The sequence below is a fragment of the Dermacentor silvarum genome, chromosome 8 (assembly GCF_013339745.2).
Source record: "Dermacentor silvarum isolate Dsil-2018 chromosome 8, BIME_Dsil_1.4, whole genome shotgun sequence".
Taxonomy (NCBI): domain Eukaryota; kingdom Metazoa; phylum Arthropoda; class Arachnida; order Ixodida; family Ixodidae; genus Dermacentor; species Dermacentor silvarum.
Genome location: NC_051161.1, coordinates 11,861,478 through 11,933,566, shown reverse-complemented (window position 1 = coordinate 11,933,566; position 72,089 = coordinate 11,861,478). Strand labels below are relative to the sequence as shown.

The 72,089-nt window shown below is 45.9% G+C and overlaps 1 protein-coding gene across 1 annotated transcript; it reads left to right on the top strand.

Annotated features, from left to right (window-relative positions):
* Positions 1-18,830: 18,830 nt before the first annotated feature.
* Positions 18,831-69,554, top strand: LOC119461946 (Down syndrome cell adhesion molecule-like protein 1). Its single transcript, XM_037723309.2, has 17 exons — positions 18,831-19,386; positions 26,996-27,322; positions 43,178-43,297; positions 45,377-45,544; positions 48,179-48,326; positions 49,618-49,766; positions 52,553-52,675; positions 57,376-57,540; positions 58,934-59,004; positions 60,795-61,023; positions 61,840-61,938; positions 62,730-62,882; positions 62,977-63,000; positions 65,941-65,952; positions 66,211-66,363; positions 67,039-67,208; positions 68,360-69,554. Exons 1-17 carry the CDS (start codon positions 19,182-19,184, stop codon positions 68,450-68,452), a joined length of 2,409 nt encoding a protein of 802 aa, XP_037579237.1. The 5' UTR covers positions 18,831-19,181; the 3' UTR covers positions 68,453-69,554.
* Positions 69,555-72,089: the final 2,535 nt, after the last annotated feature.

The following is a 72,089-nucleotide window of genomic DNA, read 5'->3' as shown; positions in this document are numbered from 1 at the left end:
CATGCGGTCTATCGCTTTAAGGTGGGAGGCCACACTCAAAAGTCATTTTTTTGCAAATATTTGATTTTTTTGTTTTTTTATATTTTAAGATCCCCCAAACATTTAACTACCTATTGCAAAAAACAGTATGTTCCTATCACGAATACTTTGGGCGTTATAGGGAGTTTTTGAACCCGTACCCTCGTATTCTTCTTCTTCTTTCTGGGGTTTTACGTGCCAAAACCAGTTCTGATTATGAGGCACGCCGTAGTGGAGGGCTCCGGATTAATTTTGACCACCTGGGGTTCTTTAACGTGCACTACAACGCACCCTCGTATTGCGAAACCGAAACTAAATTGCATTGGTTTCGGAAATCAGTTATATTTCTTTCTGTAATTACTATGCTTAGTATTTTTTATTATCAGCTGTTTGTATTATTAAATGGTATTCTTATGCTTGGTTATGCGTTTACTATTCTTCTAAAATCTCTATAAGAACGGCCACAAGGGGGATCCTGACGCTCGAAGAACGTTTGTTGTTTACATTGGTCAGGCATGGCTGAGCTGCTGTTTAAATTGCAAATTGCGTTTTTGCAACGCTCGCAGTTGTGAAGGCATAAAAAGTAGACCACTTAGACCACTTTTTAAGTAGTATGGCAAAGGTCAGAGTGCACAGAAGACGCAAACGTAAGTTTGCCGGGAACCAACACACGACGAAGCGTCTGTCTCCTGAGCTAGTGGACGCGGGAGTTTCAGCAAGTGCCAAGAAGCTTGGGAACATCGAGAAAAGCTACGAAACTCTGTTGCCAGATCCTGCTCTCCAAGGGAACAGGACAGTTGACTTTGATATCCTTTGTTCATTTTTTTCAGTGCAAGCATGCCCTGAATGCAAGAATTCATCACTGAAGCTGGAAGAACGCTCTCATCAAGGGATTTGCTCTACCTGTGCAGTTGTGTGTGCTGTGTGTGGCTTCGAGCATTCGTTCAATACATCGAAAAGAACGGTGCGTGCTAATGATAACAATGTTCGACTGGTGTATGCAATGCGCCAGTTAGGGAAAGGGCATGCAGGTGCTACAACGTTCTCCAAAGTGATGAACATGCCTCCCCCTGCGCGCCATTCCGCCTACGACCGAACATCATCTCAACTGTCTGCAGCAGCTGAAAAAGTAGCATCGAAGTCGATGACTGATGCTGCTGCAGAAGTTTGTCGTGTCATAAGGAGTGATGAGTGCGGTGTTTCAGGTGAAGGCACGTGGCAGAAGCGTGGTCATTCTTCTTTGAACGGCTGTGTGTCGGTGATTTCTGTTGACACAGGAAAAATTATTGATGTTGAGGCACTTTCCAGCACATGCATGGCTTGCAAAACCAAACGAAAGTTGAACCCAAACAGTGCTTCATACAAGGAGTGGAAGGCAAGTCACACTTCCTGCCAAGCAAACCATAAGGGAAGTGCAGGTAGTATGGAGACGGTTGGTTTGTACAGAATATTTGAGCGATCACAAGCAACACGAGGCTTGAAGTACCTGGAGTACTATGGTGATGGTGACTCAAAGAGCTATGCCACTGTAAAGGACATGTATGGAGAAAACAGCGTGCAGAAACTTGAATGCATTGGGCATGTTCAGAAGCGTGTCGGCTGCCGCCTGAGGAAACTCAAGAAAACAGTGCGGGGACTTGGAGGTAAAGGAAAGTTGACTGATGCCCTTATTGACCGCCTGCAAAACTACTATGGGATAGCTATAAGAGCTAATGTGGGAAAACTTTCGGAGATGAAACAAGCCACCCTGGCCAGCTTCTACCACTGCAGCTCTACAGATGCGCAACCAAGACACGGCCTGTGCCCAGTAGGACCGAACAGCTGGTGCGGCTACAAGAAGGTCGAATCCCTCGGCCAAGGGAAGTACGTCCACAAAGGAGGACTTCCGAATGATGTGCTGAGCAGAGTAAAAGCTGTGAACAGCGATCTCTGCTCGGATGAACTTTTATCAAAGTGTCTGCATGGCAAGACACAAAATCCAAATGAATGCTTCAATGGACTTATATGGCAGCGGGCTCCCAAGGAGGTGTATGTCAGCTTGCCTACAATACGGTTTGCCTTACATGACGCTGTTGCACATTTTAATAATGGTAGCATAAGCACCCTGGACATACTGAGGCAGGCTGGCATTGAACCAGGGTACTACACGACAAGAGCTTGCAATGCCAGAGACCACCAGCGCATGCAGAAGGCTCTACGCAAATCAACTGACGAGACAAAATGGGTTAGGAAGAAAAGGCGAGCAGCAGCACGAACAAAATGAGACTCTACTGCATCTCACGAGGGCCCCACCTACGAGCCCGGTGCATTTTAGGCCTCTATGTGTTGTTTTTCACATGTTTCACATGGTTTGAACTCTTTATTTATGTTTTTCTCAAAACAAGATTTTGCTTCACCTCATGTTACGCAAACGGTGATAACTTTTTTACATGAATATTTTGAAATTGAATTTTGCACACTCATTCCTCACATACAGATGTGTGAAATGAACCACGATGAAAAACACTGATGCAATAGTTATGACTTTAGAGCCCATTTTGCAAATAAATGTGACCAAAACTGGTCATTTTTCGAACTTTGTTTAGTTGTTGGAGGATTTCTTTTTTAGTGTCTATCACATTATGTTTATCCTAGTTCATTTCATAGGGCATACATTTAGCTACACATATGCCAAAGCTTTCCTCAATTCCTCATTTCAGTAGTTACTTATCATTGCTGACGCGACTACCAATTTTAGTACATTTCTTTATTAGAACTGACTCCCTGAAAAAAAATTGAACTCTTTTTTGCACTTTAAATAGTGAAATATGTTACTTAAGACGTGCTTAATCAGACAAAAAATTATTATATTCCTGGCTGCTGAATTAAAAAATATTTTTTGAGTGTGGCCTAGAAACTGAGCGGCGAAAGCACAGCGCATACAAAGGTAGGAGCCGTGTTTCACATCGCTTTGAAGATACGGTGCGCGCGACCGCCCGTCGCCGCTCAAAGTACAAGTACGCAGTTAATTGCTCGCAGAGCAAAAGCCGCCCTCCCTCCCTCCCGTGCTGCCTTCCCGCTTTCCTCCTTTCGCGTGGGTGATTGACTCGCCGGTTCCTCTTGCTCCCGGTCGCAAGATACGGATTTGGTGCCGCAGCTAAACGTCGCCTTACCTCCCTCTTTCCCGTCCCCCCACGGCCTTGCGCTCGACGGAAGAAGTCGCGTTTGTGCGCTCCTCCGTGCGTTCGCTCCCCGTGAAAGCGCGCGTCCCTCGCGCGCTTTCACTCGCACATACAGCATACTGCCAATGAGAGTTTTTTTCTACACGCGGACGCGACCATCGGAGACGGAGCCCTTAACAGCTTCGCCGTAAAACTATGCTTTTAGAGATTACACACTCAACGCCATTCGAAGATAACACACGTCATATGTATTTAAGTAAATCTGCGAACTTTTTCAATGAACTCAATGCGTCATATTACACGCGAATCACTACCACAACCGCAACCACAACACGTAATACTATACCTAACAAAACGAGGGTACGAAGCGTAGAGAAAACAAATAATTCGCTTGCACGTTGTTCATTTCTCTAAACATAAAAAAGTGAAGAAAAAAAGTATTTTGTTGTATGTGTTTTAATTTGTTCATGGTGCATACTGGTTAGTCCCAAATGGTGAGTCCCGCTCCTTCACACCCATCTCATAATATGGAAAAACTGTTTAAGCTGCCCTTTGTTTATTTCTGCATACAAGTCTAGACTGTTTATTTTTTTCTTAACCAGTGCACATTACAAACGTCATTTTTCAATCGACTTAACTTCTAAAGCTGCATCACTGCCAGAATAGCGCTACATATCAACAATCAAATAGTAAAAACATTTAACACTGCATGGTGACGCCTCTTAGTGTAGTGTATGTTATTTTACTTTTTGCATTCTTGATGTTGTTCACTAACTATTGAGAACACGGAAAATGTAATTGTTTCTAAATAGTATAATCCGTTAGGTGAGGAAATGACGATGTTATGTTTTATGACATTCGCGAGCAACAGACTTTAGCCATTATCAAAACAATCGAACTCAGCAGTTTATCCACATGGGTAGTTCTTGTAAAATAATAAAAAAGAGTGACTGGAATCAACAACGAAGTTTAACTTTGTCCCCAATGCAGCGTATTTGCAGAGTGCCGTAGAAACAGACCTTGTACTATAAGTATAGGGTGTCACCATTTGCGCCTTTAGCATCCCCTCCAAACAAAAGAGCATCAACGTAATCAATTCATGACGTGTGATCTACTACAATTTTTTTCCTATGGCGCAAGAAACACATATATAGATGAGTCTAACCTACATATGCACAGCAAACCCTACTAGCCTTCCTAGCAGCAAGGTCATTTGGGCATCTGATTTAAGTTGCCCACACCACCAGCCCTTGTTTGAAGAATGCATTCGACTGCGAAGAACAGTGTCACTGCATGCCTGCACCGGTGGCTAGACGTGTCCGATCTACTTCCATGAATCTAGGCCCCATTCTTCACCTGTCTGATTAAACAGTGACGAGAGATACTTTTTTTTTTCAACTCGCGGCTGCTAGCTAGAACCGCAACTTGTTCAAGATTAGAATTTTTGCACTAAATTCAGCGAACAGTTGGTCTTTGCTAGTTGACGAGGAAAAAGCCTTCTCGAAATGCTTTGGCCGCCGTTCGTTTCGCAATATTTTGTGCCCTTTTCTAGAGTGTCTCACCTGTAAATATCAGTATCACACATTCCTCCATTTTTTAGCTGTTCTCGGGAACCTTGAAATCGCCTTCCCCCGCCCTGTGCTGATTGGCATGCCAGCGGTCATATCCACATCAGCAAAATTGCGGCCTTTTTTCTTCTTTTCTCCTTTAAGCCTTCGTAGTTATCTTCTCCGTGTTTGCCGAAGAGTTTTCGGGCTTCGTTATTTTTTTTTCTTGTTTTATTATACTACAGCAATATTAATCAGAAGCCGAGATCAACCAAGTTCCCAAAGTATTCAACATGTCACTAAACAGGAAGCATATTACAATTATTATTCTGTAACACGAGCAAGAAGAGCCTCTCAACGTAGTAAGCACTCGTCATCCTGTGTTACGGTGAAACGTAACTATATGAAACAAGTCGAAGAAATGCTATTATATAAAGGACAATCATTCTCGTCCGCGCCTTCTTTAAAATCATCCCATGCTTGTTCAACTTCTTGCTTGCCTTCGCTTAGTTTGACAACACTTTCCCCAGACTTGTGACCTTTGTTTTTCATACTAATCTTTCCAGTGCCTTCTAAGTGAAATAAAAATACATATTTCATTTCATTGTAATGCTTTGCCGCGACATATGTTGTCGCATTATAGATTCTTGTGTAGTGACGTTCGTGCTCACACACTTTCGTAGCTTTAATGACTGCTAACTGCTTGTTTGCACGAAATAAGCGCGCATTATCTTATCCCGGTATCGAAGGTATCATGCGTCAGCCAAATATTGCCGCATACTACTACAAACGTGGATGTTTCCGCGTGATAGTCTTCGCAAGGCGTCGTACCATTGCTAAGACAAGGAATTAAGCTGGAAGTCTTGCGTAAGTTTATGTACTCGTCATGGAAGGCCCTTTAATCGCTATGCGATCTCAAAACCCTATATATGGAACCCCCGTAACACTTCGCGTCACATTTTCTATCATGTTGATAAACTCTCATAACTTGCCCGGCATTTTTTGTAGCTGCTACATAGCAAAGGCACTCCGAGCGCTTTGTACGAAACGACTGTTCGTGAGCAGATGTGTATCTATCTGTTTCTCAGGACTCGTTTAATTAAAAACCAGAAAACGTAGCCCCGCTCCGGGCACTCCTCCACCACCACCCATTCGCATTGTGAAGGGTCAGTCAACCCTGACGTTCGCGCCATCGGTGTTCAGTCCGCTTTTTCAAACTTAGGGCCAGAAGCCGAGTGAAATACGGCAGCAGGCAGCGCTCCCTCACCATAGCGCGCGGCCGCATTGAAATCATAACCACAGCCGGCGACCGCTTATCCCACAGGGAGCGAGCGGCGCTACACAAACTGCCGACCAAGCCAGCCAGGGCCCGTGTTTCCGCAAACATTTCAATAACGACAACGCTGTCCCTAGTGTCCTCCGCAGTTTATCTATCTTTTTATTTTTTCCTCTTGGTGTATTCCCTTCCTTCCTGCTTCCTGCACACCATGCTAGGACCTCAGCCTCGTTTGCTTTGCTAATGATGCTATCGGAGGCGCCGAATTAAAGGGCTCCAATTAGAACCGAACCAGGGAGTCGGGGCGGGAAGTGAGGGAGGTGTCCTGTTTGCACGCGATGGCAGCGCAAATCCCGAGAGCAAACGGTGTGGCCTAGAAAGGATGAAGATGACGGCAGACAAAAAAAAGGAAAACTTGCCTTCAGAATAAAAGGACGAAAAAAAAAGAAAGAAGAAAGATGACTGGCGGTGAGTGTAGGTGGCGTATGTACACAAGAGTTTAAGGCGCGCCTCGCGGAATGTAACGCGAGGCGCGTGTCCATTTCTCTGGTTTCACGCAATAGTTTCATTTGTTATACTGACAACTGCGCTGTTTCCAATCCGGCAGGAGCGTGAGCAAGTAAAACAAACACTGTATTGCTGCTTGTGGCGTCATATTATGCTATAACTTTTCACATCACCGAGCGGAACGCTGTTTAATGAGGTGGCGCTATATTCAATAAAACAGTCAATCGTGTGCCTATTTTCATTATGCAACACTTAAATAAGAGCGTCTGCAATCAAATTACTTCGTAATTTACTGCACGGTGCAACGATACCGCTCGTTCGCTTTTTCTCAATTATTTATCGCTTCCTGCTGTTGTTAGCTTTCTACCTAGACGTTATCGAGCCGTATTTTAGTGTGAATATTTTATCAGCAGTTTCTCTTAGATGACATTTGAGTTTATGTTATTATGAGCTAAAGTATGTATGTTTATTAAATTTAACTTCTTGCTCACTAAAAGTCTATATACACCTGTTTACAGGCACTTTTGCCCAGTCCCATGAATACGTACAGCTAGTCATATTAGCAAAGTAAGTCATTTGAGAAATATACCGTGCCTTGAAAGTTGAAATTTCGTTAACCTTATTTAAAACGCAACGCTGTATCGTCAAATAAAGCTTCCCAAGTTCCTATATGCTCCTTGGCGGTGCACTGGGTATGAGAAATTACCGTCAGAAAGTGTATATTAACTAAAAATTATGAAGGTATGTCGCCACCTTTAAAAACATTTTCTGAAGAAAAAAAATGTAGTTTTCTGGTTTTCACATTTCCAAATTCACGTGTGTTCAAGATTATTTAGCACAAAGAATTATGTTTCCACCTTCGCACAATTGCAGCCATTGCAGCCATTTTTCTAACGCTTCAGTATGCATTCAAAACTAAAACCAATAGCATAAGATTAAAGAAAGTGCACAATTTCACCCAAAACAGTGTTACGCATACGTACTGTTTTATGAAATTGAGCTTTAGGAGATATAAGACACGTACATGAGTGCTTTATAGCAATTACTGTTTTTTAATTAAGTCAAATCTATAGCTAAATGACTACGTGGCATCTGCTATTCTGGTTTGTTTTCATCACGCACGCTTCATTTTGCTAGTCGTCTGTGTTTATTTTTTCTCTTTTGTTGCTCAGACTTTTCAATTTAGCCTATTTAAGAAAAGAAGCAAACAAAACAGAAAAGAAAGCAAGTTGCCGCGCAAGTTCTTTGGGAACCGACATCACCAAAAAAAGCTGGCTCATCAGTCTACGGGGGACACAAAACATAGGCGAAAAATAATGTTGAGAAGCAGCTCGTGCTTAGCAACGCCGTGTCGCATGTAAGGTGGATCTTAATTAGGTATTAATTTGATACCTGAACATTAGTTTCAAAACTTCAACATTGTTTTTTCCAGAACGTGATTTTCGACATTCCCTTGTTACGCGAACACTCTTGACATTTCTTTTCTGATACACAATTCTGTACGAAATTTTGTGTACTGTTTCTTTATAAACAACCGTGTGCAACGAACCAGGAAGGCCTGAGCTATACGGTCAAGGTGTTACATTATGGCCATTTGTTTGGAGTACAGTGTGCAATGAACGTGCGATACCCTGTAAATTGTATTTAGTTTTTTTTTTTTTTTTTTTTTTTAAGATCGCGCTTTAGCGTAGAGATATGTCAGTATGTTGGTTCATTGTACAGCCTATAAATATTGTCACATACCTGCCTATTCACATTTTTTTCGCGCCTTGCAGTTTGTAACTATCACTGCTGGAGTGACCCCTATATTTTCGTTCATTTCTATTTATAAAAAATACGCTTTTTGGCGCATGAATCGCTAAACCATCTTATTACGCCTAATTAACTGTTTTGCAAGAGGAGACTAACGTTGTAAATTTCGGACTTAATTGATAAAACTTTCTCTGAAAGGTGGCGGCATACCTTAGGTTTGCCAAGGTTGAAGACTGGGCGTGTTGGTATGCCATACTAGAGGTTGGATAGGGCAACATTTCGACGAGACACACAGTCGAGAAACACACACAGCAGAGCGCTACTTGCAAATATCAATTTATTCCCTTGTCAGCGGAATAAATACAGCAAGATACTCAAAGGGGGAGAGTGACCAAAAAAAAAAAACTTTACAGTTGCAAGTAGCGCCCTGTTGTGTGTATTCTTCTGTGCCCCGTCGAAATGTTACGCAATCCAACCTCTTGTCTACCTTAAGTGTTGGTTGTTGTTGTTGCTGATGCTTGTTGTTGCTTGTTGTTGCTGTTGCTTGTTGTTGCTGTTGCTTGTTATTGCTTGTTGATTGTCCTCGTTGTTGCTTGTCGTTGCTATTGCTTCTTGTTGCTTGTCATTGCTATTGCTTGTTGTTGCTTGCCGTTGCTATTGCTTGTCGTTGCTATTGCTTGTCGTTGTTGTCGTCATCGTCCCCTCTTCTTCTTCTTAAACTTGTGCATTAATATTGGAACCTTGAACACATTCAAATCCTAAGGCATAGTGCATATTTTCTTGTATTTCCGCAAGGCTCGTCTGTAAAACTGATTCACAAATGTGTTGCTATGCCCGCTTTATTTTGCCATCTGAGGCAGCATTGTCGGCACAAAGACGCGTTTCATAATGGAACAGCTATTGGTGCATCATTCATCGCTAGTCTGAAAGAAGGACCTTGCTCATAGCAGTTACAAGATCGAGAATGCATGGCGAAAAAAGGGAACGAGCTGGACCACACTGAAGTAATTCTCACTCCGAGATTCTCACGTAAGAGTGCAAAATTAGGCACACTGGGTAACAGTTTTAGGGATGAATATCTTGGCAGACGGCATCGTAGAAAAATAAGAGAAAATGAGCTTCAGTTACAACGACACTGCCTTCAAGTTTAAAGGAAATGTGAACTTTACGCTGCAAGAACAAGTCAGATAATAATAAATTTTAGTTAACTGTAGGCTCCTGACCATAATTTATCTTGCGGAGTGTAATTTCTTTTGCACATTTCTCTTGCAGATGCTCCAAGGAACATGGATCATCTTTGAATGCTGTATTAAAGTAGCTCTATAGCAATTAAAATAACATCACTGAAAGCTCAAGTTTGAAAGCACTCTATAAACGATTTGACGGAGCAGCACTAGTATATGCTGCCTGCGGTCTATAATATCCCATTGGTTTCATCATATTTATTTCTATCCGTACACGAATACACGGGATGAGAGTTTTGTTAACGAGAGAGAGAGAGAGAATGGCAAAGGAAATACAGGGAGGTTATCCAGAGGATAGCCGCTGTATGCGGCTTTTACCCTTACGTCCGCTCTCATTCTGTATACTGTGGAAAGAGAGAAATAAATATTATTATATTATTATATTATATCTCCAGGTGACTATCCTGTACCGAGGAAGGGGGAAGGTGATGCGAAAGATGAAAGAAAAAGGAGAAGAAAATAAAAAAAAATAACCGCCCAAGCACTCCGTACAAATGGTTAACCAGCGAAGCTGAAACTGGCGGCCCCAGTGTTTAGCAGCGGGTTAGTCCCGACGCTGTATTGAAGCGTTTCTCAATTATTGGTTACATGTTTGTGTTTTTAGTGGAACGCAAGCGCCATTGGCGGGCGGATGCTGCTAACCCCGACGCTGAGCTAACTCGAGATATCGAAAGCATGCGACAACGGCGAACCGAGGTGTTGCGGGCAGAGCAGCGTCAACGTGGCAATGGCGGGAACGCGTGCGCCGGGGCCTACGCCCGCTTTCGGCGGAAGTTTCTCGAGCGGCACTTTGGCTTCGGCTGCGACAAAACGTCCACGTTGAAATCGCGAAGTGGAACGCAAGCGCCAATGGCGGGCGGATGCTGCTAACCACGACGCCGAGCTAACTCGAGATATCGAACGCATGCGACAACGGCGAGCCGAGGAGGCGGCGTTGCGGGCAGAGCAGGCGCGCGTGCTTTGGTACGACGCACAGAACGACGTAACTGACGGCGCAGGCAATGGAGACGTTTAGCGAAACATGGGACGAACGGTTTTTCGCTTCGCTTAGCCTATAAAGTTTTCGCTGTAATAAAATAAAAGACACACAATACAGAACTGCTTCTGTGGGCGCTGTCACGCAGTCTTCGAAGGCGTTACATAGTCATGCACAGCATCAACGTCCCACTAATACCGTAAAAACCGGACTATAGGTCGGACCGGAATATAGGTCGATCCCCCAACTAAGCAATTTTAAAAAATTAAGAAAATCTTTTTCAATGGCAAAAGTACTGAAAGACACCCTTACCTTTAAACAAATGCGACTCAGCCGGTTGCACAATGGTGACAGTATTTATTTAAATGCTGCTCCGTGCCGTGATGATAAGGTGCTGACAAACACGCGGGTCGATGGTCGCACGATACGAAGGTTGCCGTGGGCTTCCGCGTGCTCAATCGCCTTTTTCTTGAAGGCGACGGTGAATTGCCGTCGGCTTCCGCTCATTTTGAAACAAAATGTGAAGAAGCAGCCTCGATTCGATGGCTAAGGCGGCTGTTTACTTCATCTGCCCATTGTTGCAAGACTTCCGTAGTTTTTCCGCCAATATCCGGTATATAAGACGAGGGTCGACTTTTCGCAATGAAAAAAAGTTCGACCTATATTCCGATTTTTACGGTACATTCTACATGGCACAATGAACAGTCAACTCGTCACGCAGTCTGCTTTCGTTTAAATAAAGCAGTAGTGCCCTCATAGTGGCTCGCGCTGATGTTCGTGTAGGGCAGTTTCCACGAATTTTAATTTCCGTGAGTGCGATAAGTACAACGAACAGTGCTTTTACACGTTAGAAAATAGCAATATAAGCAATCAGTAACAACCAAAATGCTTAAGATATATTCCTCAGAGCGATGTTACACGCCGGCTTCCATGAGCGAAGGCGTAAAGGTGTCGCAGTTACACGCTGGTACAAACTGTTATTTTAACGGCTTACTACAGTCGTCCAGTCGAGAAGCCAAGTGCATCTTAACGCCGGAGTCTAACGAGGTCGCACATCTGCGATACGGGGTTTAGTGCGCGTCTGCGCTGCTAAGGCTGCTATGCGGGAGGAGGCGAAGTCTACAAGCCTGCCCGCATGAATCGCGCAAGGACTGAGAGGCACTTTCGAGCCGGAGGGTGACTCCCATTACGAAACACGCACCGTTCGTCTTGCGTACAGCGGTCCCTGCGCTCGTTTTCTCAAAGCTGCTCACCGGTTCCGCTGTAAGTGCTGCAGTTTTCGCGCGTACGACCAACATGAGTTCGAGCTTGTTTCAGGCATGCCCATTTTGGAGTCAGCTCGTGCAATCATTAGAAGCAGTTAAGGAATGATCTGTTTGAAGACTGAGTATGGGCGAGGCTTTAGCCCTCGTGAGATAATAATAAAACATTCGGATTTTATTCATGCTGCAGCCATTCCGATTATAATGCCCCAGTAACCCTCTTTCGAAGTTTATTCGTAAGTTGTTCGCAGGGTTTTTGGCTCAGCAAATTTGTTGTGTCTTCTTACCTGTGTACACTACCTTCATTTTTGTGTCTAAATGTCATTAACACGTCGAATCAACAACGCGCTGATAATCCACGAAAGGCCGCAGCCGAACAACGAATGGTTATGAATAATCTTTGTACTAAAAATTATGATTATTTGATCACTGAATGGAACTAGGTGAGCGCAGAAACAGACAGGTGAGCGCTGCCCGAACGATCGAAAGTAATCAAGAACATGTGTTTAAGTAGCTCGTGGTTGGTGATAGTGCCAGTCGGCGGTACTAGCGCGGGCACAGCGTTTCTTGTTCGTCCCGAAGGCCTCCGCCTGCACTTCTTCTGGTGGTCTTACAACTCGGTCCGTTGAACTTTACGGCTGACGCAGCACCTCGCCCCCTTCTCCTCTTGCGGCTTAGATATCAAAACTCGAAACTGAAACCAAGGTTTTCTGTATCTCTCACGTGATCAGGGCGACTGCCCTGGTAGAGAGAGACCACGAAAGAGTGTTTTAAATGCCTCGGGACGCGAGTTCCCACGAGAAAATGATAGCTGAAAAAGTTAGAATCATTCATGTGTTCATGTGTTCCACGGCTGCGTCTGAGGCGCTGAGCCATGCTCCCTGCAGGGAAGCAGAAATAGTGCCTCTTTCCTCTATGCAACCTCTCTCCCTCTCTCTCTGTTGTAAGCGTTTTGTAATAGTTATGAGGTTCTGAATAGTTAGTAAATACTGCCACGCTCTCTAGGCGGCAGAAGACATGGGCGAAGTTCGTGACCGCTGCTCCTGGCAAGAGCAAACAGCCGTTTGCTCTGAGCCGACTACTTTGCTGTTTCATCTCCCGACATGCTGTTGGAGGTAGCTTGCGGCTCGGGTCCGGCGGGAAGAGGACGTTAGCTTACCCAGCACCTGCGCCAGTATGTCGCGAGAAAAAACGGCAAAGCAGTGGGCTCACAGCGAACGGCTGTTTGCTCTTCTTGCCAGGAGCAGCGACCACGGACCTCGTCCTCTACCGACGGCACGAAATAAACGAGGACGCAAATTCACACAGAATGCACAAGCACCGCAAGAGCATGTAATGCTTGTAGCGTACATTCGCTACATATTGATTGAAGCGGGTACAACAAGGATCAGGTGTCGTTACGCCAAAATTTACTTCGCGCCTGCTTCTTTTAAAATTAACCGTTATGACGAATTCGAGCGTTTGTATTCATCAGCTCATGTTTCAATTGTTTCAAGGCGCGAGTTACCAAGAACGAACAAGAACGTACGCTGTCTGAACCTACGCCAATCCAAGCCAGTGACAGGGTGAGCTAACTGCTGTGTTACCTTAAGCTATGCGCCTACGCCCAGATATTCGAAACCAACATCTAGAGGGCAGCCGAGATAACGCCTGAAGTTTGATGTCGAGGTGACTAAAAGGGTAGCGACAGTCTACAACTCCATTCACTTTCCTGAAGTGGACAAATGGGTCAGAATTAGCTATCCATGTGGCATGACGCGAGCAGGCTTAGCGCCGCCATGTCACGACATGACGTATTTCCGTTCCATTATGACGCGGTAGTCTGCAGGATACCTAGCCATAAACAGCTTCTCCGGTAAAACAATAAAAGTATGTTCACGCTGTTGTAGCTTTGTTTCCGAGTATACATACCATGTATACCATCTTAGATGATCTATAATATTATTCAAGAACGCAGGATCCACGAACACGCTTTTACTTATTCACCAACAGAGCAAATATAACGGAATGATTCTTTTGGATAAATTTTAACTATTTTTACCATCCACCGGTCACGCGTCTGATCCATGTTAAAAACGTGTGTGAAGCGCCGCTCAGAACACTGGCGAAGCGCGAGAAGGAAACAAAATCACATTTTCCACATCCAAAATTCTAAAATGAGATTGTGGTTTCCCAACCGGGCCGCTATAACGCAATGACTTTTCCTCACTGATTACATTTTATATTCTTCCCCCGCCACTGCAGAATGGCCGATTATGGCAATAACGCAGGCTGTGCGCCGCTCTGACTACTGAGGTAACACTGAAAGAAATGGAATTGTTAAAAGGATTGTTACATCACTACAGACCAAAAATACAAACATAATGCCTCATAAGAACAGCCAGATAACGACCCGCTGTAATTAATTGCACTGCTATCACTAAGCTCGCACTCGTGCTGTTCAGCCATCTGTGACATCCAGCTTTGATAAGAGCGAGAGAACTGAATACAAAGAACCTCACTGGCAGAAAAAGTCCAGTGCATGTTAAGAAATACAACACTGCACAACTTTGATCGCAATTAACGCTCTACCAATAAAAATAAATAAATAAAACAAAAAGGGGACGTTTTGTTGTCTATTGCCTCATCCAGATAAGGTTGCTGTTTATTGCGATCGGGTTACAAAACGAAACAGCCTTTAGAATGGCGACCCACAACTAGGGAAGGCGCACACGCTATCTTTAGCAAAAAGAAGAAGAAAGAATAAAAGGAGAAGGCAAAAAAAGAAAAAGCTATTTAATAAAACTTGTTGTTGGGCTAGTTGGTACATGCTATTTGTTGTAGCTATTTGTTTATAGGTACTCTTGGCATTTAAAAGCTATTTGTTGCATTACACGTGTGCCTTTCTCCCCAAGCGAAGACATCTCAATACCAAGAATTCAAGGACAACATGAAGCATTATTGCGCCTCTTATATTTTTCATTTCGTTTCATTATTAAACACCAGAAGACAAAAATAATGCAACAATAAAGAAACTACAGCACGCATGAAACACAAAGCGCCATAGCGACGTGAAGTAAAAACGCCCACCGCATAGAGAGCAGAGACAAATAGAGGAAAATAGCGCTTGTCGCAGTCGGTCCAATCCTCTCAACCTTTTTTGAAGAGACCCTCGCCTATGTGTTCCTCGTAAAAGGCGTTGATAATAATATTTACACTGCAGTGAGGATATTTCGGCAAATAAATATTTCATAATATTCAGGACATTTCAGGAAATGTGCAGTAAATCCTCGTTCTGGTTTTGTCGTTTTGCAAATCGATTCATCTTTGTCCTGGAATACGGCTTCAGTTCCATCGCTTACAACGCGTATTTTAACGACATACCGTCATTTTAGCGGTTCAACTGATGTAGATAGGAGCATTGCCAGCTATCATCAATGGTTCGCATCCGAAAATTTTACCTGGTTTTTTATGTTAAGAGAGCAAAAAAAGAAAACAGAATTGATTCATCTAAAGCATAGCGGTAAATAGCTTTCGATACGTGATGAAAGAAGTGAACGACCGGCAGTTCATTACATTTTCGCCAGGTGGATCATTTTTTTATCATATTCTCTACCATGGTCGAACGAAAAAAAAAAAAAGCTCGCCTCGGGTTACCTGCGAAGAAAGCGAGATTTTGGAACTTCACTGGCGCAAGAAGAATCTTCCTTTGTCGAGAGAAGAGAAAACTTTGTTCACTGTCACCGGCTGATCTGTCGTGCGCCATGCAGCGGGAAAGAAGAGCGAACTGCGCTCTCAGCCGAGCGCAGTTCCCGTCATGATATCGCGCTAGCTGACAGGTGCGACACGAAAAAAGCACGCTATATAGTAATATAGCAGCGTGGCTTTGCCAATCCACACCGGAAGGGCGAAGCGGAAGTTTCTTATCACCGGTATATATATCCCCATTCCCTGAAAGTCATTCTTCCCCAATTCGAAATAGTGTAGGCGATAGCGAAAGCCGCGCCCTGCCAATACCGTGTTTTCGGGCGTAATGCCTCCGTGGGAAACGCAATCAGTTCTGCGAAACCCACACGAAAAACCTTTTGCTGCGGTTCACTTCATTTGAATATACCAAATTCGAGCCTGCATAATAAATCAAAACGCAGAGTTCGCTCACACTGATAGACAGCCCAATAGCAGCATTTGTGCACAAGACAACTTTGGTTTCTCACGTCGCCGACTTTATCGTGCAGTCGAAGGCGGCACGACACGTCTTGCGAGAAGCACAAACTTCTGGCGAACGATGACTGCCGAAATTCGGATTGTGGTGGGGCGGCAACGGCGCCACAAATGGTGTGGCATTACTCTGTCTGCACACAACGCAGGGACAGGCTACTGTTGTGCTTTAGCGCAAGAAAATTCAAATACCAATGTAAATTCAATGCTTCCTACAAATAACCGCGGAAATGCGATAGGTTCCTTGTCCTTTTTCCGTATACAAACGAAACGATAAGTGTTCTAATCACTGCTTGTGTCATTTCTTTCTTTCTTTCTTTCTTTCTTTCTTTCTTTCTTTCTTTCTTTCTTTCTTTCTTTCTTTCTTTCTTTCTTTCTGCCGGCTGAAATCAAGTGGGACAGCCTATGTGAACCTGTTGGGCCAACGCAATGTATTTTTTTTATTTTTGGCTGATGTCGTGGTCTTCAAACTTTTGCTCGTGACTGTACATCTATAAGTTCATGGCGAACTCATATGCTTATTCAACGCTCGTTCCAAGTGTTTTCCTTAGCTCGTGGCGTTCCTTTTTCTCATATTTTATTATTATTATTCATTGCAAAGTAGAAGTTTGTAGCGGTCAGCACTGGTGAAAAAGAGTACCTTATTTATTTCAATGATGTGTCACAGTGTGTGGTTTGTGTGGATGACGTAATGGCAGAACCTCTTCAAATCAAGACCTTCCTTATTTCCACAACGTTGGACGAACATTCATAAAAGAGAATGATCACTATACTAACTGGTGTTTGACGGAAACCGATTTGAGACATCATTTTCATGTGTACGCGTATTTTGATATGATTACTCGCATGGCACATATTTATAGCTTTCCTTTCTGAATACGCAGTTGTTTTAACAACGGTGTACATTATGTAGTTGGTTTTATTAGCAGAACGCAATATAGCAAGCAGGTCTTACAACCATGAGGGAAACGGGCAGAAGGGGTTCTGTATTTTTTTTTTCTGAGACTGTACACCATTGCCTGCACAATTCATCCAGTAGTACAAAATACTTCATACAGTCACTGCAAACAAAGTAAATAAATAAAATAAACAAGGCATTGTAACGCAAGGTAGCCAGAAACAGCAAAGGAGCGACAAGGCAGTGTTCTATTCCTAATGCCGAGCATTTGTAATTTTCATAGCTATGCCTTGCAAGTTTTTTTAGGCCTTTCAGAAAGCGCATGTTAGAACAAATAGGGTTAATCGAGCAGAAGGATTTAATTTCAGGCCTGCCTAGAAAAATAAGCCTATAGGCCAAAAAATAGAAGTGAATGGAAAAAGAAAAAAAAAATGCCAGCTTACTGCATTACTCGCCATATGCGCTGTGTGTGTGTGTTTTTTTTTTTTTTAATAAGGACGGCGAACTTTTCGTATGGAAACATCAAGGGAACCGAGAATATAATGCCAGAAACGAAACATCTAAAATTCACTCAGATCAACGGGGCGGGGGCGTCTCGGCTGTCACTCGCAGGCTCTGCATGCAAGCGGCTCACTTTCGCAGCGAGCACACCGACCATCTCCAAGGCTTCTTTTTATTCAATGAAATAAAATAAAACGACCGAGGGTGTGTCGCTCAAGAAACGCTAGCTACGGACACGAACAGAAAACTTCCGCATTCGATTCCACGCGTGCGACAAAAGGAGGACAGCGCAAGCCCCGGAGCAAAATCATAGGGCATGGCACGAAACGCTATAAAAGCCCCTGGAATGCATTGATGATGATTATGCAAAACAAGGAAACAAAAAGAAAGATCAAACTACCACCGGCGAGCGAAAGCCGGCCACCTCGCAAGCTTCCATCCCCATTTTTCGCGGCACTCTGCAATTCGGTAAAACCTTTTTACTCCGCGGAGGTAAGCATTGCGCCGGTGCCGCCGCAGCATCGCGTGCAGCGGGCGCGCGGCGAAGCGAGGGCTTGCCGGGCAAAACGCACCCAGACACGCAGCTAAGCGTACAGCGCGTCTTGAACATCAGCGGTCTTGGGCAAAGTGGGTGGGTGGGGGGTGTTCACCCTTCGCAGTGGGTCGGAGGGGCAGTAAAGGTGGAGGGACGCATCCAAGAAGAAGGTTCCACAGCCCGCGGGCTTCTTGCGCTCTTCCGGCAGTTTTCTTGGCGGCCGCTGCACTTTCAGTGGTCTTATTTTCTTCGGCCCTTTCCCGACACTCCCACTCTTCCTCATTCTCTCAACTTGCAGGAAAAGCAACCAACCCACGTCCTCCCAAGGTGTATATATATATACACACACACGTGCCCCGCCGACGCGGCGAGCCGATGGAAATCTCTCCCGCGTCGGCAGCAGCCAGCCGCCACCGCTGCCGTCGCCACATGCACGCAAACGCAGCCGCACCACGGCACGCACGCCGGACGCGAACGCACGAACATCGCAGCTCGCGATCCTCCCCATTAATATTCCTCCGCCGTCCCTCTCCTTCACCTCGCGGCGCTCTTGCAGCGCCTCTCCCCATCCCTTCCGCATCTCCCCACCGTCCCGCAGCGTCTCCGTTCCTTCTCTCCCCATTCCAGACATCGCACTCGGTTTCACCCTCGCCGCTTAGCGGCGGCCAAGCGCGCAGCGCCGCCGTCCCAGCAGCCGTCCGGCGCTCCCGCTTCTCCCCTTCCCGGCCCGACGTAGCAGCGCCGGATCCCCCACCCCGACGGGCGCGTACTTCCCCAGCCGCGACCCGCCGCTCCGGTTCCGTCTTCCCCACGACGGGACACGCCAGTTGCTCCATCCGCACGCATCGCCTGCCGCCGACTCCCAATCTAATTTCCGCCGCGCACTTTCTCCGCGACCCCGCGTGCGCCCCCGTAGCTGCGAATTTGCACTCTTAACTTTAAAGCGAAGCAAACAAATACGCGAAAGTTAGAAGCGAGTTCTTCTCCTCGCTTTTGTGCCTTCCGCGTCCGCCGGCAGCAGGTAACTCGACGTCCCTCTAATAGCGTTATCCTCACTTCTCGTGGCTCTTCGTCGAGGAAGTGCATAGGCCGATAAAGAAATTTAATATAGCAGGAGTCTTCAGCTGTACATGATGAAATAAGAGAACTCGGCCCTGCAAGTAGTTGGACATCCGGACACCGAAGTTAAAATGCGGCAGCCGTGCGCGACGAGCGCGTCCCGAAAGAAACGGTGAAGAGCAACCGGTGCGTCATGGGCACCGAAGAAACGTGAGGCCCGTCATCGCAGCGAGAGACGTACAGGGGAGATGACGTCCCCGGTTTACGACACTCTGGCTGAAGAAACGACGCGAGAGACGGCCACAACAAAGGTGAAGACGAGGGAAGACCGTCACCAACCCTGCCGCGTCAAAGCAACTGGTGGTGGAAGCGCGACAAGCGCCGGGACGCTGTTTGCCGTCGGCTCCCTGCTGCTCGCCGCAGCGCCCTGCTTATCGTTCGCCGCAGGATTGGGTAAGTGGGCGCACGCTCAGTCTTCTTCCCGTCATCGTCCCCGTTATTATTCACTTATCCCCACCACTCCGCTCGCTCGTCGCTCGGCAAGCACCCTGCGGCTTCGTTGCGGTTTCATTACGTTGGGAGCCGCGGGCTCCTCCGGCAGCAGTATATACCTTCCTCTGGAATCGTCGCTTGTGATTTCTTACTTGGGTAAGATAAACGAGCGCGTGTTTTCCATCTCGAGATTGAATTTTAGCGATCGTCGGTGCATCCGCACATGTCTGGATAATGTCAGAGCCACCCGTTCAGCGGCTAGCTAAGTTATTGGCGCGAATGTTTTGCCTCTCATTCTACTTAGTATCGCGAGTTGACAGCTTGGTTCGGAAGTATTCTACAGTATTCACAAGAGAGCTCAGTTTCTGGGATAAATGTGAAACAAGTCGACGCTTTAAATCGGATAAATGCTCGTATTCAGCGCGAAGTGCAAGCTTTCGCTCTCAATGACTCCACGGCATTTACGAGTCCGAATACAGGGGACGGTGGTTGTGAAACGTAGTTGAGTGCATACGCTGTGTTCTTCTAAAAGTCAATCAACCAGCCGTAAAGGTTGACGGGTAACGTGGGACCTTTCGAACTGCCTTCTGTAGCTTCTTGCCCAACAGATCTTCCTAGCGAGTGTATGTACGAAGTGAAACGAACAATTAAGTGCATCTTTTTTGACGGACAACATCAAGTTCGCAACCTTTGCCAAAAACTTCGAAGTGATTCTGTGAATTAGAATAGTCTTGCTGCCCAGCTTTGCGCCGGGGCTCCGGTAAACGGCGTGCTATACAATTCGGATGCCGTGCGCTGTGGACTAGAAATATCGGCAGACGCTCTAAAGGGAAATAAATTGGTGGTGTTGGAATGTGGCGGGAAGAGATTAATTGTTTAGTTTATTGCAAAATAGTCTTTGCATGGTCTTCCTTCTAGTAACTCCATCACGATTCCAACTTTTTGCCATTGCTGTGTAGTCGTGAAAACATTTGTTTTCCTCCGAAGCAAACATGAGCCTTTCCGCATACAAATACGTTGGCTCCGCAGCACCTTCATTTGTACGGCATTTGATTACCGCAGCTTTTAAAAACTATAAATATTCAGAGATATATTTGTGCTTACGCAAGACCCCAACCATATTATCAACATGCCAAACAGAGCTAAAAATATCGAACATTTGAGGGCATGCTGTTGTGGAGATCGAGTCCGGTACCACCGCATATCCTAGCAGCCGTTTTACTAATTGAATTAAAATAAGGCTTCAACTTAGGTTAGTTCATAGGACATTATTCGATTTACTGCGTTGGTGTCTACACGAAACACAAGGTTAAGAAAGACGATAAAAAGTGCGCAGTCGTTCGTCCTTTCCCGTCTTGGTGTTGTCTCTCGTGCAGAAACCAGCGCAGTAAATAGGGAGATAGCCTGTTACTGCGCTGTGTACTGCAAAGGCCATCAAGTAATTTGTTGTATCCGAAATCAAATAAAGCAAGCTTTTGTAGTGCGTTTGTTATACCTGGGCTCGTTACCTACAATTGTGTTGGACCCAATTGTAGGTGCAGTGAGTGACCATGCTACAAAATTGTGCGACCAAGCTGAAACACCCCCGAGACCTCAATCTTGCACCAGTTCCTGCAATGAACGCTGAAATCCTACTGATAAGATTTGATAAGCAGAAAGCACACATAGCAACATAATACCATGCTCAAAACAAAGGCGCACGCATGCTGCGAGCGGCTTCATATGACGCTTATCGTAGGCGCTTGAAGTTCGATATATCGAGTGTGTAGCAAAGAAGACATTTTCAATATTGAAATATTTGTATTTATAAAAATTTGTCAGTCAGCAGTGATAATATTGAAGACTGGGCGTGTTGATATAACATACTAGATGTTGGACTGAGCAATATTTTGACGGGACACGCACAAGAGAAACACAAACAACGGAGCGCTACATGTAACTAACGATTTATTCCCTTGTCAGCGGAATAAATACAAGATACTCAAATGGAAAGAACAACAAATACATAAAAATACAAAAAATGCTGAGCATGTTCGCGATGGGAAATCGAGGTGCCACACAGAAAAGAGCCTGTGAAAACAACCGAGGAAGAAGTTCGTCGGGTGCACTAAGCGAGCGGTAAATTCTGCCATAATAGAAAACTTGAAGTCCTCTTTACCAAATTCAGATGTCGCATTCCTACATTAAACTTCTATCTACATCGGTCTGGTCTGGCGCCCTCCTTGTGCTCATACTGTGGTGAAGACGAAACAATAGAACACTTCTTCCTGTCATGCCGCTGTTTTTCCTCATTAAGAAAACATGCTTTAGAAGCAAAATTTAACAGTGCTGGATTAAACTTAACGATACCCAATATTCTATCTTTTGGTGCCTCTTCTCTCGGACACTGTCATAGGGATGTTGGTGCAGCTGTTGTGGGGTACACAATTGAATCAGGACGATTTCCTTGCTAAATTCTTAATTTTTATATGAATAATTTCCTTTCGTCATTCAAAAATTTTCAAAAGTGATCCTGTTTAGACTCCGATAATTGTTTTCCTTAAATCACCCGATTCTTGGCCAATCCCCCATAGTGGGTACGAGCCACTTTTAAAGGCAAGCAAGCAAGCAAGCTATTCTGTGGCCCTTTCATGCGGGAGAATGCATATCGGAAAGACTGGGCGCTGTCTTAATGAAAGATTAAAGGAGCATGACTGTAATGTTTCAAAAGCAGTCTCCGGACACCTTGGAGGAGGAGGAAGAAAGAGAAAGACAGAAGGCAGGGAGGTTAACCTGAATAACGTCCGGTTGGCTACCCTACACCAGGGGAATGGGAAAGGGGAACACAAAGATGACACGGAGAGAGAGGAGAGAAGGATTGATTGTAGATATTGCGGAAGTCGGCCAATCATTGAGAACTACCCGATTGTGAGCAAAGATGACAGTCAAATTGCGCAGGATATTATCGAAGCCGCCAAGATTGCGCGAATAGAAAGTACGTGCGTAAGCGTGTAATCTGTTTCTCTTAGTGCGAAAGAAATTGATTTCCTCACGCCCTAATCAGAAAGAAGGTTTGTACCCTCGTTGTTTCTCTTTTATGGCGATGTCGAGCGCAGCCAAATGATTATGTGACAAAGCCGGCTTAGTATTGGTGGATGGTTCTTTTTTGTAAAATGTTTTTTTTTTGTATTTGTTGTTCTTCCCTTTTGATTATATTCTGTCATTATTCCGCTGACAAAAGAATGAATCGATAGTTGCATGCAACGCTCCGTTGTTTGTGTTTCTCTTCTGTGTCCCCGCCAAGATGTTTCGCAATCCAACATCTAGTATGCCAGTCAGGTTGAGTTTTGAAGACAGAGACATCCACACTGCCATCCAGCTTAGCTCAACCCGGGAAACCCAAGCACATTCACCGCGAATCGTAGGGTTTCCCATCTAGGCGCCTTCTGCGTTCCTTAAGGCGCGCGCCTATCCGCCGAAGTTCCAACTCTTGGGGCGCTCACTCCGGCTGACAGATTGACCTCTCACGCAGCGTCGACACGGTGTGGAACAGAGCCGAAGCGCAGCCGCAGGAGGCGCGAACATCGCGGGTGGCGCTGAAAGGACGTAATTATTTGGAACGACGACGTGCAAACACCTTTCCCTCATCACCCCAGTCGTGCGCACACACGCCGCTCGCCTCTGGTCGACGTACGTGCCTCGGCGGAATTAAACCCTCGCGGGAATTGGAAAGCGGGCCCCGATGCACCGCACAGGCGATAGTGCCGAGCGAACACGGTTCGAGTACAAAGGCAGCCGGTATTATGGCGGCACTGCGAGAGTACTTCGCTGTGGATGGGCCGAGAGAAGCGAAGATGGAGAGCGGCGGCTGGAAGCGCACTGCGCCATTGAAGCGCGCGTTATTACCACCGGCTATAGGAACTACCGCGTCACGTCTTTCGTCCTCTCCACCATGTCCCTTGTCTCGCCTCGTTCGCCGAGTTAGCCGCGCGGTATGCGCGTTGTGTACGTGTCTGGCCCAGTACGCAGCTGGCTGGTCTTTTGATGAAGAGAACGTCCGAAAGCGCTCGAAATGTGTTTTACAATAAGAGCCGCGAGGGAATGTCGAAACAAACAATGCCACGCTGGCGCGGTCATCTCCACTAGCACCGACGAACGAACGTCATTGGCGTGACTGGCCGAATGTATGCAGAGTGTTCTCTAAAATTGCTCGGGGCCCGTGGCGAGCACTTTCTAGATACTCGAAACTACCGGTCGTCTCTTATAGCACGTGGTGGCAGCTTGCGAGGAATCGACGTGACCTCGAGAAACTGGCAGCCCAGTTATGTGCATTCAGGCGCATTTTCGGTGCTAAGGCGCTGAGTTTGCAGTTTCCGCCGCGTCGAAAGTTTAAGCAGCGATTGCTTCCAATAACGTTCTCCTGCGTGCTTTATCGAACATCTGTGCCAAGAGGGCAATGTATATTTTGCTGAAGGTATTAAGAATTTTCTCATAGAGCTCTGCGTGTGATCTGTACACACTTTGTTATCCTACTTCATCGGTGCATTTTTCATAACTTTTTTTTTCAGGCTTTGTTAATGAAACTTTAAAGCAAACATATTCATTCAATTGTACCTATAATACAATTGTACCTGCAATAAAATCACACGGTTTAACAGCGCACTCAAGCAGACATATTAATTTACGTGACGAATGCACTGAAAATGCAACCTGTCGGCAGCAACGTTTATGAATTGAAGCGTGTTAGCGCTGCCAAATGAGCAACACGCATGTCTAACACATCGATGGCGTCACCATAACATTTAAAAAAAATTTCACGCAGCAAATATACAATGCTTATGACTCCATTGGTTTGACAAGGGAATTTTAAAAAAATGATGGCATTTTCGCTGAATAATGAAAACTAGGCCTAAAATGCTACAGCACAGTGGCCATCAAATGAAAACGGCAAGCGCGGCGAAACACATCCTTACATGTCGGTTAGTATCTTCTGATTTCCTAGTATGAACCCATATCGACTCACCTGTCTGTCCACCGCACCACAGAACGCGGACTATGCTGCAGCACCACTTCGATCTAATGGAAACTCAATGGGACTTGCTGAGATCCCATAGTTGCTGCATACTTGACATAGTAAGTGAGCGCAAAAACATTTCAATTCATTTCGTTTCTGTTAATTTATTTTCTTGAGTGTCGTTTATGGTAGTTTTTATATTACTTTTTTTGCGCTCACTTACTTGATGAAATAAGGTAAACTCCCTCTACGCTTATATCTGCAACGCAATATCAGTGAAGACCTCAGGTCTGTTATTAAGAACACGCTAGCGCATGGTCGACAGTAAGTTCCTTGGCGCTTACTCATAATCATTGCCGCTATATGAGCAAGCTAGTGTACGAACGTGGCACAGCAAGAACCAGGGCCCGTCTTCACAAAAACCTCTTATACTAGAATTACTTGAAATAAAAAATTCTAGCTAGCCCTGATTCTAGAGATACCGTTAGTGAAGGCGAATGAACAAGGAGCACTTACGCACGAAAATGTACGCTAATGCGGGCCCACACGTCTTTGGTCGGGCTCTCTCCCCACAGCGCCAAGAATACAAGTTGCGGTTTTTGCGTGCGCTGGATTGAACCTGGTCACCGATGACACATCTGAAGACGCTGCTCGCTACTTCTTACCGAAAGTTTAAATGTCAAAAAACGATGAAAGCAACGCGATACTGAGAAACCGAGTGATATAATTAGTGCCAACGTCGGTGATGCTTCCATAACGCTTCATAACACACGCTTCGTATCCCGTCTTGAGATGACAGCGTTCGAATGAAGTGGTGGTTTCCTGTCGGCGCCGTGTCAAACGAGCTTTTTGTGCGCCGTCTGCATTTGCGTGTTAGTAAGGGGAGCTCCACGTTCATACCGGGGAACTTCTCAGCCATTTGAAAGCTTTTCAAGGGACATTCGCACGTGCAAGGCGCATCTTACCACATTAAAATTCAAATTTATTCAGTTTCCTTTTATTTTAACAGTTGCGATAATTTTGGAAAGCGTACGTCAGCGAACAGTAAAGTCGTTGAACCGCAGCTGCTACTCAAAGTGCATTCGAGTGTGGCGAAGGCGGCGCCTCTTAATTAAGCGAGGCGGTGACAACTATCCAATAAAGAACTACTTGTCACGTTATGGTTAGAATAGCATGGTTGCACTCCGCGCGTTACCTGTAGTTATTAAGAGCTTCAACTCGAGTTCGCTGTCAAATTTTTTTAGGAATTAGTTCTCATTAACTTAATGCGCTCAGTGCTAGATTTGTTAAGCTCCTCCCGCCTCCCCCTCCCCCCCCCCCCTTTAAAGGGCGAGGCGGGAGTCAATGGGTGGACCATGGATATCTGGCGACTGCTCACATAGAGAGGTTCAAGGCAGCAGACTTCCAGGTACGCAGTTTCACTCATGGAGAAAATAGGAAGAAGACATGAGAACTTTTCCGTGCGTCGGCATTAGAATATAGTTCGTGCTAAAGACAAATGTCTGACTTTGTTTATACAGGACATGCTGTCAGAATAAAATTGCGGCATATCGTATTAGACGATACCTGGTCCTGTCAGCACGTGTGGCGGGATAAATTAACATGGTGTCTCAAATGACAAACGCAAATATTTCGATTGCACACCAATACTACCAGACTCCTTGTCATTCATTAATAGCTACAGGTCAGACAGACTTTCCACAATTCCTTAGGCGACGTGGCGAATATTAAAACAAGAGTAAAAATGATACAAACAAGTTTCTACGTTTCAGTTATCCTGCCATCGAATTATTTAAAAAAAGGCTAGACAAGCATTTTCACCTTTCAACTTCGACACCTAGGTGTTCGTGTCATTAAGGTTGTGACATAAAGTTAAATAATATACATAGTTGAACATTAAATCGCAGTTTTAGTTTAAATATAGCGCTCACCAACAAGATCAACAACCAAATTTCACAAGAAACACGGCATAATCAACGACCTAAATTAATTTATACTGGTAATAAAGGGAACGGGTCTTCTTATCGTCTACCATATATTTCTCGAGCATTCCTAGTTACAAGTCATTCTCAATGTTCTTTGGCCCCTCCCTTTCCCGCCAAGATGTTATAATCTGCTCGCTGTTAAGTCGGCGTATTTTATTTGAACGCGTGTGAAGGATACGTTTGCACCATGGGTGATGCCACGGCTATAATCCGTTTGCTTAGCCTAACAATTCACAGGTAAAGCAAGTTAGGCTGGCTTGAAAACAAAAACAATGAAATCAAAATAGGCGGAGCGTGCTTGAGCGTAGTTCAAAGAAAGACCGAGCAAGAAACACTACATCCTCAACACATACAATATGGACAGAAGTCGTGATGATTCGCTTTAAACAGAAAGGTCGAAGCGCTGCGTACCTGCGCAGATTGCCAATGTAGTCCGCGCCTCAGTTCATTAGGCAGCCAAGACCACCTCAGTGTACTTTCTTAGATCCTCGCTTTGACGTCCGCCACGTAATAGCCTTAATAAAAAATAATGTCGTTCCCTAACGACAGGCTTTAACGAAGTTTTTTTCTCTGTTTCTTTGACCATCTGCAGAGTCTCCCGAGGTGCACGTCCTCATTCCGAGCAACTTGAGGCGAGGCGACACGGCCGAGATCTTCTGCTCGCTGCGGCGCGGTTCGCTGCCCGTCGCGTTCCAGTGGCTACACAACGGCCGGCCCATCAGACCGAACAGGGTGGGAGCAGTGGAGCCCTCGGGCCTCGGATCCAACAGCGCCGAAGCTCTGTGGAAAGTCGACCACCGCGAAAGGCGCTCCGAGCTCCTCATCGAAAACATCGGCGCTCGCCAGATAGGAAACTACACCTGCATAGCCAGCAATGCGGCGGGAAAGACAAGTTTCACAGCCAGCCTTCTCGTCGAAGGTGAGAGAAAAAATGAAACGTAAATATTTCTGCTGTGGTGGGTATAACGTTTTGCATGCATCCGACTCTGCGCAGGGAAGAGCAGGGGGCTCTGAATGGCCCTATGTGTGAAACAGTGTGGACAGGAAAATCTGAAAAATATAATTAAGGGGACAAATAAATGCCCTCCAGCATTTACAGCGGACGTTCACCACCTGTTCGGGCTCCAATAAAAAGCGATGACAATACGAGATACGAACGTAAGAGATGAAAAACTACATACTTATTATGTCGCGAGAGAGAGAGGCAAGCTTTGATAATATGCTGGAGATATTAGCTTGGCTGATCGCCTGACATGCTACACTATGTGCTGGGTGATGATTATGATATACACGGTGATAAACACATAAATAGCTGTTCTATTTGTTGACTTACGGACAAATATTATAAGCTGCTGTCACAATTATTGCATAAGCAAGGTTCGAACCTTTTCATTTAGACACCCTCATATATGCCGTATTGTTCAGAAAAAAAAATCACCGATGGTTACGATGCTCCCTAATGCGAAATTTGAACGCAGCTCTATACGTGTTTCCATTTCGCGATATAATGAGGCAAAGAATTTGAGACGGACATGTAGCAGAGTCGGCAGTCATCGCATATCTGATCAGAGGGTCAAACGCGTCGGCTTTTATACATGACTCGTCGAAGGTTCCAGTGTAATCGCTGGTAACGCTTGGCTTGCAGAAAGTACTGCACAATACGCGTCGCACATACAATCAGATTACAAAACAATCACAAGCCATGGCAATCGAAACAAGCGCGAACGAGACCAAACCAAGCAAACCAAACAAGCGCGAGCGAGAGCTGTCACGAGCAGACGATAGTTCGAAACTAGCCGTTCGGCTGAAACCAGATACGAGTACGCATCGAGCGGTCTGGCGGGTCCGCATGAAACCAGTTTCCCGCGCGCACGTCACTGACCGGGCCGATCTCATTGGTCTCCGCAATTCGCGGCTCGCGTCTCATCTTATGCTGTTGTGCTCGTTCGCTCGGTTACACCGTCGCCGACGTTCGCCATAGGAAAGGGCCATTAAGAGCTGCGCTCTAAAACATGAACGTAGTGCATAAGTTTGCGCCTATAAAAATATTCACAAAAAATGGAAGACGCTTAAGCTTCGCCTTTAAAAGTAGAACGCGATAGTGTTATCGGGACCCGTTCGCATCGCATCGTTCGCATACGGCAAGTAGGCTTCATTCACTGCAACATTGAACGTGGGAAAGCCAGCTTACAAAGACCAAGCTTACACGGATCCCCTTAAAATCCGCTTCACTTTTAAACTGAAATGCATTGCTGGAAAAACATTTTCCAGGGGCAATATAAGTGGTCTTATATTAAAATGTGAAGGCCCTAGTACCTTTTTTCTTATTTTATTACTTGTTTGCTATTGCTCCGACGCATGCAGGTCTGGCAGAAATGCTGGGGAATGGCTTTGTGTTTGAGTTTCCGTGTAACAGAATTAGGTTTTCGCGTACATTCAAATTACAATCCGACGCCGATTAGTAAACAATCTGACGGCGAATCCGACGCTGAATGGTGAAGTCGTACTTTACGATTTTTCTGACGGATTTTACTGTGAGAAATTCAATTTTTGTTCACCAAAACCTTGCACCACGTGGAGGGCCTGCACGATCGATGTGGTTGGATTATTTTTCTCCGCCACCCGCGATCACACGCCGGCTGCCGACGCCGGATTTTCTGCGACATCGCGTTAAAAATATTGTCCTACCAAAAAGTCAAGACTGAGGATGATGTCATTGGAACAGCGGGCGGGGACGGTGAACAAAACAGAAGTTTGGCTGCCGGCAACACTTGACACGTGCCGTACAGAGGCCAGCTACGGGAGAAGTACCACCATCGGCCACACGTACAACACCTGGTGGGGCAGGGGTCATAACTTTCTTCAACTGCTGACGGAAGTGAGAGCCCACAACAGAAATATGAGCGCCGGTGTCTATCAAAGCTTTAACAAATAGGCCATCCACTTCAACGTCGATCAGGTTCAGATTGGTTGGGAGCGTCAACAGAGGAATTTGAGAGCAGATCGTAATAGCAACGTCACCTCCAGGAGCTGCAACCGTCGATTTCACGAAAGAAAACGGCGGGAGTAGGAAAGGGACGAGAACGGCATGGGGGAGGTGAACGAGAACGTCATCGTCACCGTGGTGTGGGCTCTACCGGGTGGCGGGCGTAGTGTTCTCGGCAGATGTTTCTCTTTCAGCTTGGATTGGAACCTGGTGCTGTCTTCGGGGTGGATAGCGGAAGCTGGAGAAGCTTGTTCGAGAAGGCGAGGGCCAAGGACTTCGGTAATACCGTGAAATGCGTCCTACATGTCCACATCGGAAGCAAATTGGCTTGTCGTCAGGCGTGCTCCACGCATTAGGATCGCGATAATACGGAGTATATAGGACAATGGCGTTGGAAAGGGGTGAAGTTGGCGGAAGGGTAAATGTCAGGATGGTTCACAGAACAGATGGCTTGAAGGCCCACGTCTACCAGTTCTTGACGAACAACGAATTGTCCAAGGTTGGGGATCACTGGGTTCCCCTTGCATTAAATGAGCGGGCGATGCGGCTTCGATTTCGCGTCGACTTATTCGGGACTATCACTCTATCACAGACTATAAAGTCACCGACGTTGAAGGCTCAGTCGCCATACGAGCGTCCTCACACGTTGATGTCGCTACCGTGTTCGGAAGGTGGGCGAAGTGGTGGGCGATGCGTTCGGCTTTTAGCCTCTTCGAAGTATCGGCATTCAGTAATAATCTGGTCGTTGACTGTCGAAGAGTCATTAAACACTATCAGGTTAAGCGAATCGTCCGCAATACCTTTCAGTACGCGCGCGACCTTATCGCCTTCTATCATCTTGGCGTCAACATTTCCGCAAAGGGCCGGAACATCCTGAATGTAGTACGTCAGGTGCGACTCGGTCGGTAGACGTCTGCACACGCGAGGTAAGTTCTTCCTTGGCGGCACGCTGGCAGCCTGCACGATGGCCAAACAACTCAGGAAGTTTTGTCTTACATACGCTCCAGCTTGTGAGCTCCTCTTCGTTGTTATCGAATCAAGCCTTAGCAGTTCGCAGTTCCCTTTAGATAAAATGTGACGTTTGCCAGCATCAAGATTTGGTCCCGCCTGTAATGTGCGATTACGCACTCATATAATCGAATTCGGTTTTCGACGTCGTCGTAATCAGTGCCGGGAAAGGTCCCAGAATCACTGGGTGGAGCCAGAATGACGGCTGGCATGGTGGCCGCTGCTGACGCAGTTTCACCGCCGGAAGACATGCCTAGAGCGGCGACTTGGCGGCCGCTGCGGAGCTACGTCATGCGTCAGACCCCGAGCACTTTCACCAAGATGTTGCGTGGAAGCAGACACGATAGGAAAACGTGTTTGCAATATATTTACAAGGCGATCAAGCTTGGTTTGGTTTGTCTTGAAGCTAGCTGGTAATACTCATTACCAGCTAGCTTGAAACTAGCTGGTAATGAGTCTCGCTGACTGGCCACAGCACCGGAGAATGTAGCTTGTGGCCTCCACGCTGGCAAACAAGCTAAGTGGTGCGAAGGTAGCCGTGAAAGATGTCGCATGTGCGCTCTGAGGGTCTCAACGGATATGTATGGGACCTGTCTCTTGTTCTTCGACACCTTATTCTTTCATTTTTATTATACAGGGTGTCCCAACTATCATGCACCAATATTTAAAAATTTGCCAATGCCACGTAGCTGGATAGAACCAAGGTAATGCTGTTTGCCGTCACTTGGAGATACTCATTATTTCATGCATGCTTATAATATTTGAGAAGTTGATGAATTAATGAAGACTAATTATGTAATTTGGCGGAATGCAAGAAATAATCTGAGTATCTCCAAGCGATGGCAAACAACATTACCTTGGTTCTGTCCAGCTACGTGGCTCTTTCATATGTTTAAGCGTTGGTGTATTATAGTTGGGACACCCTGCATATCCATGTTACTTGAAAAGGACCAGCCTGCGCCGCTTAAAGATGCCAACGTCGCCTAAATATCATGTACAAAACAAAAATAGCGGCATTGACTCACTTTTTTTTTTTTTTTTACACAGAAAGCAGAACTAACGACTTACGGTGTGCAACTAAATTGAATAAAATTACTGCATTTCAGTTCTGTTAGAGTTTAAACGGTCTTCGTTTTTTCCCACATAACAAAGGGGTAATGACTTTAGACTGAAAGCTACCCAACCTATATCTTGAATGCATCTGAGGCGCACAATTTAAATAAAAATCAACCATGTCTAGCCATGCCTTTCTTTATATAGACGGTATTGGCCAGGAAATGAGGCATTATGCGAACTTTTGAACCGTACTTAGGCTCGACAAGTTTGAAAGCAGCATGAATTTGGACCTCGACCACCTCTCACCAGCTCTGGCTTTGCCAACAATGCACGGCGTTTAGTGTCTAAGAGACAGAGTAGAATCACTCATCGATGCCGTGAACGCCTCACGACATGTACGTGCAGCCACTCTCAAAAGCCTTCGTGAAATGTGAGCGGCTTTCATGGTGTAATAATCAAAGTTCAGAAACAGAGGAGTTCCAATAAAAAAAAAAGAACTTTTGTTACCGGAAAGAACGCTGCAGCTCAGAAATTCCGCTGGCGAAATACACCGTGCTCGGCATCAAGACTAGCAAGATCGCCACAAGAGGCAACACAGTCTTGCAGCTGTAACTGGATGCGGAGCTTTTGGTAACAAAAATAAAATAAAAATTAAAATAAAAATCGAGAAATAACGCCAACGTGCGCGAGAACTGTTTCCCCTGTTCTTGTTTCCGAAATTTTATGCGCCAAGCATTTCTTCTAACTGTGAAATGAAAACAAAAATGAAAAAAAAAGTAATGAATCGCTAGCGGCACTTGCAGAAATAGACAGGGACAAAACGAAACGCAGCCTCCGACCACACCCCCAAACTAGTAGGAGGCACCATGTCAGCTTAATTCGGTTTTTAAAGGCAGCTCCTTATTTTATTTCACTTTACGGTCACTAGAATCTAAGCGAAAAAAAAAAAGAACCAACGCATGTCGAATTCTTGAGCGGCGTTCTTTCCCAGGACCGTGAGCAAGTCCACAAGGGAGACGCGAAAGAAAGAAGGCTCCTTAGAATTGCATCGATTGTTCGCATCCCGGCCATTCCTGGGCACCAAACCCTCCACCCACCCCACACACTGATATTTTCTCTCCGCATTTTTATTTCATTTTCTTTTTTTTTCTTACTCTTACCTGGTGTGCAGCAAGGTTGGCGCATTTTTAGCTCGTCTTTTCCCACTCAGCCGTGGGTAAGTGAAAATCTATACATACCTCTGAGGCCAGATTACAGCATGCAACGAAAGGCAAAGCCACGATACGTGGAGCACAAAAATATATATGTGTAAAATAAATAAATAAATATAGACAAAAAGAGAAGGGTGTTCACACAGGAGCTCGTATTAGCCCCAGGACTGGTATAAATTTAGCGCCGACACAGCAGCGGCGGCGGCAAAGCCGAGCGAAGCGCAAGAAGGCGTCATTAGAATGAGCGTTGTAGCCCGCAGAGATGATCATGTACAAAGGACGGCTATCAGCACCAATGGTTTACGAAGCGTGTATAAAGGAGCGCTTAGCTCAGTGTTTCAAACGGGGGTGGCCGCGCTATCGAATGCCGCAAGTGAAATGAGGGCGGCGCTCGTTGGGGCGTGAAAACTTTCGCCGATTCTTTCGCTCTCTGGCCGGCCTTTCGGCGCGGAAACCGCTGTGCGCATTTACTAGTTGCGTTGCTTGTTTTACAACAAATCTGTGGGCGTTGAACATCGAATACGCCTGGTCTACGCGTACGTGTCATTTTTTGTTCTTTGCTGGTGCTTTCGTGCACAGTTCTTTCAAAAGTATAGCGGGATCAGAATCGCAAGCAGCCAGTCGCACCACCTAAATGTAAAACTAAAAGCGATTACCCTGGCTCTGGCGGCGTTGAAAACTGCTACATAAGCCACATCACGGATATATTAAATTATTATCGTTCTTCACAGTTCACACGAGCCCATATTTCATGTCAGGAGGACACTGTGTCTTCGGTAGCAATGCGTAAGTGTCGATATCACGGTCATATCCAGTGAATATCATCACTAAGTTTGCACAAGTCATTGGGCGCTTTGTAATTTCTTGAGTGCAATGGAATACTCTGTACGAGCGAATGAGCATCTAAGCAGGATTAATCCAAGTTCGCCAACGACGGAAGAGCTGCGTCGCTCGCCAGCACGCACTTTTGTGCCACTGCATCACAGCCACGTCGCACCCCCATGCACAAAATTATTACCCTAGCTTAGGCAACTGAATCCGCTATTCGCACTGTTGCCCCACGCCCGTCAAACAAATCTTCTTAGTTGTACCACTTGAGCGTATGAGCGCTACGCTATTTTCATTTCTGAAGAAACTTCGTTGTGCAGAAAAGCTGCACTGCGCCTTGGAACGTAAAAAAATTTAAAAAAAAGTTTCACCCGTAACGGGAAGTAGTGACGCAATAGATGGCGAAGAAGCAGAGCAGAGAAAAAAACAGAGGGGCTGGGAAGTAGATCCTGGACTGCCTATCTGTTGGACTTAAGTTCCGAATCCTATCAGCACAATGAGAATATTTCTTTCTTTTTTTGTAATTTTCTCGCAATGGATGTTGGAATGCCAGCGACGGCGCCGGCGGACACCGGTGGATATCAGAACAACGAGGGCAGTCTGAGCCCATAACGGCTATCTCCGAAAACAGATATTGTCTTTATTCGAAAATATGTCGAACACGAATATAGGTCGAGATCCGCTGGTCACGAATATGAGTCGATAGCTTATTTCGGGTAACATTGTCGAAAAAACAAAAATGTGAACTTACACTGAATAAATACGGTATTGCATGAGCATCTCGTCTTCGGCGCCGGTGGTCAGGTTCGCCCCGCCCCTCTCCTTTATACCCCTTCCCGTACACCAGTAGAGACCATGAAACCATCCCTTCCTAAATAAAATTGATGTGCTTATTAATGCCCACTTGCTCCTAGAATGCCCGTGGTACGATGACAGCGACATGCAGCCGGAAACGGACGCGAACCGAGCACCACAAGAAAACGAAAACCACCTAGTCGAAACGTGGGAGGCCAAGCTCGCCCTCAGGGACCTGGAAGACCAACTCGTCGCCAGGGCCAAGAGGGCAGTCGAAGCCAGAGGGTTCCTGGACTAAGGAACCTTCCCACCTCAGGGTGATACCGGGCCTCGCTCGGGACACTGTTTCACTAATAAACGTTTCTTTCTCATTCTCTATTAATTCAAGAAGTTATTCAAAGCATACACATGCATGTTCTAACGCCTTCAAATGATTCCAAAGGATCCGTTCAAAAGTGCGCCAAGTGTGCGCTAATAGTCTTCGAAAATGAAGAGAGAGAGAGAGAGAGAGAGAGAGAGAAGGAAGCAAGGACTGCTACAATGAAAATTTTCATCCACTCTGGCGGAATGAAAGATAAAGAGAGAGCAAGGAGAGGAAAGGCAGGGAGGTAAACCAGACGAGCGTCCGGCTTACTACCCTACACTAGGGATAACAGAAAAGAGGAAAAGATGGAGAGAGTGAGTAGTGAGTACACGTGGGACGATGTACAGGGACACTATAAGCGGTCTCTTAAACCGACCGGTGCACTTCAACAATTAGTGTACTAGTGCACGAATCGCTTTTTGTGCCAGTGCCGGGTGTAGCCACGGTCCGAGTATCTTTGACTCAAAGAACGGTCTCGAGTCCAGTCGGTTTAAAGTTGTTCTGAGAGAGACGCGTTGCACGTCGTAGCGAGGACAGGTACACAATAGGTGCTCGATGGTTTCCTCGCACCTACGGAGTCGCACATCGGGCTCTCAGCCATTCTCACACGATATGAGTAAGCGTTCGTGAACGCCACTCTCAGCTACAAGTGGCACAGCAAGGTTGTTTGGAAAGGTTAGATGGCAGTTATAGCGGTAGCAAGGGGTCCAACTTATACAATCGGCAATTGAAGGCACTTGAACTCCAGAAAGCTTGTGACTTCTTGCCTGCAAGTACGCGAAGTTCCCTGGCAGTGCCCGTCCTCGTCAAAGGTATCGGACGCGTCTGGAAGATACTCCGAAAAGAAAGGACACGTCCTGAAAATTTTCAGGACGTGGTGCGCTGGCAGGAGTGACGGCCAAGTTGAGGACGACATGCAGAGCGCCATCGATGCGACCGAGCGCTTCCTCCGCCCCACTGGGATCAGATGTTCTCCATCCAAGTCTGAGCTACTTCTCTACCGGCTATTGGAAACCGGCGTCCGAAAGCGAAATACGGCTTTTCACTGGTGACGGGTCCCCGGTGCCCAGAGTGGACTCGCTCCGAATATTGGGGATGTATATCGAGTCTAAGGGTGCCAATGGTGCCGCACGCAGAAGGATCATCGCCAAGACGGAGAGTGCTCTCGGCCTCATTCGGAGGATCGCCAACAGGCACCGGGGAATCAAGGAAGACAATCTCATCCGCATTATACGTGCTTTTGTGCTCTGCCACCTTTCATATACTCTGCAGCCATGCATAATTGGCATGTTGCAGAGAGGAACAAGTTAAATTCCCTCATCAGAAAGGTCTTCAAGCTCGCCCTCGGCTTACCTGTAAGCACTCACACCGAAAACCTGTTAAAGCTCGGAGTGCACAAGACGCTCGAAGAAATAATAGAGGCGCAAGAGCGTTCACAGCTGCTCAGGCTATCCGGCACCCCGGCGGGCCGCAAGGTACTCGAAGAGGTGGACCTCTACCCTGTCGACCAGTACCCCGACGCCGTGCGGATTCCCAGCGACATCAGATCTCAAATGCACATCGCGCCCATTCCCCGCAATATGCACCCCGCACACAACGTCGGCAGACGTCGGGCCAGGGGTAGAGCTCTACTCGAACATGTACGTAACAACCACATTGAGGCAAGTTTCGTGGATGCCGCGGCATATGTCCAACAAGAGGCGTTCGCCGTCTCCATCGTCTACTCTAATTCCAGGATCACTTGCTGCGCTACAGTAGACACTTCGAAGCCATTAGTAGCCGAACAAGTTGCAATCGCGCTGGCTGTGCTCGATGGTCGCAGAGAGGCAATATATAGCAATTCTAAGGCGGCCATTAAGGCCTACCAAACCGGGATGGTCTCCCCTCAGGCCCTTCGCATTCTCCAAAGCTTAAAAAGTATCTCTCCGCATTCTCTCATTTGGTTTCCCGTTCACTTGGGGTCGACTGAGGGCTCTCCCTCTAACCCTAACGAGAGCGCGCACGAGGCCGCGCGAGGACTCACTGACCGTGCCGCCTCCGCAGTCCCCCTACCCCGCGGGGAACCATTGATGACGTATAATGAGATCACCAAGCATTATTATCTATCAAGACGAGTACTCCCCCTCCCGCACCCTGCCTTATGCAGGGCGCGGGCGGTGACCCTTCGACTTTTACAGGCTCGTGCGTATCCTAACCTTGAGGTTCTTCACGCTATATACCCTGAAAGGTATGCCAGTGCGGACTGCCCTGCCTGTGGACTAACGGCGACATTGAACCATGTGTTGTGGGAGTGTTAAGCCATCGGCTCCGCCTATGTGGGCTGCGCTTTTGGGCAGTCCCGAACTCAACGACCAAACCCTGGCCGTCCAGAGTGCCCGCGATCGGGCCGTCAAGCTCGGCTTGGCGGTCCCTACGTGGGACTAGCCGGGTGGTGCGGGGTCTCCCCTGCGTCTTCTCTGGACCTCAATAAAGTTATTTCACTCACTCACGTCCTGAAAAGGCGTCGCAAATGGCTTTCGGCGACTCTGTAAATATAGGTGATTGATAGTCACACTGTTGTGCTTTATGGCTGACGTTGAGCGACGCTTCCACCTAAAGGAACACACGGCGCCCCTATCGAAATCCGGCCGCCCCGGCCGGGATTTGATTCCGCGACGTCGTGCTTAGCAGCGCAATTGCACCATAGGCGCTAAGCCACCGAGGCGGGTGAACTTTTCATAATTGGCAAGTCGCCACAGTAGGCTATGGCATTGCGCTGTTGCACACGAGGTCGCGTGTTTGACCTCGGTCGCGGGGGCCGCATTATGGTGGAGGCGGAATGCAAGAACACTCCTGTATACCGTGCATTAGGTGCACGTTTAAAAACCCCAGTTGTTCAAAAATTAATTCGGGGTCCCCCACTTCCGCGTGCCTCATGATCAAATCGTAATTGTGGTACGTAAAACCCCAAGGTGTGATTCTTTTTTTTTTCTTGACAAAGTAGGCCACTCAAATACGACTTTAAAGCCTATTGGAGCCACCGCTCACTACTGCTGCAGTGCGTACAAAGCCGTCTATAGGCGTATTCCTCGCCGTCCGTGCGCCCTTAGACAATTGTTGTCACTCACACACCGGGCTCACGCACTCGCTGCAGCCTTAAGTACAAATGTATCGAGAAATCAAACCCCTCACTTTGAAAATGCGCTGTGTTTTTTTTTTTTTGCTTCATTTTCTCTTTCCTTTTGCCGAGCTTTTTCACTAAGACATCGTGCCGATTTAGGCGGAAGCATGGCATTACATAGATACGGTCGTTCGCACCAAGGTGACATAACCTCCCATAATTCTATTCGTTTTTGTTTCACTTTAGAAACTAGAGCACTTAAATTTGTTGCTTTCGCATTCGCGATGACATCTATGGATCAAAGTAACTGTCCTTGGATCCATTCATGAATTTCTGCTTACTCGACATCTACCTCTCTTATTTCTTTTTTCTCCGTAACATTTATTCGCCATATTCCTCACGTGCAATTAATTTGTTGTTTTTGTTTTCTGCGAATATGTTCCTTGTATTTATATCATAACACCTATTCCGAATTTATTTGTGTCGCCTTTGATATCTATAAATGTGACATCACCAAATGTAAAACCGCCAGCGGTATTAAAAACCTTCCTATATAGAATAGTAAACAATACTACAGCAAAGTATAAACTAATTACAGGGCATAAAAACCTAGGTTATGTGCACTTTCGAGCACACAGTCCCCCCGTAAATTCACAAAAGAACGCTCGACTACTTTGACTGAAAAGAATGGCGCTTTAAGCATTCTTCTTTCTGGGGTTTTACGTGCCAAAACCAGTTTTGATTATGAGGCACGCCGTAGTGGAGGGCTCCGGAATAATTTTGACCACCTGGGGTTCTTTAACGTGCACTACAACGCAAGCACACGGGCGTTTTTGCATTTCGCCTCCATCGAAATGCGACCGCCACGGCCGGGATTCGATCCCGCAACCTCGTGCTCAGCAGCGCAACGCCTTAGCTAACTGATCAACCGCGACGGGTGCGCTTTAAGCAGTAATAAACTTTTGTGTGATGTAGTCGCCCACTTCAGGTGAGTAAAGCAGTGTGCTTACGTGCTGCAGAATGTTGATCTTCCGCCTACAAAACTAAAGGCACAGCTACAAAAGAAAATATTTCGTTTTGTGTCGTCTACGCTAATTTAATCAAAAACACGTCATCTCTCTTCACAAAGATGTTCGTAAGAAGCTCGAATAAATTAGAACGATAACCTGCAATATATTGTAGGTGCGTGTGGCTGGCGAAGTGGTTATCACTTCTCCAGCGACACACACACACACACACACACACACACACACACACACACACACACACACACACACACACACACACACACACACACACACACACACACACACACACACACACACACACACACACACACACACACACACACACACACACACACACACACACACACACACACACACACCACACACACACACACACACACACACACACACACACACACACACACACACACACACACACACAAATGGTTAACGCTCCGCTGGTCTTCAGGCAGCTGTTCTCTGCACTTAATAAGATGGGTCCGGCCCCATGAACAAAGGAGCGGGAAAAAAAGTAGAGAAAGAAACAACTGAACTTACAAATGCAAGCGCAAGCGAAGACAACGCAGCAGCAATGTTGTTCCGTTGTAGTGTGCAGTATCGCTGAAGCTGCAGCTGGCCGGAGGATATTTGCACTCATCTGTTCGTTCCTACGTGGCAGCAGCTCCACCCAAGCACTGGCCAATCACGATATCGATTGGTAAGACAGGCAAGGATATACGAAACGTAACGATGTTACTTGGTTCAATCATAGCTTCAGTCCAAATTTAGAGTTACATCCACATGTCACTACAGCCCCACCACCGCGTAAGTAACAAACAAATTCGTTAAACTCTTGCTCTTTCTCTCCGACTTCTCGCTTTTCACCCTTTATTCCTTTTCGCCAGTGCAGGGTACCAAAACACCCCAGCCTATCCTTGGTTCTCTCCTCCGGTAAACTGGTTTTACTCAATAACGTTATCACATAAAGTCATTTATGCCTTCAAAACTACAACGTTGCACCATATATGCGTGAAGCTAAGACTGCCATTGTCTAGTGCCGTGTAGCCCATGACTATTCATGTACTGCTGTCTGTTTTCGTGATTTTCGTACTAATGCTAACACACGCGAACTCCCACGAACACGCATACATGCAGAAATAGGCACACGATATTGCTGCGCAATTCTTGAACTCCGGTGTTTTGTGTCTTACATACCTTGCAACTTTTTGTAGCTAACGTGATGATTTCATTCACTGTCACTCTCTGTCGCATACGTAGGAGTGGAAATACATTTAGACCGAAATAAATCCAACTGAAGGGCACCGGCTCATCCCGAGACATTCGTATGGACGAATTGCTACGTGGACTTGCCTTCTGATTAGCTGGCACAGGATCTACAAGCTACACAGCGTTGCACGGTTTTAACGAGAAAGGAGTGCAGCATCGCGGCCTGCTTTGTCGTAAGCAAAGCGCGCGTGCGAGGCCGCAATCTCGGGGAAACCCAGCAAATTGCGTTAGGATACTTCGTCCGAAAGCCGCTGGTGCGCGACGCGCTCTTCTCAACGAAATGCGCTAAACTCAGAGCCGCGTCCGAGCGTAAACAGAACACAATGTCCAACAATTCATGTACCGGGCAGGAACGCGAAATTGACCACTCCGAAAGAAAAGCTGAAAAGAATCAAGAATGTAGCTGGAATGTTCGAACAATGTTCTCTCACATTGCTTCGAAAAGAAAAATAAAGACATGGTTAAAATTTATTCCAGCATCGTTCAGCTAGCTATAATGCAGGCGAGCAGGGCTGCAATGTATTTCTTTTCCTCGCATTACTTGCTGTAAACAAGTTTCTCCGCTCACGTTATCATATGCGTATTTAATACAGTGCTCACCCTTAAAAACGATAAAGAGAATAGCGGGCAAGATAAGTCAAAGGGCTACAAAGAGAAAAGAAAAAAAAAGCACAAAAGAAAAGTGCGAAGCAGTACAGCCAAACGTGGTGCGTCGGCTTCAACATTAAAAACAAAGAAAAACTCTTTCCCAAATTCATGAGCGTTTCGTGCTCTCATCTTTGTTTAACGCCGCATGAAGGTGGCGCGGCGCAACTGAGAGTGATAAAAAATATGCTTCCCACCCGTTCTCGTATGCCCGGGTGCCTGTACAGGCGATTACTTTCCCCGGGAAGGTGCACAGCAAAATAACTTGTGCCAACACACATATGTGCGCGCAAAGTGCGAAAACAAAAGCGCAACGAAGGAAGGTTTATGGTCGAACAAGAAAAAAAAAAAGAAAGAGAAAAACATATTGCTAGACCGTTGCCTACTTCCCTGTATTTCTATATTTTCTTTCTTGTACGCAGAGAGTTTCTCTACATTCAGGAATGCATAATTTCTCCCGGTACACTATGCGGCCGTAAAGAAATAAAATACATGTTAGCATTTTAGAGCGCGAAGCGAACAAAGCACATGGTCACGTAACAATTTTCAACAGAAGGAAGCGCCTAAAGACTAAACAGAACATTTTAGCAATGCCATCAGTTGAAACGCGTAGAAGTGCCGTTTTTCGCTTTCATCTGGCCAACCAGAGACGTCGATGTTTACGCACCAAATAAAGTAAAGTGGAGTGAAACCAACTGTGCCACGTTTCTTTAGAGATGGTCTACAACTCGAATGAAACAGCAGTCATCATATCCATGCTCAGGTTTTCTGATCGATCCTTGAGTGCAAACTAGCTTATTAAGCGCATCATTAATAACGGGGGCGCAGCTTCGTGGCTGATAACCATGACCACTGTGGTACGGATTTATTTAGCTTAGCGCATATTAGTTTGAACGCCATTTCTTGAATGCGCTTCGTTCTCTCAGCGTCATTTTTGCCACTTCAATTCCTGCTGATTCTACTTAGATCAGATTTCATTCGCTGTTGCTCTCTACACTATATTCTTGACACAGAAAGCCCCCAATTTTTGTATTAGCACCACTGCAATACATTCTCTGTTTTGGCAAAGGTTTCGCATTCTCTTTAAAGTTTCACTCTCGCTTGACAGCCGCGAAAATTGAGTAGCTAATCTGAAAGCTAATCTGAACGCCGGCTCAGTTTACTCTCATGCTTACATGCACAATTGTATATGTCTACAGGAATATGCAATAAGTATATAAGAATAGGGTAATTTTCTGTTGAACGGCCTAAAGGTTCCCAAGTAAGAGTGCGAAGCGTACGTACGACCTGCGGAAGAAAATTATAGAAAGATAATCTTATATGGTGACGTCTTTTCTTGCAGATGTGAAATGACACAAATAAATAAGCACGCATATGTTTACCTTATGGTAATCTATCATTGGAGCAGTGTAGTTTGACAAGACTAGTCGTCCGAATTTGTCAGTTTTCTATTTTTGATTGTCTTTATCTTAAAGACTTCAGACCAGGTGATCAAGCATGTAATTACGCCAAGAAAAAAATGCAACATTTTTTTTTTTTTTTTACGCACGGTGTCATCAGGAAAGGATATGTGTAAAGTATGGAAGGAAAGAAACGTTTCAACCACACAGAATTGGGCGAAGAATCAGCTCATTATTATTTCGCCCTTGCTATCCACATTTAGATGTTTCGTATCTTCAATTTTGAGCAGACAAAGTTTGTAAAAATTTGTACTTGTTATTTTCATTGTTTCGGTCGGCAACGTCTATTTCTCGGGAACAAAACTCTGCAAGAAGACACTCTAGATGAAAAAGTAAAAGGAAGATGGATTATTTTCGTTTACGCTCCAGCAGTTTTTCAACACTACTCAAACGTCAAGAAGTGAGATCCAATTTCCCGTTTTCTTGTCAAGGAGCCCCTCCCTTGTCTCTGTCTTTTAAATAGGAGGAAGCGTTCGATATTGCAAAAGAAAACAAATAACGACTGTTCCCAGCGCTGGTTTCTGTGCTTGTGCGTCGCACTTTCGTTGACTTGGCTGTATACATGTCGGAGAAGTGAGCTGACGCCTCCTCATACCAGTCCCCCGTATACGTTTTGCGATGTTTCGTTTGCGAAGCCCCGTTTGTTTAAGCCTCGATGCGCCACGTTGTTCAAATACATAAGCCGATAAATAATGCACCGAGAACATCAAACGCTTTAAAGGTACTGCTCGAAATACTACGTATATTTTTGTTTTCTTTCAGTCACTCGCCTCTACCACAACAAGCAAGTGAGGAGAATACAGATCGGTGTCGTTAGCGGGCTTTTCCACTTGTTCCGCTTTCTTCTTGTTACAACATAGCGTGCCTTATTGAGAAAGAGACCAAGTAATGACTGCTTATTGCGCGGCTCAGCAGGCAACTTCCTGCACCCACTTAAAAAGAAAACGTTCGATGTTGACGAACAAAACGGGTAACGACTAATCCATCTCGCGGTTCTGCGGAAAGTTTCTCAACGCTCTTCTTGCAGTGCCACCGACTTGGCTGCACATGCCCAGCGACCGGGCAGCTGTCGTCGGCAGCTCGCTGACCATCGACTGCGCCGCCCTGGGCCACCCGACGCCCGTGACCAAATGGACACGAAGCCAATGTAATTCTCCTCCTATGCCTGTTCTTCCCCGCCTCCCGGGCCTCCTTCCCTCACCCTGCCCCCGAGTCACATACCACAGTTCGTTTCTCCGCTCTTGCACGCCGCTAGCCGAGCAGCAGCGGAGAGTTCGGCCAGCGAGACCTCAACCCTCCGGACGCACTTGTTCCAATCTTCTCGCAGCGGCCTTCTCCAGTGCGGCTCGGTCAGCGTTTGCGCGACGAGCCTTTTCTGTTCTTTGAGTGTGTTGTACCCCCGTGCCACCCGGCTTGTTTCGGCTCTTTGTTTCCCCCGAGTGTGTCCGGTCGTGCGTCCTCCTTACAGGACCTCCCTTCAGGACTCGCTTGCTTCTCGCTTTTGCTGCTCTTACTGCACGGCGTGTATGTCCTTTGTATGCCTCATTTCTGTTTATGAGCATGCGCGCGGTCTTTATGGCCCGTACTTTCTTCTGTTTCTGTCTTCCGCTAGGTAAGGGCGTGTCGGATGCCCAGTTGGTATGTGCGAGCGTGCGTTTCGGCGTGTGCTATTTTCTTTCAGCCAGTGCCACCTCCGCATGTTCCAGCCTGTCTCTCTAAAACTGTGCATCACTGTGGAAGTGAGAGGCAACGGGGAGGATTAACGAGGTTGTTAAAACGTCATCATGACAGACAGAGAACACTGGATCCAGGGAACACTGGATTGGCCAATCGAGACAGCCGACGATTCTACTGCCAAGGCCTTGAACCAATTAAAAATTGTTCTTGCAGGCTCTGGCTCTGCTTATTCTAACCACTCACTGGCCAACACCAGCTTCTCGCTTGCAGAATGCAGCACACCTTTAGTGGCTTGAGGTGTAGGTTTGCGCTAGATTCTTAATAGAGCTTGTGCTTGCGCTTGTGCGTCGTACGTTGTACGTATACCACTTTATGAGTGCGCACGCATTTGTGTATCTGTGTTTGCTTCGGAAATCGCCGTCCGGCTAACGGCTCCTGCCGGAAACCCTTGCTGCAAGGGGAAAGGCGTGCGCTTGCGTTGTGTTCGCAAGCGTTCGTGATGTCGCTTTGTTTCTGGGCAGTGTCGACACGCCGAACGGGCGGTTGGCGGCTATAAGCCTGTTTTATGACTTCATAGATGGTCGCCGCTCGGGTAACGCAGGAAAATGAGTGCCGTTCCTTCCAGCTGATGCACTTCGCCGGAGAGCAGCGGGCGTCTTGTGCTGGGCCTTTCTCGCCAGAAGGCTGTGTGTGCTCTTTATTGATCCGCGTCTCGCCCTAAACGGTTCGATCTACAGCCTGCAAGCGCGTGCTACGTATACGGCTGAGCAAACTGCGATGGCTGTGCTGAGCGACTTTCTGACGGCGCGCGCCTCGATTTCCGCACGAGAGCAGAGGGAAATGGTCAAGCGGCGAGAAAAGGCGACATAGTAAAGCTGATCTCCAGGCCCACTTTTTGCTTACTTTTTTTTCTGCGTCCACCAGCGAGCCGAAAGAAAATTTGTTTTCTGCATGGTGTTAGAAGGGCCGTTCCCTTTTACGCTTTGTGTCCTTATTCTTGCTTCATTATTTTTTCTGCTGGGTCATCGTGAAACTTCTGCGATATTGTTCTCGTTAAAACAATAGCAGCTAGTGATTCGCCAGAAATATAGTACAGCACTTCACTTCGAATAAAACACGATGCAGTGTTGGAAGTCTCGTTATAAACGCTACGTATCAAATGGGGCTTACAGATATTAACACTTAAAAGTTGAGAAGCACTAAACTAACGGCAACATCAAGCACTCATCAAAGGCATAATAAATATAATTTTGTACATCTCACCAAAACGCTGCTTGATATAATATTTTTAACAATATTACAAAGCGGATCAGGCGAATGAAAGCACTCAGTATTCCTTGGGTAAAACAGGCATTAACAGGCATTGGATAAACGGGCGTTTAGGATAATCAGGCATTTAATATGCTGCTCTGATTAGACTAGAATAATGCTGTCGCTGATGTAACATTGTAACACTCGCTAAAACCAAACCCCGTTTTGACGTCAAGCGCCAACCTGCTGCGCCACAACAACGTAACGAAGGACAAGTTGTCTCTTCTCTCATTTCCAGATCCTTCAGAAACGGTACTAGGGAACAAAGATGATCACATAAGTGTCCTCACCAACGGAAGTCTGGTCATTTCAAGCGTCAGATCGTCTGACTCCGGTCTGTACCGTTGCGACGTCGAGAACGGTGTCGGCACGCTGATAACCAAGACCATCAATCTCACAGTAAGTGGTAAGTTTGCTTCCACCCCCGCTTGGAACCAATCACTCTTGTCGCAATAAAGAAGAAGAAAGTGAAGTTGACCCTTCCGCTGGGTTGACACATGTCAGGATGCCGTGGCCCTTCTCCAGTGAAACTCATTAGCAGCCGCAAGGCAGCGCCAGCAGAGGACCCGCTGCATTCCCGCTGACACGTTCATTTTTTTTTATTTATTCTGACCTTCTCTCGGCCTGCACTAGCAAGCGCTGCGATACGAATTCACAGCAAGATGTACACAAGATGGCCGGGGTTCAACCCGTTCCTAGGTGGGCCCGCATTCACAAAACTTTTCGTTCTTAAGTGCTGTTTGCTATTAGCCGGCCGCGTTTGTTAATAATATGTCCGACATCGTGACTGGTTGACACCTGCTCTTACCAACAGTTGTAGCGTAAGTACTTTTTTAGCAAATCCTGGTTCTGGGTTCGTATTCGTGAAGCAGTTCTAACACCAGTGTAGTTCGTAAGAACTATTCCCAACAGAACAGTAACAGCGAACATGATTACTGAAGGCGGCTGTCCAATAGCAAAGAGTTGGTACTAAAAAAAAAGAAAAGAAAAAAAGCTTTGAGCCGTGTGTGCACCCTGTGGCCGTACAGAAAGCGACGCCTTCCTCCTAATTTGGGCCGCGAGTTTCTAGCAATGCTTTCCACTCGATTCTATATGTAACTCTTATCATCCCCTGTCATCCACCGTTATCATCATCCCGCTGATAACGCGGGCGGTGCATCGCTCGGACCACTAACTAAGCAGGAAAAGGAATAGCATCATAAAAAGCAATGCTTCAAAACCGCAGCCCTGTATTGACAATAAATATTACGGCGTGCTTTTCAGCGACATATAGAGTTACAAAAGGATAGGGTGGGAGGGGATGATAACGCTGTTTTACATTCACTATTCCCACAACAATTAAGTCATTTTCTAGTAACATCTAGTAATTGCAGTTTAATATGGCAGATTTGAGCTCGTTTCTGTCACTTCAGAATGAGTGCGCTTTTTTTTTTTGTTTACATTGCTCGCATACCATGGCTACAGCGGTACTGTCATTAAGGATATGGAACCGCAGCGTTTACCAAAAATGAAGCTAGGTTCATGCACGTATAAGTTCATATACATATACATGCACGTATAAGTTCATGCACGTACACACGTATATGAAAAAGCACTTTCAAGCAGCGACTTTAGTTATACTACAGAAAACAACTTGAACACATGACAGTTATATTTAACACGTAGAAATAAGACTCGATCGAGAAGAATACGGTCGGCATCTGCACTAGGTTTAATTTCACCCCATTTTCACAACGGTCACAACCAAAATATGACTGCGACAAGTGAAACAGTGCAGTTCATGCTCGGATTCTTAATGCCTGCTAATCGTTCGCAAAATCTGAGATGCTTCCGACGGGCGAAACTTCGTTCGCACAGATTAATTGTGGCCTGTTACGCTTCTTTCTATGGTGCGTCATATTGCTCTCCAAATAGTAGATTTTTTTGTGTTGTATTTATTTTTCTTTTTTTTTTCGCTAGAGCTGGCGCAACATGGCTCTATGAGTGAAGATAAGAGCGCGCGCTGAAAAGAGCAAGACATTCGTCTTAGGTCACCACATATTACCTAGAAAGTGTTCTGTCATAAGTAGGTTGCTATGAAGACATTGAGGTAGAAAGTACCTCGGCTACTCTATTTGTCTCTGCTCTACAGTAAAACAAAAAGACAATAATAATCATAAAGATAAAGCTGCCGCGAAGCAGAGTTCAGTTAACACCTGATTGGCATCCATGACGCTACACAAATGCGGGATAAACGTAAATGCCTTTAACTTTTGTCTATATAAGGAGCCGTCCACGTAGCAACATGAGTGGTAAGCTTAAACACATATTTTGAGCTCAGTTAACACTATGGAAGAAAATAACTGCGGAAAAAATATCAGAAGAATAAAATATAAAACAACACATACATAACCCGTTGTACTACGTGCATAGTCCGAACCCGATGTATAGTCAACTCGCGAACGTTCAGTCACAGAGCAGGTTACCAGAACTATCACTACACGAAGAGCAAGGAAATGATCCTTGAACTTTGCACATACAGAAGAATAAATCACATTATTACAGACACTGCACGCTAAAGAATAATTGTACATTCCACCAAACAAGCTGCAAATATTGGTGCAAGTTCACATGAGGGTGCAGGATTCAGATTATGAACTAATTCACAATCAACGTTCAGTAAAAAATAATACACCGCAAGCATAGCGTGAACTATTGCGTATTAATTAAAAATGTATAAGGCACTTCATAACATTTTAAGATGGCATAACATCATAACTGGCATACGGAGGCCTCAGGAGGGCGCCTTATGTTATAAGCGAGCAGCGCAAGTTCTCCAGGGTACCCAAGGGGCAGAGGAGGGATAAAAGCTGCAACTAGGGCTGTCCGTGGGTTGTGGCCCCCGTGGACAGAGCGTGCCGAGAGGTGTTCGGTACTGTCGCCTATATGATCGCGTGTTGCTCTTCACGTATGTGAGCTCTGTACTTATTTGGCCTTGTTTTTTCACACGAAGTATAAAATGTCATATACGTTTGCCTGAAGAAATATTTATGGAATGCAGTGCCACCGTTAATACGGAAGCTGCACGAGATCATCAAAGTGCGCCTGGGCAACATCGTGACGCTGCACTGCGGAGCATCCGGAGAAGAGCCACTACAAATAGCCTGGGTCAAAGACGACAAATCTATCGAGAGGTCTCTCAGAGAACGGTGAGTTGGGCGCCGCTTTTTCCTTTGTGCGGGCTGCCTATTTAACCTTACTGTAAGGCATACATTGGCGCAATACTTAGTCACAAACCGTCCTCCTTTGCTTGCCCGAAAGTGTGCTGAAAAAGTCCGTACGAACAGTAATAACCGAGTGTTCTTGGCCAAGAACGTGAGTGCTTGATTCGAATTTTAAACATCTCCTCGGCTACCTGAGGTACTCAAAATATCTGCTCACATGTTGAGAATGGCATAGAGGTGTCACTTTGTAAGTTAACAGACCTTAAAAAAACAACTTAGCGCTTGCACAAGAAGGAAAGAAAAAAATGACAGCAGATCCACGAGGTGAATGATGATGAGTGGGCGAAGCTCCGGAGGGAATCATCGGATCTCCCGCTTAAGGGGACGCTAGCACAAACGCGGTAGAAACGTGCAGTACTCTCTAGTAAGGGGGAGCGGCCACAGCGTCTTACGCAGCCATTTACACATGCCGGAACGTGCACCGCGTTTGCCGACTCCATCACATGACTGCTGAGAGAGTATACCCCCCGTATTCATAAACGCTCCTCGACTTGAACTTGACTTGCCACCGCTTTGGGCAGCGCGTTCGAAACGCGTTGAAGGTAAGGTGACGAGGCCACAGCGTCTTACACCAGCTTCTTACACGGGCCGTAACGCGCTAGCACAAACGCGTTAGAAACGCGCTAGAAACGCGGCCTTTCGTTAATGTTGGGTACTTATAGCCATCGTGGTGCGTTTGTCCATGTCAGTAGTGGGCTAACGCCGCGCGCTCGGAAGCGAGGGGTCCCTGGTTCGATTCCGCGCTACGGACACAACTTCGGAATTTTTTTCTCATTTTTCTCAGACTGGTTACACACTACTACTACTACTACGACGGGGACGGAACGGGTGCCGCTATAAGGAGCTTCGCCCCTAAAAAAATGTTAGTACCAAGCTCCAGATGTGCTGCGTACAAATGATGCTTGTCATGAAACAAAGGCCTTCAAAGCACACTGTGGTACAAAGAAAATGAGTACCTGCGCAAAATCAATAACATTACTAACTCTACGGTCTTGTACAATCTTCGCGTGTGTTTGAAACGAGATGTAGTCGGGTCTAATCATCACGGCGAAAGTATACGTTTCGGAAATTATAAAGTGATTTCGGCATTTCTTATGCGAGTGGTAGCATGCATAAAAATGAAGCCGAACTCTATCGTTCTGTATTGAAAACGTTATTATAGCACCAAGGGAAAAAACAGAGCACTGTGAACCAACAACGTGTCCTGCTCCCATAGGTATGACGTCATTGACCGTTCTTTCCCGGGAGGCATCGCTTCTGACCTGCTCATCCACAAGAGCACGCTAGCCGACACCGGAGAATTTGCGTGTCACGTCACGAACAGGTTCGGCACAGCCACGGCCATGCGATCGCTTTTCGTGCTCGGTAAGTAGGGCCATTACACGCCACCATCACCCCCACCCCATTCCTTAACGCAGCGCGTTCTCATTACGCGCTCCTTTTTCCATGCGTGCCGTGTTTCTGTCTCATGGTGCTCGCGCACCCCAACTCCAGCAAATTGTTATAACCCTGGCCTTCGGTCGTAACGACTTGCGTCGTCGGCGCAGCGGCTCGCATGCGCGCAATTTCGTGCCTTAACGTTATGCGATCCCTTGAGAGCTTGCCGGAACTAGCGTGAGGAGTCTTCGCGTTAATCTTTGATGGCGATGCGTTAGGCGAACGTCTCCTAATTATTAATGTCCCGCTATCACTCCGGGACGCTGCTGTTAATCTCTGCCGTCTCAGAAAGCAAGGATTTAAAGAAACGCTGGCCGAAAAACACCGTAGCGCTAAAGTATTGCATGCGGTAGAATATGATAGCCCTTCTCCCTCCGTTGCTTGCAGAACCATTTATTCTGGGGTGAATATGACTCCCCAACATTACTAGCGCTCTTCCTCGTAAGCATCTTCGTTTCGCGACATAAAATTAACAGGAGTTGCCTTCAGGCGCGGAGTAAGTGCTAGTCTCGAAGATGATGGAGCCACCAGCGTAAATTAGACAGCATTAAAAATATAAATGCAGATTTCAAGCGCATGTTTGAATATATGTGGAGCGAAGCTTTCCTGAAGTGGTTTATTCCATCGTGCGGGGTTTCACTGAATTGATCTTCCATATTCAGTAGAGCGGTTAATTAAACGCTATATACAACGTCTTCATTTTCATTTTATGCAACCGTGTAATCTCAGGCAATGTTTATGCACCACCCAGGTCATAACTTCATTGTCATGCAGTTATTTTGTTGATGCACTATACTGTTCACAAGCTATGTGGAAATGCAAGCAACAGTTCAGGTGGATGCACATTTTTGAGACGTCAGCAATGCTTGCGCTTGTCGGGCGAAATATGACATGGAGAGCTGTATGCAGAGAGAAGAGCGTCACACATGTAATATTCCCCTTATGCCAGAGTACATATATGTAAGTATATTTAATATATCCCTTGTGTAACAATGACACATTCTGGAAGATTGGCCAGGAATGAGCACATACGCAATGAACCACGAATGAGGATAGGCGAAATATTTTTAAAATTTCAAGGAAACCGCTGAATATCGTGCGCTTTTTTTAAGAGGTCTGTGTGCATTAGATATACATATAAGGGGGCATTGTATGTAAATGTCTTATCTCATTATTTATTCTTTGATTACGCACAATACAGGTGACGCGCAATGGCATTTTCAGGTCAACATGTAGTACTTATATAAGCTGGTGCGCATTTAACGTTTATATACAGAGTGGCATGCTTTTTGAACTACAGATATTTTTTATAAACAGGATATAAGCGTAGCGAACGCAGTGTTTTTGCAGAGGAGTTCCTAGGCGAGGCAGACATACTTTGCGACTAATAACGTGAACTTCAGAGGACTAATTAACATGAATTTGTATATTAAAATTTTACTAGAGCCTTGAGGGCAGTTGTTCATATGGCAAATTTGGAGCCAGTCACATTTGAATGCACCCCCTTTTTTTAATTGAAAATCGCATCTGATTATAGCTATGCATAATCCAATTTCAGCGCTCAATCCAGGTAATATGAAAATCGAAAGCTCCGGGAGCACAAAAAAGGCTGCCCCGTAATAATATAAGACAAAAACTACCCGTGACGAAATGCGTGGCAAAGTTTAAAATTGAACATCGCGGCCTTTCACGGCAGATACTGATAGCACGTTTTCCCTGATCAGCATCTGCCTCAAAGAGCCGCATCAGTATTTGCAGCAACATGCCATCATTCAAACTTAAACCCAACATTCGCTACACTCATAGCCTTTAAAATATATTGCCTAAAAAATACTCTGTATATACATATATCATTCACTGTACCTTCTTAGGTACCGTCGACAGATTACAAGAAGCAAGTCTTACTGAGTTTATTTCCCTGGTTTAGATATAACACAGGTATGTGAAGCCATAAGAGTCTAGGGCATTAAAGGAAAACTTAGCACAATCTCAGAAGAGCTCCCTGTGTAAGTGTGACGTACCATTACGAAGACAATAGCCCACACTTTAGTATTAGATATATTATATGTTGCAGTAGAAACGGGCACCTTGCTTAAAATACGTTGGGCCATTGTAGCTGCGTTAGAAAAGCAATGACGATGGAGAAGAAATAGCGCGTGTTGTTTTTTTTTTTTTCTTGTTTTTTTTTTGCGGGTGCGTATACCTGGAAATATTGGAAGCGGTTGACTGGGATTGAGCGATAGAGGACGAAATGATACTGAGTACTATGCAGAGCTGCTTGGAATCCGCACAAGTTACTTCATCAAACTTTAGAGCACCACTAAGTAAATAGCGAAGTTCGTCAGTGCCATAATGAATAAATTTATTTACAAATAAAGCAGCGACCAAGGAAGACAGCCCTCCCACAATATAGAAATAAAAAAAAGAAGTCGAGAATAAGTCTTACTACTGAGTAACACCATAGTTTTCTTGGAACCGTTTCGAAAGGCAACTAAGAAAGTATCCGTGTTACGTGCGTCCTTCTAGAAGGCTACAATCCCTGACAATCCGTAAGTGCTTCCTGAATGCGCCCCCCTCAAAATGTCCTCTTCCTATAGTCCTCCTCCTTCGAAAATATAAGCCACAGAAAGAGGAGGCCTAAGTGGCATGGTAACTAACGTCACCCGCATTTCCTTCCGGGGATAATAAAATAAGGCGTTCTCCCTCGAAAACAGAGCTCCCATCGCCTCCCATCGGGGTCAAAGTGGACGACATCGGCAAGAGGTCGGCGCGGGTCTCCTGGAAGAAGCCATTCGCCGAGGTCACTCACTTCCTCCTCCGCTACTGGAGGGAAAACGGTGAGCACTCCGCCCTGTTCCCCCTAAAACCGAGCAGCGGTGTGGAAGGTACAGCTCGTGGCAACCGCCTTAACAAAAGTGTACTTTATCATTCAGTGGAAAGCAGATCGACGTTTATCTGTATTCTTCTCACGCCTTATCCCCGAACAATGAATTGCGGAATAATTAAGCAATGGTAACACGCGGTGGCACTAACACGTTCGCAGCAATGAAGAAGTTCCGCAAGCATACGTGGGCAGGCGATTCTACGGCTTGCTTACAGACAATTTCTGTGGGTTGTCGACAGATAACAAAAATTCTTTAAACTCTGAATGGACCGGTTCGCTTCTACAGAGCGGATAACACACTGAGCACAAAGAAGCAAGCAAAGCGCGCGCTGACTTTTGGAAAGCTTTATTTGAGAAAAATGGCGGAGGTTATGTAGCAAGACCAATCACACGACCTTCAGAAAGATTCATGAACACTGCAACGATTTTTGAAGGTAATGTGATGACACTTCCCATTATAAACGTGTCGTCGTCCAGACCTAGAAAGCGCACCTGTTGGCCCGTTTCATTATTGTCCTCATGTTGCTTGTGTAGGGAAAATAAACTATGACTTGGTGACAAACTTGTCCTTACACCTTACACTAGACGGTCGGTGGGCCTGTTTTCATAATATCATTATTGCCATGACAGGTCCATATGCTTTGCGCAAATAAAAACAATGCCTGCAAGAGCATGATGTACTTTCGGTATAATAGGTCTATTTACTGCCTCGGTCTGTCTCCTAACGACAATCAATAGCCGAGCTCTCGGAGCTTCTCGCACGCAGGAGGGGTTTGTGGCAGGCTGGCGAACGTACTGGGAAGAAAAAGAATCAAAGGATTATATTTTATTCGATTCTGTGAATTGATTACCACCCGTTACAGCGAGCGATGGTAACAAAGACTTGACGTTATGCCAGATAATGACGAAGGACCGAAAAAAAAATTTTTTAATTCCGCCTGCTATTCTTTTTGCGCTCTGTGATTGGCTCACCACAAAGCGCGTACCTGTTCCCGCGAGGATACGTGACTCGGCGGGACGGTTCGTAAGAAATAAATTGTACCTCCCCACCCCCCCCCCCCCCCCAAAAAAAAAAAATGTCTTTACAGAATACTACTCTTGGGCCCACATTCTCAAAAGAACGCAGAAGAAAATGAAAAGGAAAAGTTCTTAGGTTATAATTTTTCGAAAGTGCAAATTCGAGCCAGTCTTGAGGCTGCACACATTGTTAGCGAAGGCGGCTGGCCCATGGCAAAGAGCGAATGAAAAGTCCTGGGAATTTCGACAGCGAGAGTCGTAGAAGATGACGGCTACCATTTTAACGTGAAAATAGCTTATAAGGCTCCGGCATCGTGGTAAAGTCCGCATGGCCCGACGTCAAAAACGCTGTACGGTTCTGAAGAGGTACAGAGAGCGTGACCAGATGTCATGGCCTCTCACCCCCCCGGCATACATTGCTTTTCCGATGTCAGACGGAGGAAGACACACATTTTCGGGGGCTCCTAACGGCCTTCGAAATCGTCGTTGAATCGCTGGCGTCATTACACGAGAGGGATGTCATGATGGGGCTTCTAAAAAAAACGCGCACAGGCAATCACCATCGATTCTTTTCTTTACCTCTCTCTGGCCGGCGTGCTGGTCTTTTTGCGGGTGTTGCTGGGCATGGCGAGCTCCTGGACGTATAAGGCGACAACGCATTTCGCGCTAGCTTGCTGCCTAACATGCTTGGCATGTTGGTATGCTTAGAGTACGAATCATTGCATTCTCCGAGGATTCTTATATTCTGAGAGAACGCAGCCAAGGAACGAGTGGGATGGAAAAGGAAGTTTAATGGGGAAAAAAAGCGGTGAGGTCTGACGGAGGAGCTTTGCCCTTGCTTGCCGCTCCACTCCGGGGTAATGGGGAAGGCTGAACACAGGTAAGCAGAAGAGTATGAGGAGGGATGAAGGAATAATACGATGGAATGCGTTATCATTAAATGTGCCAAAGTGTACAAAAGTGTATGCGTGCAAAGTGCGGGAAGCCGGTCACGTGGTATATATATATATATATATATATATATATATATATATATATATATATACTGCAACATTATCAGTTTCACTTCCCTCCTCGAAGAGGCAGGACGTGTGTCAGTTCCTGACAACACTTTGCAAAGTGGTGCATGCTGTTTTTAAATCACAGATCCGGGACCTCAGTGAGGTGCGACGTGTTAGCACATTTCTCTAATATTACCGCTGAATCCGCACTGAATTTCTTGTTTGCTGAATAAGGCGTACTGTTCATCTTCAGGTTGCAACGCTGCTTGACAACATCAGACAAAGACTTGCGGGACGTGAACACGAAACACAACCTCTACAGCGTTCTACTTTTGTCTGGTGTCACGTGCATCCACAGTTTCCCAGTCTTATTGGCCCAAGAATCAGCGTTGCGAAGGCAAACCGCACGATGCACGCTAAAACGTCTCTCGCCCAGCGGTAATTACACCTCTGTTAGTCATATACTATATGCACAGCCTGTAAAAACGCAGTTTCTAATTCCCTCATCCAACCGAGACAAATAAAATCTTCTTCGCGTTATGCACTTGCTCGAAACCAGCATATCGAAAAACTAAAGGAATTGCTTCGCGCGCGTCTACCTATCAACTGGTAGCTCAGTAATTGTTATAGAGAAAAATGAAAATGCGTGGAGGAGCTAAGAGAAAAAGGAGGAATTGGCCTCCATATTCGCACTTTCAGGCCCGTTCCTTTGTCACTTATTTGTAAATTTCTTGCAGCTGATGGTGCAGTGTTGCGCTATTATAAAAAAAGAAAGAGGAATAACCCCACGTATTCGTATTTGCTTCTATGTTGTGCAAAATGTACCCAATTTTACCTTACCCCATCTTGTCGCAGTTATTTTTTATTGTCTTTTTTCTTGTCTTTTCGGGTGGTTAAAAATTTTCTTAGTTATGTAAAGGGAGTACTTATTGTACATCTCCACGCCAGGCGTCGTCCTGTATGCGATCGGAGGCGAGTACTCCATAAAACCATTGTAATTTGTACTTTTGTATGCGCTCTTGGACAAGATCTTAGATGTTGAATAAAAGTTGATTTGATTTCTCCGTTACGATATTCACGACTACCTTTACACTTAATTCCAGGTCATACCTTATTCACGCGTTCATTTCCACCTTCAAGCTAGAAGTGTTAGCTGAGATATCCACATATCAACGTTTTGTTTACCCCACACGTCGCATTGTTATTAAATAACGCAAGCATCAGCAGGTCCTTTAGTAAAATTGACAGATCCGTCAAATGTTTCTCAATCCGTCCTAGCGCTGTCACTTCCCCAATGTGTTTTCCTTTCTTTCGTATTCGGATTAAAAAAGAAAACAGCAGATCTGCTAGCTACACACACTGCGCTCGAGAACAAATATATTGCATTAAAAGGAATATGCACGCCTGCGTTACAGTTCAGCATACAGTCCACTTTCATAACGTAGCATCAACACTGTTGGGCGCTACATTGAAGCAGTGTGGGCAATTGGGTCGGTTGGTAGTACATATTGGATTAAAAACAACGCCGTTGCGCATTCGTTCTTTAATTTGTGCCTCTTCTACCAGCACTTTCCTTCATTTTCATCGGGGTTTACTAGTTCCACTGCCGGGTAATCGCCGCATGCAGCAAGAACAATTCACTTACTGAACATAAGATAAAAGCGAAACTTTTATAGCACAGAGAAGCATTACGCAACCTTTAGATACAGAATGCAACGTAACGTATCTGTAGAAATGGGAGAAATCGCCTCACCTTACATACACGCATCTTAAGTGAGTACTGGCACCGTGAGCAGGACAGCGAATCATATTGGTAATAGCACCGTGCTCCCCCTTTTTATATTTTTTTTCTTGCTTTCTACGTGGCGATCCCCGCAACGTCTGGGCCGTTTCCTTAGGAAAAGTAAACCAACGGACAAATCCAATCGAGTGGACCTGACGGCCACTTCTTCGCCCCGCCTTCCTTCTCTCGCGTGCCGTTCCTTGTCCCGCCTTTGTCTTGCCGCCCACAAACCTCGTCTTCGCTGCGAGAGCCCCAGCCGTATTCCGCGCACGTTTAACCTTTGTGCGGCCTAGCCATCCTTTCTTTCCTTTTCCTCATGCTGTCCACTCCCTCAGTATTTATTCATTTCTCCCTTCGTCCGGAGGCGTAAGATCAATCATCCACAAGACCCTGTCACACGAACACGAAACTTTTTTCCCCCTCCCGTACCATTCACCTTTTCCCTGGCGAAGCTTTCTGTTCTCCCGAACGCTCTGTATGCTTATTCCACAACAAAACCATACACTGTTGCTGTAGCTATACCGTCGCCAGCCAAACAGGGACTAAGCTCACAAAGTTGCTTCCACGTGAAATCTGCACCTGATTGGCAGGGGTAAGCGCCCTGGCCAGTGACGGTAGCGAACAGTCAGTTTTCGGCCGATCACGAATTAATTCTCAATCTGCGATAAGCTCCTGGATGCAGCCCCTGATGGACTAACAACAGCCAGAAGCTTTACAATGCTGCACGGTTCTAGCACGGCGGGCATGCATTCGCTGACCGTGCTGTGTCCACAAAAGCAGTAGCAGGAACAGCGTGCGCTGGTGCGCCAGCGACGGTAAACGAATCAATTTCCCGTCTCACGGCGTTGACAGGCCGCGGCCGGAAGCTGTCCAGCGCCACGGTTCCCGGCACGGAGACGTCCGCGTACCTCCAGGACCTACAGCCGGGCTCCGAGTACTCGGGACACATCGTGTCGCAGAACGACGTCGGGCTCAGCGGGCCCTCGGTGGCCATGCACTTCGTCACCAGCGAGGAAGGTGCGAGCCCCACAACCGTTTCTCGCTTTGGTCGTGCTTCGAGGGCTCGCCTCAGTGGCAGCTGCGGGGAAGGCGAAACTTCCAGTCTCAGAAAAAAAAAAAGCGGCCACTCGTTGTACGCTTGTTTCGTGATTCCACTTACGTTCGGCAGTTACGCATGGAACGTGGGAAAGATTGTCATCACCGCAGTGTGGCACGAAGGTTCTTCTTGTTGCTTCGCATGCGCTGTGCTCGTGTGTGTTTGTACGTGTGTGCGTGTGGTACATGTCCGCGTTCTTTATTTTGGCAAGGGGAAAGAAAGTTAGTGATTTATTTTGTACGACGTATTCCGAGCCAATGGTGAGAAATTTTCTGTGCATGACATGGCATGACAGGAATGCCGGGAGAAATCGCCTAGAGATGCACCCGTTGTCCATTGATATTATATGCGCATTGACATTGCATCAATGTATAAGATATATAAAGACAACATTGGGACTTGCTGACACGTTATGCTGTTCGCCTGACTTCACCAGCGATGTCACCGAAGTGTGAACAACGGGTGCGAACGAGAAGATAATATAAGAAATATATCAACGTAACCTAAACTATTAAAGCATAAAAACTCTAATAAAGCGTGCAATTGAGGTCCGCAAGCTTCCACCGCTTCCTAGACGCGGAATAAGAAGAGAGAGCGAAAATTACTGGCAGGCGAGAAGGTCAACGTGACACAAGTACTTTTTACTACCATACGCCGAGGAAATAAATAATTGGAGAAAACACGGTAGGGGAACCGTGACTATTACGCACACAGACTGAAAGAGAGAAAAGAAAGGCAGGGAGGTTAGCCAGATTGCATCTGATTTGCTAGCCTACATTGAGGGGGCAGGAAGTGGCAAGACAAGTAAAAAAGAAAGCGGGAAGGGATGCGTGCGCGCACGCACACAACAGCGTTCACCGCGCAACTAAAGGCGATTGCAAAGCACAGTCGTATTTACAAAGCACGGCAGTACTTCAGTGGCTTTCTTCGTGGATGACGGTCAAGTCGATTGTCCCAGTATACTGTATACATTTTCTTCTATGAATGCACTGTCATCCGATCGCCCTAATGTAGCAAGCAAGGTCTGCCTTTAATCGACAAAAGCGTAGTGATTGAGGAGATGTATTATAGTCTCGTCGCATTCGCAAAAGCCTGTGTGTTAAACACACATGCTGATGTCATCACAGGCTTAAGCCACCAGGGCATAGACGGTCACTACTGCCGATTTCTGAAACTTCCACAATGCCCGCGTTTCTTTCTGCGCCAGTGATGCACGTGGCTGCGATCCAAAAACAATTGCCTCTGAGCCTTGCTTCAAGTCACGTGACGTTGTATATGAAAATTCCTAGCTTGTTTCTTACGTTTCAAACGCAGCTCCATCAGCACCACCGACGGACGTGCATTCGACGCCAATCGGAGAAAAGGAAGTCATGGTTATGTGGAAGGTCGGTGCACAGTAACTTTGCTGTGTATTCTTTGTTCAACTGCATTGTTTTCTCTGTGTATTGCCAAATGCACGTTTCACTGCGTTTATTCTTCGAATTCATATGTCGACTTTAGGCAGATAATCTAGTGGATCATTTTTTTTCTCGTGTCCCACCCCTCAGCCTCCCATGTGGTATGCTAGAAAACCGAAACCAATTCACGCTAATGAGAGGAATGATTCCCACCGCAATGTGTTAGTTTTTCTTCTGCAGCCTTGTTTAAGGCGCGACCTTATACTAAACAACAATGCAATGCTACCCATAATCATAGCCATAGCTCGTTGCACGGTAACGAAGCGCCGTTCGGTGATCAACATTAACACACTGGTTCGGAGATCAGGATAAGGTGTGGGTACCATGAGACACTTTTCTGTCAAATAATTGATCATCATTAGCTGCCAATAATCGATGGGGTCTAACGTCCCAAAGAAATAATTTGGCTATGAAAGACACCGTCGAGTAAAAGAGCCCGGTATAATGTCACGTGGTACGTGACGCCTGCAGTTAAAGAGATGTTCCAGGTCGGCCGCCATGGCAGTGAGCGGCGCTGGCTAACTTTCCCAGATCTTATTTTCTTCAGATAGACAAATATCGAAGAATTGTTATGAACATTATCAGCACAACCACTGTGTCAGAGAAGAGGAATAGCTGGCGCCGCATATAGGCACGGACCTCTCCTTAAATACACTTAATTTTTTAAAAGTGTAAGGGAGGATTGGCGCTTAGGTAGCTTATTTGGTAAAGCAGCGCACGCGTAATGTGGAAGGTGTGGGTTCGGATCCCACCTGCGGCAAGTTGACATTTCGTTTACTTTAATTTTTCTTTTCCTTACCCTTACTGCATTTCTATAAACGTACCAATTAATCTCCCCTATGCTTTCTCTGGCTTCAGTGACCGTTTTCTTCATATGCCTGTAACTGACAAAATTTTAGCTTCTCGGGTCCCCTTATTCTTCTGACTCAAAAACAAGAACGTTTTTGCATTCCGCCTACATCGGAGTCATCGTGGTGGACTCACGATTGGCCAGCCTTTTCTCGTAAAGGAACCGCGTGGAGAAGCCTGGAATGCCAAAAAGGATATGAAAAAGTGTTCGATTTAGAATTTGTCTTTGGTATTTCTGCGCACAAACGACTTTGTTTCCGGAGAACCCTCATTTCGTACATGTCTTCGAGGACTTTGTCAGGCTTATTGAATACATTAGGGAACGGCAGAGTCCGATTCCTGGATTCACCAGTTATTTTGCGAGTATGCTTCAATTCCTCAGCTCCGTTGGCACGGCACACTTCATTAAATTAAGCTTAAGCGGCGTTGGAATTAGGCCCCGTGGAGATTAAATAAAGATGTCAGCTCGCTAAAACAATAATATGGCACGTCTTTTCAACGCAAAGAAATTCGGCTCCATTAAGAACATCTGTCTTCTTCAGCGTTTAATGGACGCTTATGCGTCTTTTTCTTTTCTGTGTCGCCACGTAAGAAATGAGTTGTTCTTAGTTTGGCGAAGTAACTAGCTAAGGCATAAAAAATAAAAACCTCTAGCAGAAACAGCACTCGGATCCTTTAAAGATGTATGAAGACAGGCAGAAGACTAATGACATTAGGAGCCCGGAATAATTGCACCCGAGGAAATCCGCAATCACCGTGGGCGTAATTAGTGCTGCCATCTCGTCAGCCCGTTATACGAAACGACGTGCCGGTTACAAACCCTATCCCGTTTCAACTTGTGCGTCCCTCCATCATTATATTTACAACAGGGACCGCCTGCCGAGCACTGTAACGGCAAGATCCAGGGCTACTACGTGGGCTACAAAGCCTACGATTCGAACCTGCCGTACAGTTACCAGACCGTCACGGGCGGTGCCGAATCGGCGGTGCTCAAGGACTTGAAGCCCAGCACGGCTTACTCCATAATCGTGCAGGCGTTCAACAGAGCCGGACAAAGCCCATCGTCGCATCAGATCACAGTGCACCCGTTCACGGCCGGTAAGCCCGCACTTCCCCGCAACCCCGCTGCTCAAATGCGGGACCTAATCCTTCCCACTTGACCTGACGACCCCACCGCGTTCCTTGCTTCCCCCGCACTTCCCTTTCCTTCGCTCCACAGCCACTCCCGACGAAGCGGTGCAGCGTTACGTAAGCTACGGCTGCGGCACTGGCTGACGGAAAACGCAGAGTCATTTACGTGTTGTAAACAGTTCATTATTGGGTGGTGTATATTCGACAGCTGGGCGAGTTGGTACAGTCGCACGATATGACTTGGCGTAGGAAACACGAAAAACACCGAAGGAACGCATCCGTTTGTCTCTCATTATGCATTGGCTATTGTATTGGGCACCGCAAAGCACGCTCCAACGAGTCTGCCGCGCCCGGGACCTTGCTTACAATGTCATTTGCACCTGCACTAATCACAACAGTGTAAAAACGTCTCAACAGTTTGCGTAATCTGATTAGACGCTCCATTCGTGAAGGTCCTTGTTTCTAAAAGTAATTCCTGGTCGACAGGAGCAAGGGCTATTGTTCTGTTGCCCCGAATCACGATTGGACAGCGCACTAGTATACGGACGGCACACGTGCGAGCAGCTTCGTGACATCGAGGCGTCAGTCAGCAGGCCCCGGCTATACCGCATCGCTGCATGCTTCTATGGCGAGGCACATTGCAGCGCCTACATCACTATGCAATGATTGGCGCAGCTGGACTCGGGGAATCTGGCTTCGTGCTTTCATAATTGAGCATCGTCTGCGGGCGTGCCGGCACTGGCCGAGTTCCCTTGTATCTGTTTTCTCTATCTCTTGCGACAGGGATGCCGGGACCTCCGAGTTTCTTCACCAGTGACGTGACCTGCTGTTCGGTGCTGCTGACAGTCACTTCGAAGCAGAAGCCGACTGAGGGGGTGACGCGTGAGTATTGGTGGAAAGGCACACCGCGCGTAGCATTCTGTATATAGCGCTTAGGGTTTACGCGTCTGTTCAGATAAAAAGAAATAAGAAAGAAAGACAAACCCTATTGGGTAATTTTAAACGACTTACAATATTGATTGCTCTCCTTAGCATAGCGTATATAAACTGAACGTGTACTGTGAATTCTCTGCTTCAACCCCGGGATATCACATAAATAATTTACAGTTCACTCAGACTGTGCTTTTACTTACCTTCAATACTCCAACCACTTTCACTCCGAAGACTACAATTTCTGCCTTACGTGTTTACATCCAATATCATAATTTCAAAAGAATTACATTCTAATGCAAGTTTATTCGTGAGTGAGAAAGAGTGATGCGTTCAATTTGCAACTTAAGTAAAAAAAGGTTCACTGATTAACCTAGAGAAGGCGACTGTGCTTCATTCTGTTCCCCAATCTGGCTACGGCGAATTCAGATGGAACATGCTATGAGGCAACGATGTGTACAGCAGCCTAAATGATGAAAAAGAAACGGGCAGTGGCAGGGGCTCATACAGTGAGAAAGATAGATAGGTCATTGACTCATTTATGATTGCTAGGTAGGTAAGGTTAAATGTGGTCTACCCGGAGACTTTGGCAGAAGTACGCTTCCAGCTACTTCATTCCACTTTTATGCAAAAAGAAAAAAAATAGTTTGCTTGCGAATAAATAAACAAATAGATAAATACAGTGGCAACTCCCGTCGTGCTGTCCAAAACGTGTAACCGCTGCCTCGATTGCCACTGCAGAGTACCTGGTGATGTACAAGAACTCCGAAGGAAGCTGGCGATCGGTGTACTTCCCGCCGCACGCGCGCAAGATGCTGCTGCGTGGCCTGCAGAGGGACACGCACTACGAGGTCCGCCTGGCCGCCTACAACCTCGAGGGAAGGGGACAGCTCTCCGCGCCGGCGTCGTTCACCACGCTCAGGAGCGGTAAGACATCCGCTGTTGGCCCTGATGTGAATTGTGTCCAGGTGAATGTCACCTTCTTGAAAGTCGGCCCCAAATTTGTTACGCCCAGTCAGCAAGTATATGCTGCTGCGGCCAAAAATCATACTCTGATTAAACTCTGCACAGCTGTGAAGATAGAGATGGTATTGGCTTGACCACAGATTGAAATCATAAAACAGCTTGCGAGTTCCCTGTTTCCGTGCAGAGACCGATAATCACGATGGCGAAAGATATTACAGCCAAGACACGGACCGATTAGTAACACGAAGAGTGAACTGCTCTCTTTGTGCGATGCACCCGAATTAGCCGACGACAGCTTTATGTTGAACGTCGATCGGTGATACCTGTAAGAAAGGGAGAGCTTGTTTCTGATGTCTAAAATGTCAGCGCGCCGTCAGCACGTAAACGGAGTCAGCATTGAAAAAAAGAAAAAGAAGCGGAATGAAAGCCGCTGGGGACTCAACCACTTGTAGCGTGTGGACCGAGGAAACGTGAATCAACGAGACGATGATAACAACGGTGACGAATACGTTTTTCACGGAAGGTGGCCGCTGTGTGTCGTTTGTGCCCTATGGACTGAACGCGTCAAGTCAACGCAGCATCCGTTGCCATCAGCCAACAAACAATGAAATGCAACAAAGTTCAATGCTACCGAACCCTTGCAGGACCCAATCTGTGGCCGCCAGGGTATGACGCCCCGCTAGAGAAGCCTGTATAACGAGGCCAGTATAAACATCGACTAGCACGCTAATCTGGCGCCACTCGTGCTCATCTATCTTCTCTTCCTCTCTTTCACTCCTCCCGTCCTTTGTTTTCGGGCTTCTCGCGCTTACCCTCGGTACTCCGTCGATACGCAGCCCGAAAGGAGAGCGCCCACCATAGCAAACCTGGCCCCGGCCTCAGGTTCAGATATCGCTGCTGAATACTGCGTTGCTATGACGACGTATTCCTCTCGCGCATCGCGTTTGGAGAAGCAGTCTCTCCGAAACTAAACTTCCTATTCCCCCAGCCCTTTCTCAGGGCATCGCTCCGTTTTTTTCTCTCTCATGACCACATTTATATTTACTTTCTTTCCCATACCTTCCGACACGTTTACTTCCTCCGGTAGCAGCTGCAGGTGTTCCTTGCCGGTCGCTAGGCTCGAACAATATTGACGTGCTGGCTGCGTGTTTTTGTCGACCGCTTTTTGTTTGCTTTCATGTTTGCTTCTTCGCCTGCCGGGCGTTTTTGCAGACGCCCACTTTTGACGACGTGGTATTTTACTGCGCTTTTTTCTTTCCCTCTTCCTTTCTCTCACTACTATCTCGCGTGGCTTTTCACGCGAGTGCGTAAAATATGAAGCCGACTGCGTAACATAGGGCCAGATTTCAATGGAATTGCCCCCCGGGTGCTTTAATACGGAGATGCGTGCGTCCCATCTGCGCGATACCTTTGAGCCGGCATCCACTCCGTTCGCGCATAGGCGCATTCACGCGGGTGTCTGCGGCCAGGTTGATGGAGCTTTCCTCCTTTTTTTGGAAAACGTGCTACCGCCCGATGTTGTTGGTCCACGTTGTTGGCGCGCCATTCATTCATGGCGCGGTCATCATTTGAAAGCAAGAAGGCAGGAAGCTGAATGGCGCAGACGTGGTATAGGTGCGTATGCAAACAAGGCGGGTTTCGTGGTGTCTGTAGTTTCTCTGCTGTATTCAATGGAACATCCCACTGCTCATTATCAAGTCCAAAGGTGTATTTTAGTGTAGCGGTAGGACTGCACTATGTGTACGTATAGTCGGTGCGAAACGAAATGCGATCGATGTACTGTGAATTAGCTGCTAGAGCGTGCGTCGCTCCGTTATTAGCAAGCCTTGCACAGAAGGTATAAAATGACGTTCTCTAACCATATACGTTTTCAATACTACATGAACCGTACGAATTGCTCCATGCACATAATATAACAAAGATCATGCTCATTACATCATGCTAATGGCTACCTTTAGTCAATCGTGGCCGACTTTCGGTACGCGCAGCTTTCCCTATATTAGAGTCAGCGAAGACTCGTGCGCGTGTTTGTTGTACACGCATGCATTGGCGGCAAGTTCTTATTCAAGTATGCACATGCGCGTGTGTCCTTACACCAACAGGCACTGTTGTCTTGCTCCAAATACACGGCCTCCAATAATGTGTGGGAGTGATAAATACTATATAATGTTTTAATGAGTAGCTGCAACAGGCTACTCGCCCGCTTCGCTGTCACTGTGCTTTTCCATTGGTATACTTTCGTTTTGACCATTGCACACTGACTCAGTCAGGTCCGCTGAAGAACATATGCAACTCGCGATTTTGCCCAATCATGAAATAACACTCCTACGTCTTTGTTCTTCTTTTTATTTATTCCTTTTATTTTGCTGAGCAACCCCACCAACGTACTTCTCTCAGGCGTTCTAATAAGCTTGAGTTTGTTTTAACGGTGGCTTATCTTGTGATGGCCCAGTGCGCACTGGGACGATACAGAAAAAAAGAAGATGAAAAAGCACGAGACATAACGAAGTATTTACACAAGCAAAGGGGCAAATTACAGTGTGCTGCAAAGCCCTCTTTGACGTTAATTCTTCTTTCAGGTATATTTTCGAAAACTTACGCATGCGCGCCTCCTAAACCTGTCGGCCACCTCGGCAGGAGTGAACTTAGCCTTCCTGTAAGAAGTCTAGTGCCCGCATTTTAATTGAGATCTGCGAAGGGTTAGTACGGATGAGAGCAGGGGAAAATAGGGGAGAACAATTGGATTGAGGCAAGAAAACTGTACACGTTTACTTTTCTTCGTAATTTCTCAAATGCCTTGCATAATGTCCCATCATTCCAAGTTGAATTAAGATAGCCCGGCTTATGAAGTGCAGAATAGCAGACTAGAGCAAGCGACAGCTCAAGCCGACGTCTCTGCCTTTCTGCAAATAAATTACTCTCTCCCTCTCTGCTTATATGAACAGGTGTGGACGATCGCATTTTTTTTTCTGCGATTGCAGCTTCAAGCTAACACTATACGTCGGTCTGTAGTCCTCGAAACATAAGTGAACGAAATGAAGTAAAGCACAGTGTGAGCTGTTTAACCTTACTTGTGTCTGAAAAGACGCCAGGAGAGTGAAAAGGGAGCGCTATAAAGCAAGCGATGCGGACCTCACGTATTGACAAAACAAACTAACGAGAAAGTCACGTGATTCAATAATCTTGTATGTGCTCCATCCGTATCTCACTGCCACCTAGATGTGCCTGGACTTACTACAGCAATCCGAGCTTTCGCAGGTTCCTGGGACGAGGAGGAGACGGTGGAAGCGGCGGAAGTGCCTTTCTACCTGCGCGCCCAAGTGCTGGTCCCCGTGGCCGTGTCTTTCGGCATCATCGTCATATCGGTCGTCGCCGCACTCGCCTACTACAGGAGAATGCTTGGGGGTCATGGTAAGTGCACACGCACCCCTTGCTTAGTGCTGTGTCACCTTAGGCAAGAAGTCTCAGAAACGAATCAGATACGTTAAATATCTGACACTGTTTAACGCAGTTCCACAAACTACATCAGAAGAGTAGAGCACGTGAGTATTAGATAAAGTAAACTTTTGCCCAACAGCCAAATGAAAGGGTGATAGAGAATGCGATTCGAAAAAATCATGAATATTTTCCTCTAACAGTATTTATACCTGAACAACAGCTCAGACGCAAAGTTCGTATTCATAAACCACTCTGGGTTACTGTATTTCTCAATTCGCCGCTAGCCCTTTTTCTGTCTCAACCCTGATTAACTGCTACACTTTGCACAATGCTGTGCAGTTGCACAGAAACTGCGTACAATTGCGTATGTAATTGCAATTACCACAGTGAATATATAAAAATTTAAAATTGTCCTTATTTTTCCCGTATGCAACAAATTAGGGAAATGACCACAGACTAAAAGCTACAAAGGTGCAGCTTGAGTCCGCCTGAAGCCCATCATAATATCTGTAGTTGCTTGCATACTAAATTTCCCACATAGTCGCGATCACTCCTTGCTTCGGTGTCGTCCTTTCAGAAGTGCACGTCTTGTGTGTCTGTCAGTAAGTGTGATCCAGTTCCGCACGGTTCGATCCTCTGCGCGACCAGGGAGCCATGTCAAGTACGAGAGTTGCGTGCAGAGCCGGGAAAGCGACCACTGGCAAGGCGTGCGCGGCTCGAGGGCATCGTACGCACGGCGTAGCGTGGCTGAGTCGACCGTGTACGACACGCCGTGGGACGCGCAGGCCGCGCTGGCAGCCGCAAACCAAACCGTTTCTGTAAGTCTTTGTGTCAGCTCAACCACATGTGTACCGCCTGAGCTGATCTGGATGTTACTTGCTCCTGCATAAATATAAAGGCTGCACGGAACTATGCATCATTAAAAAGGCTGCAGGGAACTATCTCCGCCGCTATGAGCGACTATCCCCTGTTTCATTTCCCCAGCTGGTGCTGATTTTTTTAATAACCATGCATACTATATACTATATTAGCAAAATGTGTGAGTCCTGTTTCTTCTGTTTGGATATGTTCTTGCAAAGACTGCGCTTAATGATATATTGTTTCTGAAGGGTTGCGCATAAACTCAATATGAGGCTCACAAAGCTGCACTGGAATTCTGGACAACCACAATACTAGACTCTCGTCTGTGACGCTGGTGCTCTGCGTGGGAATGTGTGATGCGTAGTTTCTTCCTCTCTCTGTTCTTTCTCCCTTCATCTGCTTGTCTGTCTCTTTTTTATCTCCTCTCTTCAAGCAGGTAGGCATGGTTTGCCTTTTAGGAGACAATTGCTAGCCCACTTTCCTTTCTCTTTCTAACGTTTTTACATATGTTCACCTGATTAATTATTACATGTTATTACAGGATTAATTATTACATGGCAGATAGCCGGTGGACCATTAGAGTTACATAATGGGTGCCAAAGAAAAGGAAGTGCAGTAGAGGAGGGCAGAAAATTATGTGGGCGGATGAAATTAGCAAATTTTCAGGCGCAGAAGATGAAATCAGCTAGCGAAAGACAGGTGTAATTGGAGATCGCTGGGAGAGGCCTTCGTACTGCAGTGGTCACAAAAATAAGCTGATGGTTACGATAACGTGATTAATAATAGTAACAGTAATAATAATAATGATAAAAAATAATAATAATCACAATACACGCGAAGTAACGCATTCTTTTATTTTTTAAGACGTCCTCTAGGGTTTAAAGCACACAAGTGCTATCTTCGGAATGAAAGTGTCTATAGGAATAACTTTTTCTCTTTAGAACGAATGCTAGCCGTTTTTGCCTGTACATACATTCGTCTAACGCGTGTACAACTGTTTTTCTTTGCGCTTCGTTCATTTGTATTCAGTGATGGCCAGCAACGCTGAAACCGTGATGCCCCGGGCTCGGTTCTTATCGCTCACCCCGCCTTTCTTTCTCCCCCGCAGATATACGACGGCAACTACCCACGACTCAAAGGACATGGCTCTAACTCCCACCTCGCTCTAGACGCGTCTTCCTCTTCGGACAAAAATCAGTGACGCCACTTAGCGCGATGCTGCGATTTTCTTACACCTCACCCGTCTTCCGCTTTATAACGCGCCGCTAGCACCTGCACAAGTGAGAGCTACAGACAGGAGCCGGCAGACGTTTTTTTTTTTTTTTTTACCATATTCTGGAGGCGTTGTCGATGTAGTTTTTTTAACATGTTCAAGTGTATCTTCCAAATATTTTGCGTCGCGAAGCACGGCCAAATACTTAGGTTGTGATCGTTCTCGCCACATACTAGAGATCCCCATTTATCAAATTTGAGCAGCAACGGAGCGCACCGGCAATGGGCGAGAGTGCGCAAGCATTCTGGCCAATTTGCATGCTGCATTTGTCAAGACTTAGTGCGTTTCGGTTGGTGATAACGGCGAATAGCATTATTTCTACAATTCTTGTCAATTTACATTGGCACGACAGACGCACCAATATTTATGCTGATCACCCTAAGCCTAACATCACACCTTGGAACACCAAGAGTGGAATAGCAGGCAACAAAGTTCATTCTCAAGAGTTGTGCACGCTATGAAGATGACACATGCTCGTCGTGATAGGAGTAAGTCTAAGAAAGCCCACAAACATAAAATGAACGGATTGTTTGTTTTGCATGGAAGAGTGTTAAATGTTGATATGGCAAACTGTGAAGTCGCGTACGTTACCCTTTACTAATTGGTGGGTGTTCTGTGTCGATACATATCGATAGCCCGTTGACGTTGTTCAATCGTGAGTTATGTGTACAGCTTGCTTTCAAAGGCCCAAAAGGAAAAGTAGCTGCCTTTTTTAAGTGGTCTATGCAAGAAGCTGTGTTTTGTGGTGCGTGTCCTACGTGTTTTTGTACGCTTATTAGAAATATCCGTAACAAGAGAGCGGCTCTTGTATGACGCGACGCACTTCAACGTTGCGAACATATCAGCTTGCATTTTCGTTATTAAACCACGAAAAAATATATGCCTGCAGTTCATAGGGAAGTGAGAAGGGCCATTTTTGTTGTGATTTCTGAATATTCAATGAACCTAATAGCAGCCTATTGTAGTTGTTTGAAGAAAGAGATTTTAACGAAACCCGTTACTAGCGTATTGTTCCCCCTCCATAATACCTCCCTCCCTCCCGTTGACAGTATTGATTGTTCCTAGCTTCAAAGCGCGGAAGGTTTGTGGCAGGGTCTCTTACATGACACACTGAAAAGTTTACTGTTCACTGAAGCTAGAAATGACGGTTGTTAACTCTGCCATCTAACGGCTCGTGTGTCATTGCAGGACATCAAATCCGACACATCTGACGTTGATCTGGCTATTCTTGACACTATAGCCGTCCTGATAACACTTGAAGTTTGTTGAACAGCAGGTTTGTCTAACTTCCCATCTTACCTAGAGGCAGTCTAACACATTCACGTTATAGAGCAAGCCACTATACCATTATATAGACAGCATGCAGCGAGGATTGGAAGCAGCTTGGAAGTTTTCTGATTTTGCTGACGACAATGTTTCTCACCTGTTGGGAGCACATTTTCTGTTTTGTACTTTGTAGACCCACCAGTTTAGTGCAGTTGTTGACAGAATCACATAAAAGGCTTAGTGAATCTGAAGTTCTGGGGAAAATTTTAGAATATAATGCGAAACAAAATAAAAATATAACGAAAAACAAAATTAAAATGAAAGCGCACTGTCTGTAGTTTTCTTCTTCACAGGCTTCCTGTTAGGTGCTGTTAACCACGTTATTCGAAACAAAGTAGCCCACCAGTCATTCATCAACCTTTTGAATTTAGCTGACTTTTTTTTGTTAGCAGAACAATCTTCCACAGGATTTCGCTTGTTTTCCTTTTGAAACGAAACAAAAAAAGAAAATAATCCTCATTATTTTAGCGCGAAAAAGACAAAGAGAGACTGAAGCGCTCGATCGCATCATAGTCATCGCCTCTACCCTTACGCCTCCGTATTCCAAGCGATTGCCCTGTTAAATCCGTTTCCGTTATTAATTGTTTTCTTTGTTTTTGTTTTTTCAGTGCCTTTCAATAGAGAAGTATAGGTAATTCACTTTCTTGCATGTGCAACATTGCATTTGTACTTTTTCGCAAATTTGCAAGTGTCGTTTAATTTATGAAGTCATTAGTCTAATCCACCCCAGTCTAGGCCAATCCCCCAGAGGGCCACGAGTTGAAAGAAAAACAACAACATGCCTATTTTCAGCTAAAGGAAGCACGGGGCGTAGGCAAGCCCGACCCTTCGTTGCATATAAAATGCGCCTGTCTAGCTCAGCTTTCTTCTGGTACACAGAACAAGAAATATTGTGAGGAATGGTTTCGTCACTAAACGTTAGCAACATGATCTGGCCGACATTACACGCGTCGAATACACTCGTTTTCGGCAGCCAAACTGCGCGAATCATTATTGCAATAACTGTATATAGTGGAGTGTAGCTCTGATGGAGGCTTTAAGAATTCACTATTCCACAACTTTACTCTGCGTTAATCTTACTTTGAATTACGAACATGTCCGGCCAAGCCCATGCAAAGCCTTACAAATACGAAAGGAGTAAGTTTCAAGTTTCAAGTAACAGCAACTTGATTTTCAGCTTATTTCAATATTTCAAAAAGAATGCAGTGATAAACAGTGATAAACCCACTTTGTGGGTCTTGTAACCGAACTACTTGTAAAATATAAACGGCGAAAAAGTTGAGTTTACAGGCGAGGTTGCATCTGTACTGACGACAATGGTGGGCATACAAACAAACCAGTGGCGGATTTCGTTACTATTCTCCGTCACTTTTCCTTCCTATCAGCCGTCACGTGAAACGGCCGATCCTAGTAATAAAGGCGGTGTGGTTCCACGATAGAGAGTATCGAAGACAGAGAGTGATAGAGAGTGAGTGACATCGATAGAGAGTTACAAACACAAAGTGGCGTAAAAATGTAACATTGCAATACGCAAATGTTTACACGCGGGTGAACTGATGCAAGTCGGAATGTTGTAACGCTCAAACGTTGTGATGTCCTATCGTTTGTCTTGGTGATTTGTCACCAACTTTCTCACTTCCTGATCGATTATTGAATATTCGCACGTCATACATTTTACCACACTAATTGGCTGAAGCCATGTGAGACCAACAAATGAAGCATCCCATCTTAAACTTCTAAGACGCTTATGCTGGAGTAGCTTCCATGCTCACGTCAGTCACCTTTTATCACAGGGGAACAGAGTGCGCATTTATTGTGACTTTCCCGAACAGTTCTGTAGAAAAGACACCACTAAAGCAGCAGGCCTCGAGTGCTCTAAAATAAAACAGTAAAAGACAACTACAGTGTGCATCTCATACACGTGACAGAGTAGATGTCCTAACACTAAGAGCAACCTTCAAATTTAAAATATTCAGTTGAGTCATTTTTGAGCATGCACGCAACCAACATCCCCTTATTGACTAATTCAATAATGCTTGTCCGGTAATCCCGTTAACTATTTCAATCAACGCCCATCACTAGTCATTTGTGTTTCATCCATTGTAACTCAATGCATCAGCCTTGAAACAGTAGATATCATTCATTTTACAAACAAACCAAGAAATAAAGTGTAAAATAAAGTATGCGGCTGCTCTGCAAACGTATCCGCTGACTCGCACTGTACGTAAGTAAATTTTGT

Bases quoted from the DNA above. Each gene is read 5' to 3' on its own strand.
- LOC119461946 (XM_037723309.2), top strand. From the start codon at position 19,182: ATGACGTCCCCGGTTTACGACACTCTGGCTGAAGAAACGACGCGAGAG. The intron at 43,298-45,376 runs GTAATTCTCCTC...TCTCATTTCCAG, and splicing joins CAAATGGACACGAAGCCAAT to ATCCTTCAGAAACGGTACTA. The intron at 49,767-52,552 runs GTAAGTAGGGCC...CCTCGAAAACAG, and splicing joins GCGATCGCTTTTCGTGCTCG to AGCTCCCATCGCCTCCCATC.